The sequence below is a fragment of the Colius striatus genome, chromosome W, assembly GCF_028858725.1.
Source record: "Colius striatus isolate bColStr4 chromosome W, bColStr4.1.hap1, whole genome shotgun sequence".
NCBI classification, from domain to species: Eukaryota; Metazoa; Chordata; class Aves; order Coliiformes; family Coliidae; genus Colius; species Colius striatus.
The window spans coordinates 20461006-20530603 of record NC_084789.1 but is presented as its reverse complement, the minus strand read 5'-3'; the positions used below and the strand labels follow the sequence as shown (position 1 = coordinate 20530603).

Below are 69598 nucleotides of genomic sequence, written 5' to 3'. Positions count from 1 at the left end.
TTCCAGTTTCCCTTTCCAACTGCACAAACGCTTTTACTTTATGGGGCATCGAAATGCTTTATTAACTGCTGAGATTACAAACCTCATTTGTAATTGGGGGTTTTAGCTAGAATATACTTTTGATCCTTGGAAAATTGCCCACATGTGTCACTTGGTTTTGCTTCTCTTCAGACATGGAATTCCCCTCCCTCCTCACCACTTACTGAGAGCTAGCATAGGAAATGGCAAAGGTTGATGCTTCGGCTTTTAGCCTATAGAAATTTATTTCACTTTTAAAAAAAAGTTTTACTCTTCAGGAGGGATTTTTTTTTTTTTTTTTTTTTTGCTTTCGTGCTTTTGGAGGGGTCTGTGACTGAAGTTTCTTTCATAACCTCTTAGATCTGTCCAAATGTATAATTCATTAACTATGTTTGCTTTATGCTGAGATTTTGTTTCCTGACTCTCAAAAAATAAGAAAAAGGTTATTCGCTTGTTGTTGTTGTGGTTATCACTGCTACTGTTATTGTTAGCATAATTTCGGAATGTTTTCTATTGCTTAAAATAAACGCTCAGCTTTTATCCTGTCTTACCTTATGACTTCCAAACGTAAACCGAAGTAAATACGCCTCAATAACACAGGCACTTCCAGTCCCCCCTCCTTCTCCATATCGCTGATAAAGTGGTAAAATCATCTGGAAGAAGGTGCCAGGGCTAATAAATGATAACAACCATCTCTAAAATGTGGTTAAGCGTGTTGACAGTAAGAAATGGCTCATCCTTATATTTTTCTTTCTTATGCTAAAACTTATAAATCAGTAAAAGGTGACAATTGCACAGATTTAAAATCTGAACATTTTGAAAATACTTTATATTTACTTGTTTTCAGCTTAGAAATGTCAACCTAAAGAGTTGTTTCTAAGGATGGACTTTGGCAGTTGTGCATTTCAAAGCAGAATTTAGAACTTATTCCTCCTCTCCTCTAAACAATAATGATCATTTATAAACAGTGTCTGAGTTCGGAAGCCTCTGGCTTTCTATTGCAAGCTGACAATACTCCAAATTTTTCCTCACGGCTAAGTACACTTGGCGCTGGTTCTGAAAGCAGGAAAAAAGATTCCATCTAGCACTTAAAAAAAAAAAAACCCACAAAAACCAATTTCCAGTTCCTCTTCCCTTTACCAGTGCTCACAACAATCACATATCTAAACTTAATTCAGTTTGCAAACTGAGCAAAGATCGCACATCCTGCCTCCTCTCTCCCCAAGATTCATCCTTTCAGACTTTTAAACTCTGCTCCGAGGTCGCTTTCTCCTTAACTTTTCCTTCTTCAAGATTTTTTTTTTTTTTTTAACATAAGAGCTTTTCATGTAATTCCTGAAGGGTTCTATTTGGGACTGGAAAATATAAGCGCCTATATAGTGTTACCCGAAGCAGGCAGCACTGCACAATGCGATTTCTCTGGGCGGGCAGACCTGGGATGAAGCTGTAGTTTGCCTTAAGCCCCTCTCAGAAAAGGCTACAAAGATGAGCTATGGGGATATGTATAAAAAAAAATAAACTACCGAACAAATGGAAACTTCCAGAGAAGCAAAAGCAAATGGATTTTGCAGATCTTCTTGTGAGATTTCCATTCACTAGGGATCTGAAACTCCTTGGCTTCTGCCTCACAGCCACACTCCTAAGAGTCTTCTTGGTTTAAATTTATATACTACAGAAAATTATATACTCACATGCTGACATAGTTCATCATTATTTATAGGAGATGCACCAGGATTTTTTCCAAGAATATATTTATTACAGGTAAGACATGGCCAATCTATCTAGCAAACAGAGAACAGGTGTTTTGCTTCAATTAACGTTCAATAATTTCATCTATACTTATTCAACATCCTGCTACCAACACGACTGTTTATCCATCAGTTGTATAAACATATTTCCATGCGCCTAGCGAATTTAATCTCCACAACACACCTAAATCAATCCTTTCCTTTCCTGAGCTCTCATATTTACCGAGTACCTCCGAATTTCTTGTGAAATAGTCTGATTATTAAAATAATTTCTGAAAGACAATAAAGCTGGGAAATCTGACAATGTGACCAGCCAACTTGCATTTCATGCCTGATGACACAGGGTCTTTTCATTTTAAAACCTCCCTAAGTCTTAAGGAAGTTGGGGGGGAGTAGACAGAAATGTGAAAAGTTGGCAAAAGCAGGAATTTCCCTCCTCGCTTCACACAACCCTTGTTCGTGTGAGATGGACTGAGTAGAGCAGCGATCCTGCCCCACGCTGCTCATTGAGGTGATTTCTCTGCCTTTCACCGGTTTAAATGTAAAAAAAAAAGGGAAGTGGAGTTACTTTGGACTGACACCCATTCCCCCCCCCCCCCCCCCCATCCTCCCCATAAGGAGAGGAGAGGCTGTAGGTCAGTGAGGGGTACTTGGTAACAGTTCCTCGCGGCTGGCTTGGCAAGATATGGAGAGGGCTCCCCAGCCATTCCTCATACCTCACCTTGCCTGGAGCCTGCAGACTGATTCTGCTTTTCCAGCACAGGGAGGATTTTGAGCTGGTTGGGGGGGTCTTGAAAAAAATTACAAATAAATCTGACCTCAGACGTTAAGCTCCATCTCTCTTTGCCTATCACCCCGACCCTCTCGATTTTTTTTTTTTTTTTCCAATTAAAACGGGCTGAGTCTCATTTAGAGGAGCTCTACTCCTGGACTTGGGACAGCGTGTCCCTCCACCAGTCTGCAGGGCAGATTCTCATGGAAAAATGCTTATAGGAATACGGGAACACCGAAGGCTTTGAGGGTAGGCTTTTACGCACCAGTATCAGTTAAACACCTCCGATGGCAATTTCCCACATCCATTTTGTGTAGGCACAGACATATAAATGTACATGCATGCACTCTCTTCTACAGGCAGAGAGAAACGTCAAATATATGGTTTTCTTAATTTCAGGGGACTATTAGCACCTCTCAATGTTATTATTATTAGTCTGTTCATACACTTCAAGAAGGATTCGTGATGATGTATCATTTCTAGAAATCTCTTTGCCCTTCATTTTAAATATCCTTCAGTGTTGGGGTGAGAGGGAGAAGGGCGGAGGGTTAATAGAATAAAGGAGGTAAATTGATCCAGACTGTTACAGCTGAAGTCCAGAGAAACACTTTTGCCGTAATCATGCAGAGCACCTTTTCCTTAACCAACATTTACGACGACATCGGACCATCGTGCAATAAAGGGATTTATCATCATAACTTGGTAAAACTGACCCTGTTACCCCACATCATTCAGGCTGGGAGCCGCTCCGAGCCCTAATCCCGTGTCAACCTGTCGCTTCGGTGGAAGGAAAAAAAAATCCTAAACCGCCAGGTTTTCGAAAACACACGGAAAATGCAAGCAGGGGTGGTAGTGGGTATTGTTTGACACGCACACACATCGTGGGCACATACAGGTGAGGTGCAAGCGGGAGGGGGTTACTGCAAACGCGAAGGAAATCTTTTTTGCCCCCTTTCTTTTCCACAGGCTATAAAAATCAAAGAAAGCTAACGTAAGTGTTATTAAACTATTTAACCATCACAAGTTTAAGGCGTTCTGTAACAAAGCCGGATCAGTGGCGCACTGTATTTTACTACCCTTGTAAAGTTAAATGAAGGCTTCTAATTTCAGCAATGTGGGAAACTATTTTAGTCCAAGCAAAGCAGCCCTGACATTATGCCGCAAAATATGGGAACATATGTTCATGTATATGGACGTTTTTAAGGTGTTTATATAAATATATATAAAAGCAGATAATCGCAGGCAGGCTTTGGATGCATACAGGGATTGACACTCGACAGCTCACTGGTCAAAGTTGCAATGGCACTTCCTTGCCAGCGACATTTTAAATTGTGTATTTACCCACATTATTTTACCATGTTAATAATTCTTTTCTCCATCCCATCTGGTTAGTTATTTACACCAGTCTCCCCACTACTCTTGCTATCTAGATCCATCTCTTGCTTTACAAAAGCACAGATCTATGTTGAGTGTATGTCTATCTGCCTGTACCGCGAGCACAAATCTGTATGTGTATGAAATCACTGCGGGGGTGGGGGGATGTGAATTTTTTGTACTTATTCCCTGTATTTTAACTCTTGTACTCTGGAACCCGAGTGGCAAAGAATAGCTCTTTTATCTCTTCCCCCATGGTGGTTATTAAAGGCAGAGCGAGCACATCAGCATCTTAAAAAAAAAAACAAACATAAAATAAATCCACCCTCCAAACACCTCCGGACACGCCTCCCCCCCCCCCCCCCCCCCCCCAATATTTCGGGAGCAAACCTAGGAAGGGATATCAGCCCTAGCTTTGCCCGTTTGGTGGCTTTTCGAAACTCCTGACGTTTTGCAACATTGCATAAACATAAACCAATCCATCCTTGATATGGAATGCAAGGGCGGATGACAGCGCAGCGCAGCCCTCTCGGCTGCGATTGATTTATGCTGAGGCTGACGCTTTATCAGGCACATGAAAAAAGTTTGACCAATCATTTTGCTGGGAGCTCACAACACAGCAGCCCAACTGTACTTTGTTGACTGGGAAGTTGGAGAAGGGGGTAGAGTACAAATCTAATTCTGTCCTATATATTTTTTTTCCCTTCATTGAACCGTGCTTTGTATGATGTCTGAGAATGTCCATTTCTGGGACTCTTAGCAATTATTATGTCGACTCCATTATAAGTCATGAAAGTGAAGACTCGCCTTCAGCTAAATTTTCATCTGGGCAATATACAAGTTCCAGACAAGCTGGGCACAATGAGCATCTAGAATTCCCCTCCTGTAGTTTCCAGCCAAAACCTCCAGTTTTCAGCGCCTCCTGGACTCCTTTGAATCCACATTCTTCTGGTACCCTTCCTGCCGTCTACCATCCATACATTCAACATCAAAGCGTACCATCTGATAGCAGGTATCTACGGAGCTGGCTGGATCCAGTGCCCAGAGCAGAGAACCTCCCCGGGCAGGGATCTGTTAAGGCAGAACCGCTGCTGGGCCGTCCCGGGGATGTCCATAAACAGGGGACACAGGAGTACAATTTAGAAACTTCTGCTGCAAGGGAAGGGATCGTTTCCAATCAAAGGCCCAGCTTCGAGGACAATAAAGTTTGTGAAGGAAGCGAAGACAAAGACAGGACAGATCAAAGTAAGTTATAAAAGTGAGGAAGTAAACAGTATAAAAGCTGGAGGAAGTGCAATAAAAGGGGACAATGCTGTGTAAAGTTTAAAATCAGGGCTTAAAGAAAAGTCTCTGTTTGCTGATGCCAACCTAAGGGGAGAGATGGGGAGGGGTGGCATTATCTCTGCCGGTAAATAAAAATAAAAATTAGCTTAGTCTCTGAGCTTAAACAGTGTCCCGAGTGAACAAAAGCTGAAGTGAATCACACTCTTTCCTACAGAGAGCTGACTCCAGTAGCAGAGATCACTTTAGTAAGCGGGAGTAAATCTGCGCGGGTGCGGGCAATGGGGACGGGAAGAGACGGGAGGGGCCAGCGGCTGTCGGGGAGGAAGGCAGAGAAGGGGAGCGGAGGGCACCGGTCGGGGGAGAAGAAGAAGAAAGGGGGAAAGAGGAGAAATTGCAGAGGAAAAGTTCACGTAGGGGGAAGTCCACAGCACCAGGGGCTTCTCCGTGCCTGCCGCGACAGTGTTTCCCGGTGGACGAGGGACTGGGCTCTGTCCACTCCGCAGTCCGGCGCTGTCCGTGCTGGTGGTGACCTGCTTATATTCCTCTTGTTTCTTTCTGTATTTGGTGGAGTTTAAATTATTTATTAAATGTAACCGTTCGAGGTATGAATATTTCAAAGTCACGCTCGTTCCTAGTAAAAAAAAAAAAGGAGAGGGGAGTGTGCTTCCAACTTAATTAACTTTTATTTGTAATGTAGTCAGATTGAGGAAACAGTTAAACTTCAGCATGTGCTTTTTCGCGAGCTGACTTGTCTTTTTGTCTCCCTAAAATACAGAGAAAATCCCAAACACTAACCTCGAAAATATTTATGTTATTAATAATACAATTATTAATAATGTGAAGAATAATACTTAATAATAATTAATAATAGTAATAATAATAATGGCTTTTGAGTAACAAAGAATCCGTATCTTCACCTCTTACCGAGCTGATTGGTACCTGGTTTCCATCTGAAAGGTAAACCGGAACCCAAGCTAGAGCAAGAGGCAAAGAGAAAAACTTGACTTCACTCCCTTACGGTAAATATTTTGCAGTGAAATCCGTTTTGCGCATTGGTCTCCGCCGAGGATATAATTCCTCAGAGTCTGTGCAGAACGCAACGACACAATAATTCTTTTTTCCCGTTGAATTAACTTGTATTCCCTCCCAACTCCCCAATATGGAAGAGCAACAGAGATTGCCATTGCCTCTATACAGTGAAAAATACAGTATATTCTCTCCCCTCATGATTTCCTCCTCTCCTTGTGCAGGATGTTATGGTGACTTCCCCCCTCCTTTAGCTTGCAGACAGGCACAGGCACACACACACAGACAGACAGGCACACACATACTCACACACAAAAAGAAAGTCCCAGTCTATTGTACTGGGCAGATATCCAGAACAAACTGCAACTGTGAGGTGAATGATTTGAGAGAATTAAATATCCATGTTCTGTGCTCAATGTCCCTGAAACTGAATATATAAAAATCTTGTCCAAGAAAACGTTATTAAGTTATAAGTGCAGGGACTCGCTCTGTGTGGTTTCTATGGCATGGTACGACGCACATTTTGTTTTACGAAGCACATTTTGTTTTAAATAATAGCTTAATTTGGACTGATGTTGAGAGCCTGACAGGACTCTAAGACGGAGTTGTATTGCAGAAAGTACTCCGACCAATTTCCCTGACTCTTTCAATTTTTGAAACTATTTCTTAATAATGAACTTCTGTCCTGTGTATGGCACATGGATCTGTTAATTTATTCGCTTGATTTTAAAGAAAAGAGGTGCCAGAACTTCTTCCCATTCACTTCCCCGTTTAGGGATTTGTGTGTAGTGAATAGATAAAGCACGGTGGCGTTTAAAATGTTTTTTATTTTAATGATCCAAAATATGACCAAAAAATAACCCCAAACAGAATAGAAATCTGTTATGAAGCAGAGTCCTCCATTGCTATTAAAGAATGGGTAGCAGGATTAACAGTATCAATTATTAACAGCTTTCTTCCTCTTTAATATTTAATTCTGCATATTAGATCAAGTCAATTACATTAAGGAAATAGCCGTGCAAATTTGTAAGAGTCAGTACTTACAGAAGAAGATTAACCGGATTATTTTTTAAAAAATATTAAACACATTTCATTTTACGTAAAGAAAACATTCTGATGGCGCGAGCGTGTGTGTATGTATATATTGATAATGGTCCATTTAATTGGTGTAAAGGTTTATGGCTTCAGTCATAATTTCAGAGGAGGCAAAGGTAATAAAATAGAAATACATGGTCTGCCTATAACCCTTCATTTTGCTCTTTCCCGCCTCTCAGTTACCCAACGGTCAGGTAATATTTGCATGTGATTAGTAAATGCTCTAACATTTACTCGAAAACCACTTCACTTTCGGGTGAGACGTTCAGCACTGTTGTGTCTGTGGGGATGGTCTCTGCTCCCAAAATGTTATTTCCTCACCACCACCCCAATCCCCTAAGCTTGAGTAGACTAGTTCCTGAAATGTCTTTTACAAAAGGTTCCCACGTAACTTCTCCTACACACGAGGATGACGGGCAGCCCGTTATTTCTCTTTTTTTTTTTTTTTTTGGCAGCATTTGCAGTCCTGCAAATATCTGTGTCTCTGGGTAACACTGTCCAGATCGACACCAGAGTCCATCGCTGCCCTCAGAGGATGTTTATTGTATCGGGACTGTTTCTTGCCACACAGCAAAAAAATAGGCAGGATTTATGAAAGCTTTCGCCAGACCTCCTCTCTCTGCTCTTTTCCTGCCCCATGTGTCTATAGGAATAAATCTGTAGACACGTGGGAAAACATGTCTGAAAAAAAAATAGGTATAAATATCTTCTCTTTTTTTGCCTTGGTTTCTTTGTATATAGCGTGGACAGTGTGCAGATGGGTGTTATGCAAATCTCTAAGTGCCAGGTAAACATCCACATAGATTTCCATCTGGACCTGGGGAAGAGTGGGGGGATGGAACCCTGCCAGGAGCACGTGTGCACCCCAACATACATGTGCGCACAGAAACACACGTGTGCGCAGACACACATGTGTAGAAGCATGCGTGCGCGCAGATATGTGTGTGCACATAGCCACGAGTGTGCACAGACACAAGCCTGTGCGTGCAGACAACACAGACTCATGGGTCTGTGGGTCCCAGTCCCAACCCCACCCCCAACTTGGGAGGGACGCGGTGCATGTGTGGCGGCATTTGGGGACCGTCCCCCTCCTCATCTGCGCAGCCTGGCCTCTCCCTGACGATCCCGTAGGATTTTCCTGCGACACCCACTCCTCACTCCTATGGCAGGCGACGTTTTTAACCGGGCGTGCATAATATCAGAATTTGATGGCATGATTCAAACCTTCTGAAAAACACTCAAGTTGCACCGTATTGATCTTGCTGCTTTTCTTTCAGCCAATCCAGACGCCAGCTGGCTTCACGTCCATTCCTCCAGGAAAAAACGATGCCCTTACACCAAATACCAGACCCTGGAACTAGAGAAGGAGTTTTTATTCAATATGTACCTGACGAGGGACCGTAGACACGAAGTGGCCAGACTCCTCAACCTGAGTGAGAGACAAGTCAAAATCTGGTTTCAGAACCGAAGAATGAAAATGAAGAAAATGAACAAAGAACAGGGCAAAGAATGAAAAATAAGAAAAGTAGTATCCCCCTCCCCCGTCTTCGCTCCCAGCTCCCACCCTCCGCGTCACTGTGGCACTGCCAAATCTCCCAAACACAAGGGGAAAACCTCCACATTTACTGTTTCCACCTTTGCATGCGAGATGTTCCTTTTTTTTTTTTTTTTTTCCTTTCCCCCTTAGTATTGCCACACAAGGGGCAACTCAGTCAAAACTGCAGCTCCTTTTTGGGGGGTTTGGGGTTTTTGTTTGTTTCTTTTTCCTTTCTCTTGACTTCTTCCCACAATGTAACATGGAGACAGACTCCTGTCTGAGCAGCAGCTTTGCTTGCATTTTCTCCATGTAAAGCAAGACTGGCCACAAACAACCCTGGCCCAAGCCCCTACCAAACATCGCTGTCTTTCTTTATTCACATAAGGACAATGATTCTCTATAACATTCAACGACACCCCGGCAGACACACACACTCACACGTTGAGGTGGCTAAGGAACTAGACGATTTAATTAAACTACTGCAAGACAAACACATTCGTAAGACTTGCGTTTAATTGCACCCAACAAATAATTTTCAACTCGCACACTTTATACCGGGGTAGTCCGTTCATGACAGTCTAACTGCGCTGGGTTTCTTCCCTCCCTCCTCCCTCCCCCTCCTTTTTTTTTTTTTAGTTTGTTTAGTATGCAAGATTTTTCATTTAATCATGCCATGGCAGATATTTGACATTGACCTGAAAGTTTTGTAGGATCTTTACAGGCAAACGTCCTCATCTGATAGTTTTATACTGGGTCACTTGGAAGAGGAGAAAAGACGGGGAGGGAGGCGAGAGAGTGTGTGTGGGGCACTCTAAGAGCCGCATTGTAAATTATTTAGGAGAAAAGGGAGAGGAAGAACCCCTGCCAACTTATTCCTAACTTTTAGAGGAGAGGAAGAATGGGATTTTCTAGTTAAAAAACTACCTTAATAGAGCTATAAGGGAGGGGAAGGTTGTGTTCTTAGTGCTAGCATATTTATAATTTATTGTGAATTGACTTTTCCTAAAGCAGTCGGCTGTTGCAGAGATAAAGTGCTAATCCCAGCCTGGCTTTATTTCTTCCCCTCTTGTTTGCTGAGATGCTTTTAATACTTGAATGTCGATGAGATTTGATTGGAGTGGGGTTGTTTTCTGGGTTTTTTTTCGCCTGAAACGAACTCCCGGCATGTTTTCTCATTGCCACCCGCTTTCCTTCGGGGCCCGGTGCCAGGTTTCTCCAACGCGCCTGTGAGGGGCTGGTTTCCCTTTATCTCTGTAAGATTTAACTTTGTTGGGGAAGGGGGGGCGAGAGAGGAGACCGAGGGTGTTTACTAAACCAGTTGATTATGTAGTGAGTATTGTAAAATGTGTTTGTGGTTGTGTTCTATGACTATTGAAGATCGTTTTCTGTTTCTACTGTGGCTTTTTAAGTATGCGAAGAGTCCTGCAGTTGATAGTGAATTGAAAATATCCAAATAAATCTCTCTTTCTTCGTGTGCAAATTTGTGCATTTAGCTGCCAGGAGACTTTCTAGGAACAAGGCGAGTGTAAGATGGCTTGTTTTAATAAGGTGGGGAAAAAATAGAGAAAATTAATTTATTTCTGCTGTATGTCTGAAGGAACTATCACAAATCTGCTTTCAGAGACGACCAAATCTGCTTTCAAGAGGTTGCTCTGGGAAGGAGCAATAGGCAGATTGGCGGTTTTGGAAAGGGTTCTTTTTTTTTTTTTTCCTCTTCTTCCACCCTACCCCCTCCCCGCCGATGATCCCGAGATAAGCACCACGTACGCCTCGTGCACTGAAATTTCCACCACTTCAGTTCCCCTGGAAAGGGATAGAGCAAATCTTCCACTCGACAAGAAACCAGACCCTAAGTGTTTAAGATAATTCCTCAGAAAGTTGAGGGAGGGTTGTGGTTTTTGTTGTGTTCGGTTTTTTTTCGTGCCTAGACTTTCTCCTATAAAACTTTCCGTCATAAAGTAGCTCCTTGGGGGCTTCGAAATTTAACTGTTCTGTTGCTAAAGGGAGTAAAACGTAACTAAACTTCATCCAGTATTAAAGTCCCTCATATCTCCCTTCAAAACTTAATTTAAAAAAGCAGTTTCAGAGACATTTTGAGCTGGAGAAAAAAAACCAAAAAAGTTGATGGCAGCAGGATTTCTCTAAATTTGAATTTATTTAAAACAAACAAAAAATGTGTAGAAAAATATGATTTATAAGATTTAGCTGTGTTTGAGATGGGGAGTCAAATTTTTCATTTTTATTTGATTCTTCTCAAGGATTTGATTCTTTTCAATTTCAAATCTGTTTCATGATGAATCAGTATATTCCTCCTATCTCGAACCGAGTATGGACTTGCCTAAATCCTCATTACTCTATTTTTTCAGAAACGTCTCCGTGACTTAATTGATATTTGCAACCCATCTACACTAGGATTTAGAAACGTTTTTCACTTTTCTAAGAATTGTGGTAAAGAGCGGATATTTTTAAGATGACAATATAAGGTTCTTTTAAAATAGATTTAAAAATTTTAGTTCATTTTATTAGAAAATATACTTACTAAAAAACGTTGGGAAAAGTGTCTTCTGTAGCACCAGACTAGATGTATTTTCCAGAAATGTTTAATACTCCAGAATAAAAATCTATCTTAGAACAACAGCACCTATATGTCATTGTGTTATACTGCTTCATCTAAAACTTCAGAAATATTTTCATTGTGTTTTCCTGCGTTCTTTAGTGACTCGTTAAGTGTATTATAAGAATCCATTTTTGCTTAGGTTAAAAAAAAAGGAAAAAAAAAAACCCCAGAGATAAATGGAAAGAATTACTCGTCAGTGTAGTAAGTGCTTCTTTGGTCCCACGCAAACTTGTTGCGTTTCCAAATATTTTTAATTTTATTTCTTTTTTAAGAAATAATCTTTGATTACATTTCCCGGTGGTTACTTGTTTGTTTGTTTGTTTTCGATGGTTTAATCTCTGTATTCCCGCCTCAGCCTTAGGGGACCAGAAGTAAAGGTGGGGAGTGGACTGACTTCATTTTACTTTCTTTGGTTGATTCTCCTACGGCGCAAGGAAAAATATTATTAAAAAGAAATTAGAAACCCAAAACAAACAGGGGAACTCCCTCCTTCCTCTCCCTCCTCGGCATCACTTCGGATTTGACACACGCTTCCTCTTTCCTAGGGCTCAAGGAGAGGTTTTGATAGTCCCGTCTCTAAATTCGTTTGACATTTTATTGCTCTTGAAGAAATACAAGCCTTTAGAAAGTGTTTCTATCTCTATATTTAAAATCAAACAAACCCTAAAACCTGTTAAGCCCTGCAGGAAACAGGTACTGGGAAGTATAATCAAGAATCTTTTTCTAATAATTTTTAACACCCTAAAGGGCAATATTTCACTTCATTAAAAAATCCTTTCTTTGAAGCAGCTCTGAAAAGAAAACAAAAGATGAAGAATGATATTTGGAGCTTATGAGGGAAGAGAGAGAAAGGGAAGTAACTTGTCATTTAAAAAAAAAAGGAAAATTCAATGCAGTGTGCTGCAATAAAAGAATATGATCGCTATAAAATTTTATAGGGTATAAATTTCTGAAGGTTAAGGAAATAAACTACTGTAAAGCAAACATTTCAAGAAAACTTTCAGGAACTCCTAAATTACTACAACGAATTGGAAATGTGGGGAAACCCAATGTGTAAATGCTCTTATTTCCGCTTCAGTCACATACAAAGTTCTCCCCCCATTTTTTCTCTTTTTTTTCCAGAGCTCTTGGATGATTTTTTTTGTTCTTTCCTCCCCCCCCCCCCCTTTTTTTTTTTTTTTCTTTATCCTTTAAAGTAGTTTCAGTCTGCCAGAATAATGAGCCTTGCACACCACAACAACACACTCGAAGTTCTGGTGAGACGTCTGGGCTTGGGAAGCTCTTGATCGCTGGCCTTCCCCATCCAGAGCAGAATGACCAATTCTTTAGTCTCGTGAATTGAAACAATAGTGGTTTTCAAAAGCAAATCAATTTTGTCTCATTTATTGCCGAGTAGAGTGACTGGATGGTGGAGTTTTCAGCATGTAAAGCTGCAGCGCTCTGGGGCGAGAAGAAACAACACGGTATTACTTTTTTCCCTTTTTTTCTCTCTTGCTTTTGACTGTTTTTATTGCTCCAGATATAAGCAAAATCCCCCTTTTTTCTGCTCCTCCTTCTCCCCCGAAGTCTCTCGCCTCCACATCCCGCTCCCCGCACCCCACGGCGCAGACTGCAGCTGCACGCGGGGTCGCGAGGCGGCGCCCTTACTCCACGTTAGAGTGGAGCGTGGGCCGCGCTGGGTCCACGGGGCTAAGCGCAAACACTTTGATTTGATTAGCGGCAGCAACCGGGCTGTTTGCTGGCGAACATGAATAATCCTGAGGCATAAAATGTAGGGTTAATTATAACTATTTTACCGAATTTATAGGTTACTTTTTTTTTTTTCCCCCTGCGAGAGTAAATTATGTGAGGTAAAAAAAGAAGAGAGAGTTAATCTGCAGACCCTCTGCTGCGATGCGGTGAGAAGTGGGACACGCATCTCAAACATTCATTTAAAGGAGAGAAAAAAACATCGGGTTTTGTCTTCTGTTCATTCGGATGGAGATGGGAGGACAGCTTAATTATCTCCAAAGTGAATATTTACATTTGCAGAATGGGAAAAGAGAGGGGCTCCCAGGTTTCGGGAAGAAAGACAGAATCAGGACATTTTTTTCCACTGGCTTTCTTTTTTTTTTTTTTTTTTTTTTTTTGTTACCTTAACCATTAGGATGCTCCGTGCTTTCTTGCTGCTTTATTTTATATGTTTGAGGTTCTCAGCCATCACCAAAAACCACCCAGTATCTCCTTTTTTAGAAAATGAACCTGTCTTTTTTTTTTTTGGTATAGTTACTCCTTCGTTTGGTAAAGCAACTGCTTTTTGCCCAAGGTCTTCCTCTAATATATTTGGAAATATTTTTAAATGCCACAAAATAGTAAATTAAACCCAAACACTGTTAGCTTACCACGTTTTGCGAGACATATAAATACTCCACTAATGAAGTAACAAAAAAATTATAAAGTTTCAACTCTATTAGTTGACGCTTATTTTGGCCTTTATTTCCTCAAAATTGCAAGACAAAAATTATTCAGACGTCCCAGTCCTTCACTACATGTGGCAAACATTTCAATACAGGTTTTCTTTCTAATTGTTATAACCAGGAATTTTCTGAATATGTGTTTCTCCGAAGTTACTCCAGCAAATACACCCATTACCTCATGAGCAGCTTTCTGAGGAAGAATGTAAGAAATTAAACTGAAATGCAACAGAAGAGGATGCGATATGTTGTTTTAAAAGGCAGTTTCAGCAGCTCAAGTCTCTGTTCAGGCTATAAAATGAAATACAAATGTAAACAGAAATAGATGGAGGCAATAAAGAAAAATCCTGTCCTTGTGCATTCAGTAAAATGGGTTGGGAAAAGTTAAGGTTTACCTAGGAAAGAGGTTGAGGTTCTTTTTTTTTTTTTTTTTTTTAAAAAAAAAAAAAAAAAACACGTGAATTTCTAATAAATCTTTCCTCTGCTGGGTATTTATAAATTATCTTCTCTGTCTGAGAGACATACATCCCCGTTTGGTTTTTCTCATAATAGAAACATTTTCCTTTCATCAGGAATCTGAGTACACTAAAGGAATGATTTAATATCAGCCATTGATTCCTGGTGCATTGGTGAATTACCATCACATCGTGACCATAAAATCCTACTGCACTTGATAAAAATGTTAACTTCCAAGAACAACTTTGCTCCCGCCTTTTTTGGGTCCATGTATGAACGGGAATTCCTACTATTTTTTACTTTCCAAGCTTCAGTAGATGAGAGTGCATCTGTAAAGGCACAAAGAAGAAGAAAGCTTATTTTCTAAAAACACCTTAGTTGATTCCTTTTCTTTCTTTCTTTCTTGAAAACTCCTTACACCAGGCTGCAAAACTATTTACTTGTGTGCACCAATTCTGGGGTTTTATGTTCAAAGATAAAACCAAAATCTGATCATTCGACAATAAAAGTGTTGATAAAAATGGAATGTTAACTTGTCTTTAAGGGGGGAAAAGTCTTAATTATACCACTGCAAGTACTCCAACAACAATAATTACTTGAAAAGGCTCTTAGACTCGACTGAAATGATCCCCACACAAAATAAAGGAAACGTATTTACTTAAATTATTTCTCTAATGATGGATTTAAAGTTTTATTCTATTACTATCTTTGTTTTCTTTCCCTCTCTTTCTCTTTCTTTCTTAATTTCCTGTCTATTCCCACAATCAATTTTAATCCAAGTATTTTTCTTACCAAAGCCCTGGTTAAGCAGACTAACTGAAACATTTAAACTTTTCCCTCTCTTCCCTGTTTGTAGAGGTTGGTAAAGATGGTAAATCATCTTTAATTCACCTTTCTCATTTCTAACCCATCCAAAGGGATGCAATGAGAAGCAGCAGAAATCTACCCAGGACTAAAGGGGGAAAAGAACTGAAAATAGTTTTAAAGAGTGTCTTTAATTCCTATTGAAAGATTGAAAAATAGAGCTGGCATTATGAGGGACTTGGAGGGCTTCGTGGATGTTGGGCAGGCTGGGACAGTCTTTGGGCTGAAGAGTTTGGTGTTATTAGCTGAAATACACCTCGGTAATATTTGCTGACTATGACTGTTATCAAATGCCAATAAAATAGAAAGCTGCTCTCCTCTCTCCCTACTTCCCTTCTCCCCAGTTTTCATTTGAAGTCTCATGCAAAAAAAACCACAAAACAAAACAAAACAATAACAAAAAAAGGAAGTTATTGGAGAGGGGGTGAGGTAGGGAACAGTCATCAGTTACTGACCATGAGGGTTCTGTTATGGATGTGATAAGCGAGACAATACTTTGAGTTCACCATCATCCCCCAGCACATCTTGAACAAGTCCTCGGCGGGGGAGGAGGCAGGGAGGGGGCTGCGGGAGAGACACAAAAAGTCAATGTTATATATGAAAAACTATAATCATTTTAATTCAATACTGACACCTCAACATCTCCCTGTAATGTGGACGGGTCCAATCGAAACCTCTGGTTTATAGCAGTAGAGGAACGAACTCGTAAAATCCTAACGGCTTTTATGTAGTGCGGTATAAACAAAAACAGCATCACCGGCTTTATGGCATTTTATAGTTTGTTAAACAGTTTACAGCCTTTTTTGGGGCTGCAATTCCCTTCATGTGATACTTAAACCTTTATCAATAATAAGGAAATTGATCATTAAAATGTTAAATATGACTATCTCGTTTGTTTTAAAATATGCTTAGAGTAAGAAGCTGTATGATTTGATAACTTGTATTAAAATACCAATTACATTTATAGGACCTTTTAAAAACTGGTAGCAATTAAATCGTGTTCATTTACAGTTTTCTAAAGCGACCCTGACATTTAAAAAGGCTAAAACTGCCTCGTTAAAATTTTGAAATTAATGACTGCGAGCGCTCCTCTTTAATTTTCCAACACTTCCCAAAAATCAATCTTTTGGGTGGTCTAGGTATGTGATTTGTTGTGAGGCGAGCGGTATCTCATTAATGTAGGTAGTTAAACATATTTAATCCTTATATTCACCCCACCTCCTTCTCCCTTCCCCTCTCGCTCCCTCTCGCTTGCTCCCTCTCCCTCTCTCGCTCCCCCTCGCTTGCTTTCCCTTCTTTATTCTCTCACACTCTTCCTTTCACAATCATGCGGTGCAGAGTCCGTGTGGAGTAAGGAGAAGCCAATAGGATGAGGTTTTGTTAATAGATGCAAATGATCATGAAAAGACACTGCAAAATATGAAACAACTCATTTGCGCTGAAGTAAATCACTGAAAACTGTTTATGAACTGGCATCTCTTCTTGGAAATGTAAAGTGAGAACTCTTTAAGTGGCGATTTTTTTTTCGGGGTGGGGGGGAGGAAAGAAATCAGTATCATGCAGTCTTAGAGTTTTTATTATATCCTCCTTTTATATTCCTGGAAATCACAAACTGTCGTTGCTTAGCATCTTAGCACTTTCCTTTTTTGCTAATAGATTCCCGTGGTCTGCTTTGGTTGCCTTTTTTTTTTCCCTTAATTTTTTTTCAGTCTCCAAACAAATACTCTTATTTAAATTAAAATGAGCTCTTATTTTGTCAATTCACTCTTCTCCAAATACAAAACCGGAGACTCCTTGCGTCCCAATTACTATGACTGTGGGTTCGCTCAGGATCTTGGGGGCAGACCCACGGTGGTGTACGGACCTAGCACGGGGGGCACCTTCCAGCATCCGACTCAAATCCAGGAGTTCTACCACGGGGCATCTTCACTCTCCAGCTCCCCTTACCAACAGAATCCCTGCGCCGTGGCGTGCCATGGGGACCCCAGCAACTTCTATGGCTATGACCCCTTGCAAAGGCAGAGCCTCTTCAGCACCCAGGAGTCGGACTTGGTGCAGTACACGGACTGCAAGCTTGCTGCCAGCGGCCTTGGAGAAGAGGTGGAGAGCTCGGAGCAGAGTCCTTCTCCGACCCAGCTTTTTCCTTGGATGCGACCGCAAGGTGAGGCAAGATGGAAAGGACAGCCAGGAGACATTGCCTGAGCCCAGAAAGTAGCCCTCTCGCTTTCTTTCTGCCCTTCTTCCTTGCTTGCTTGCTTTCACTCCCCTTTTCTTCCTCAATGAATGTATTTTACTGCTTTATAGGGGTAAACTTTTGCACTTGTAAATTGCTTTATAGTTTAATTACCCTGAAGGGGATCTTTTCTTCTAGGGGCTGAGCGAGTCGTGCTTTCTGTGGAAGGAAGCGTCCTTAAAGTTTATGGCACTTTTATAGCCTTGAAAAGCCCCTTAATTTTTGTTTTGCGTTTGATTTGGGATTTCGGAGCTGCTGCTTGCTCTCTCCGGGCTGCATTTCTCTTTTTTTTTTTTTTTTTGGGGGGGGGGGGGGGAGGGGAAGATCACAAAGAACCGGACTCTGTTGTTGTTATTGCTGTGATTCGGGTAATAATAAGTGTACAAGAGCAGGCTTTAGCTGGGCTTCTCTGAGTGGGCTGGTGGGTGACTCCCCTCCCCTGCCACCATCACCCTTTTCCTTTATAACCATCTTCCCTTGTAAAATATTGTCCCGGAGCCTTTCCCTCTTCCTGCTTTTACTCCTGCGAGTCCTTTCTTTCCCCTCTCCCGTGCTTGTGTGTGTGAGTATGTGTGAGCGGGTGTGAGCCTGTGTCTGCCTACTCCCAAGTCTGGTTTATGTATCCTTCAACCTCCTTTTCTTCTTCCCCTTCTTCCTCTCAACCTTTGCAATTCCCCAGCAGCCGCTGGACGGAGGAGGGGGAGGCAAACCTACAGCCGCTACCAGACGCTGGAACTGGAGAAGGAATTTCTATTTAATCCCTACCTGACCCGCAAACGGAGGATCGAGGTCTCTCATGCCCTGGGATTGACAGAAAGGCAGGTCAAAATCTGGTTCCAGAACAGGAGGATGAAATGGAAAAAGGAAAACAACAAAGACAAATTTCCCAGCAGCAAATGTGAGCAGGAAGAACTGGAAAAACAGAAAATGGAAAGAGCCCAGGAGGTGGACGAGGAAGGGGAAGTACAGAAGGCGGATAAGAAATAAAAGCATTTTTAAAGACTGAAAGGCAAGTGCTGCTGGAGTAGAAGAGTTCCTGAGCCCCACGTTAATGGCAGTTAATGTAAGGGAGGGGTGGGGAAAAAAACAACAATGCATAGAAAAGATAAAAGAAAAACCCTTTTATTGCTGTAAAACAATATAACTGTAAGCACCACTTTCCTGATTATCCTTTGATACAATGAACAGTATGCAAGTGATCGGGAGATCTCTTCTGCCTTTTGCCAGTTATTAACTAGTGGTAGTGTAACGCAATAGCTAATGTAAAACATGACTGTGAAATTCTCTCTCTGTCGTTCTCTCTCTTCTTTCCAGGGGAGTGGGTGGGTTGGTTAACATAGCTTTCAACACTATAGGAGTTACGTGAAATCACATTTGTGCACTTTTCTTTTGTTTTGTTATTTTCCACCTTTTTTGTTGTGGTTTATCTATATGTACTGGAGGTAGCTATTGAAACGAGCATCCCAACAACATGAAACTGCCTATTTATGCTATAGTTCTCTCTCTCTTTCTCTCTTTACTTTCCTGACTTCTGTTCCTTTTCTTTGGTTCGGGATTTTATTTTTTCTCTTTTTTGGTGTGGTTTTTTTTTTTTTTTACAATTTTTAATGTCTCTTACAAAAAAGGGTAAAAAAAGAAAAATAAAGACAAAAAAGCCCGTTATTTTCTCTCCCTTAGTTAGCATGCGCACAGTGAAGCAAGTTGTAAAGTGATCTTTAGGTTAACTGTGGAAAAGAATGTATACTGTATACGTGAATTACTTTATTGGGGGAACTAATAATATATTTTGTTGTTCTTTCATCACTTTGTTCTATTGTCTAAACCTGGAAGCGGCGGAAGAAAGTTACAATAAAGTTTACAAGCGAGTATTCCGTGACATCATTCTTTCACCCTGCTCCATTTCCTCCAGGACCACTTTGATAGAAAGGAAATTAAAGTCAATTGTGTGGGAGCTGCAGAGCTGGCCATCAAAGCCTTCTCTGCCTGGAGAGATGCTGGCAGGCTGGCTGGCTACTGGGACGGGTGGAGGCAGGAGCTGGGGACGGGGAACTGCTTCCTGGGAGCCGTGGGGAAGGGGAGGGGGACGGGGGCAACTGCCATGACTTCTGCTCTTGTTGTTTCTAGCAGTTCCTGGGTGGTGACAGGTTGGGAGGCTGTATGGAAATCATTCTTGAAGGTAATATCTCTTGTTTCGTGGGTTTGTTGGTTTGTTTTTGTTTTTTTTCCTTTTCTCTTTCCTCCTTTCTCCTTTCCTCGCTCACCCCACTGTCGCAGCAAGATGAAGCCCAGCTCTGGGTCCCTCTTCCTTTCTTCCCACTCATATCGCTAAATAAACAAACAAATAAATACGTGTTGTCATTCGAGCAGCTGATCTCCTTTCTGCTCCTTTGCCTACCGATCTGCCCTACCATGGTAATGGATGAGTACGGGGACGCACACTCATCGCCTTGCAACATAACCTTGGGAAAGGAGAAACCCTAGATGCACATCCACCATTATCTGAGCTACTTTTCCTGCCTGTGAGACTTTCTGTCTTTCTAACTCATCTTTCTTTTTTCTACCCTCTCTTCTTTCTTTCTTTCTACTTCCCCTCTCCCCCTCAAAAAAAAACCCCCAAAAAACAACAACCCCCCCCCCCCCCCAGCAAATCAGCCAGCTGTTAAGGTTTTGCTTCTAACTGTAATTGAGTTCTGCAGAACCGCTGACACTCTAAACAAGGGATCTGTAGGCTCTTTATTTTTCACAAGAAAAGCAAATGCCAGCTCAATACGAAGCTCAAAGCCTCTGGCACTAGAATAAATTAGATATAGAGCTGAATCGCATTTGAGGGGAAAAAAAAAAAAAGAATCCTGAAAGTATTAGCTGTCAATGAGACATTTGTCTTTTTTTTGGAGAGGGGGCTCGGGGAGGGTCAAGAGGGGACAGTCTTGTGAAAAAATACCTCGGAGATGGGGAAATGGTGCGAAAGAGGGGATTTTAGAAAAATCAATAAAGGGATAAATAGAGCTCCCTTCCTTTTCCTCCAGCAGACAGAGACCGAGAGGGAGACGCTGGTTTATCAGCAATGTGCTTTTACCACACCATCCCCTCCGCCTCCTTTTCTCTTTCTCCCTCGGTCTGAGCTGAAAACTGATTACAGGTTGCTTATCGACTCCAGCACAATTTCACCCCTTCCAACATAGATCGCGGAAGGTTTTATATCGCATCAATTATTTATCATATTTTATAAATCCAGCAGCACCACAATTTTTTGCCCCCGAGGAGGGAGCGAGCTGCGATTGGCGCCGCCGGAGCCACGTGCCCGCGCGTCACATGGGCCGGGAGGAAAAAGGGCTCCTTTTTGGTGTAAATCTGGGCTCTAATTCCGTAATATATCACGGTACCTCGTAAAACCGACACTAAAACGTCCCGATCTACAAATCACACGACCAAATTATGAGTTCATTGTATTATGCGAATGCTTTATTTTCTAAATATCAAGTCGCAAGTTCGGTTTTCCCATCCGGAGTCTTTCCCGAGCAAACTTGCGCTTTTGCCTCCAACGCCCAGCGAGCGGGATATGGGGCCGGATCCACGACTCCCTTCGCCGCCTCCATGCCCGGGCTCTACTCCAGTGGCAGCGCCGTGCACCCCCAGCCCCCTAGCATGTATTCCTCCAGTTATGGCCTGGAGCCTGTCTCCTTCAACATGCACTGTTCCACTTTTGAGCAAAACCTCTCCATGATATGCCCGGGAGATGCCTCCAAGCAGAATTGCAGCAAAACGGACCAGAGGGACTCAGATTCACAAAGCGACAGTAACTTCCGTATCTACCCTTGGATGAGGAGCACAGGTAAGCTCCAGTCTTCCTAAAGAAAAAAGCCCGGGATGAGAGTTGGCCGGGGGAGTAGGGGGGAGTGTAAATTATTTGATGGCGTGAGAGGGGGATGGCAGAGGGGGAAGGGAATTGTCCCCAACTCCTCTCATGACGTTTCACTGAAAATGCATCTTCAAAAGAGAGAGGGAGAGCACGAAATCCACCCCTCGTTCCGCCATAAAGCCATCCTTTTCGCTTTAAATATTTATTGGTGTTGCTGGGGCCATGCAAAAGGCAGTTTATCTTAGAGGGGACAGACAGAGCTGCAGAAGTAATGGCCAGCCCCTTCTTCTCCTATATTTATAGGATGGAGATTGTGCTAACACCATATGGATGCAGATATAGATTATAAAATAAACTATTTATGGGGAGTGTTTGCAAGTTTAGATTTTTTCTGTTAGAGTGCAAAGCCTTCATCTACCAGTCCCTCACCACAATGTTCCAGACACTGCAATTAAGCATAGCGTGTTGCCATCAGAGGCAGCAACACATAATTCCCGGTGCAATTAAAAACCCCGCGCTTAAAACGGTGACACTTCGTCCGGAATTCGGCACGATGGATGGATGGTGCGAGAGGGGCACGTTTATCTGTGTTCCCTCCCTCTGAGGGATGCGGTGTGCTCTGCAAGTTGGGGAAAGTTCTATGAGGTGCTCAGTGTGATTCTGTTGAGGGACTGGGACGATACCGCGACGCAGGGAAGCGCAGCTCTTCGGAAAGCTGCGCGGGGCTCCTCGAGAGCGGAGCAGGGCGGAGAACGCCTTAAGCCAGGATAGACTGTCCCTGCACACGTGTGTCTCCAACCCGAACTGGGCGGTCACATTGCCTTCAGTCACCAACGCGCTCCGCCTCAAGGCAATATCAATTAACATTTAATAAATACCCGTTCCCCCCACGCATGAGTAGTCCCGGAGAGTTCCGACTCCCGCTGGGCCGCGCTGCCTGGAGTGCACCGGGGCCGAGCTGGGCGCTCCCGGGACAGACTCCCCTTTCTCGCAGCAGCCCTGCCAGTGTCCGTGAGCACGCGTGGTGATGTTTACATTCGTGTAGTCCTGAAAAGGGGGAAGAAAAGAACTGCTGTCCTGGATGGGAGCGGAGGGGAAGGCGTGAGCTCAATTTTCAGCCTTTGCCTCTGTCGTGTCAGACTGCAACTTGAGAGCATCCGTGCCAGGGAACCGCCCTCTGCCCCTAAACATTCGGAAATGAGTTTGTTAGTAAACCTGGGGTGCGGGCCAAGCTCCCTGCGAGGCAGAGGAAAAAGAAAACAGAGAGGCAGCCAATGTTTAGCGGCTTATAAACGCAGGAGTTTATACACTTATGTGGTGGTCAGTTCTTTCCATTACCTGCTCCATAATTCATTCACTTTTACAATAGGTTTATCAAAGACCAGATATTTCTGGTCGTAAACATTTCACCTCTGCTTTTATCTGGCTTTAGGTTTAAGATCCCCCCCCCTCCCCCTCCCCCCTTTAGCCTGTGGCGCTGCTAGGATCAACATTATAGTCGGTTTGGAAACAGGGCCTTGTGTTCAAACCCTGGATACTGTGGTGTCTACTGAACCTGAAACTCGACCTCGGTCTTAAAAGTAGGGTCCCTCCCTCGCGCCTTCCTTCCCCCCCCCCCCCCCCCTCCTCGTGCCTCATGCCCACTGTGCGATCGCGCTTGTGGAATTTCATCAGCGAGCAGCGATAGAGTTGTCATCCCTATTCAGCAAAAGTTTACGGCTCTTCCCTCAGCGGATTTTACAATCCACATTCCACGACCTGTACATTTTTACTTTACAGCTAGCTTGGCTACTTTTCTTTTCTTTTCTTTTCTTTTCTTTTCTTTTCTTTTCTTTTCTTTTCTTTTCTTTTCTTTTCTTTTCTTTTCTTTTCTTTTCTTTTCCTTTCCTTTCCTTTCTTTTCCTTTCCTTTCTTTTCCTTTCTTTTCTTTTCCTTTCTTTTCTTTTCCTTTCCTTTCTTTTCCTTTCTTTTCTTTTCTTTTCTTTTCTTTTCTTTTCTTTTCTTTTCTTTTCTTTTCTTTTCTTTTCTTTTCTTTTCTTTTCTTTTCTTTTCTTTTCTTTTCTTTTCTTTTCCTTTCTTTTTCTTTCTTTTATTTTCTTTTTTCCTTTTAATGACTGGATCCTTTCTTCTTTTTTAAAAAGAGGGATAGAAAAAAAAAATCTGGTGGAATGTGTGGAGGAGAGGTCGAGGGCTGCTGTTCACCATCCTCAATGCCCTGGGAAAGGACACATTATGCTACAGAAGTATATAGCATTTACATAGAAAACAGGATCACAAATACCATATTGTAGAATTATTTCTAATCAGACTCCAGGAAATGTTGTGTGGAAGGGAAAATGAGGATCTAGGTCCTTTCCAAATCCCACTCTCATGCAATTGGGGCGAGTGGGGGGAGATGAGGGTAAGTGTTGAGGTGTTTCTCATCCTTGCACACCCCCGAAGGAGAAGCCTGGGGGTAGCACCCCACCCCCCCCAGCCCCAGAAGTCATTTCCCCTGAAATAATTAAGACCATCATACACCTTCCAAGTAGGCACCCTAATGACAGCTTTAAAAGAGGACAAATAGTTGGATTTGTGTAGGTAGCAGATCCCTCTCTCGCTGTCTCTACCATATTTCCATATTTATTCCCCCAAACCATCCGAAATTTTTCTTGTCTAACTAAAGCAGGAGTCTGAGCGGTGCTGCGAGGGCAGGAAATTTTCTCAAGTTTGTTCACTCGGAGACATGCACAGGCACACACACACACACACACACACAAACACACACCCAAACACTACACGTTTTTCCTAGATGAAGGAGCTTGGGTGGTTTGGGGGCTAAGGACAGCGAGGATGATGTGGGGAAAGCCTCGAGCAGAAGGAGCTGAAAAAAAAAAACCCCATCTGTCTCAGACTGTACAGATACTTCGAGGATTTTGTTCCTCCGTGTGACTGCATTGGATGTATGTTTGCTAGGCCGCACCCAAAGACAAAAGCAAGAGACCAACCAAAACCAGCAGACCCCACAAGACCTTCTCCAACTTCGCAGTTGACCTAAACCTGCATTTATTTCCCAGGCACCGACAGAAAACGCGGCCGCCAGACCTACACCAGGTACCAGACCCTGGAGCTGGAGAAGGAGTTCCACTACAACCGCTACCTGACGAGGAGGAGACGCATCGAGATCGCCCACGCCCTGTGTCTCACGGAGAGACAGATCAAAATCTGGTTCCAGAACAGGCGCATGAAGTGGAAAAAAGAAAATAAAACTGCCTGTTCCGGCTCCAATAGCCAGGAGAAACCAGACGAAGAGGACGACGAAGAGGAATGAAAAGGGATGAGAAGAGGATGCAGGAAGCATGCAAACCCACGCGAGAAGAAACGGAAAAAGACGATGTATTAAAATAGAGAAACGATAAGCGCATACATAACTAAAAACTGTAAGAATGATACATTGTGTTTCTTGACACTGAAAAAAATACTACCTATGTCAAAGTCTTATTTTTTCTTCTTCTTTTTTACCAATAGAATGACTATCTACCTATTAAATGTGGCTTTAGAGTCCGAATAGACACATTTTTCTATGTGAGTCTTCCTATAGTACAAGTAATTTGTAAATCTCCGTTTGTACTTCGCTGTGTACTTTTGGGTATGAATTAACGTGGTCGTGTTTCGCACCTTTAATTTAGAAAAAGTGACTTGAAAGTCTGAACGCAAATGATATTTGGCGTATATAGTCCTGTACATAAGATGTATTATTATTGCACCTTCTCTCCCTAATCTCCATGTTTTTTTCTGCCTGCTATGCTCTTTTTATCTCTGTATATTTTTACCTGGATTTCTTCCTTGTTCAAGTCTCTATGGAAAAAAAGAAGAATTAATATTGTGCTACGATGCTGTATATCAAAGTAGCAAATTATTTAATGGCGATGTGTTGCTTTTAATTTTTTTTCTATTGTCTGTGATTATTATTCTCCAAAATAAAATAGAAATCTCCAATACTCTACTATCGTGTTGAATTCCTTCCCCTTTTCTTATTAAAAATAACACTCGGGCTGTAGGAGTTGGTTTTTTCTCATGTAAAAATAAATATATTAAACGATTCTTTTAGATGAATATATGCCCCGACCTATCATTCTGAACTTCTCTCCTTTTTTAGGACAGTCACTCCTTTCAAAATTTTAGCACCTTTTCCATAGATTTGCTGAATATACTGAGATGTAATTGATATTCTGGGCTCCGGAAATGCAGGCTGGTCTTCTTCCTCTCTCCCTCTGTGATTGTGTAGGGATTGTAACTGAAGAAGGTAAGAGCATCAAGGAGGAATGCAAAAAAAAAAATCAGAAACAGCCCAAATAATCTTTGCGTTGCTCATTTTAATTCTCTTCTTCTTGTAACTAATTTGCAGAAAAACAATCTATTTTGCTGTGCTTTTAACATATGTATTTTATTTTAGATTCTGTCTCCATCCTTCAGTTACTTTACTGCGAACTGCAATTGTTTCATTAGCACCAAATAATGTTTAGTATCAAAGCATGCATAAAATAAATTGAAGCAATTAAATGCAGGGGAAAATCAACAATGCAAAACAAAAGACGACTAAATTTAAGCACTTTCGTGGGAGAACATCTTCCGCCGCTCTCTCCTCCTCCCGCCCCTGCCTCTTTATTTACATTACCAGGCAGTAAGGACGTGGAATCCTCCCGCGGAGGCTCCACGTAATTTAATCCACAAATGCCTTGCCCAGGATGCACAGGGATTTAAAAAAAAAAAAAAAAAAAGCAGGCAGCTTTGGAATGTGGCGATGGCAACTTTCCCCCTTCTCCCCTTCCTTCCCTCTCTACCACCCACCACCGCCGATGGATGCATGCCCTGAGCTAAGACGCGCGGGGCATCCTTTAGCAGGTTTTAGCGAAAATAAGATGTCATGTCAAGCATTTGTGCGCACACGCCTGTACCGCAGATTATGGGAACCGCATTATTAAAGGCAGCTGCTACGATGGCTTTGGCACACCGACATTCCCGCTCGAAGGGAAGGAAAAAGGGCGGGAATTCTTCCTTTTTTTTTGGTGACTCCCCTTGGTGCAATCTCTTTGCAAGAGCGCTCTGTGCAGGGGGGGGGGGGGGGAAGGGGCAGCGTTTCCAGAAATTTCCTTCCCCAACCTCCGGATCGCAGTGGCCAGACTGGTTGTCCCCCTCGCAGGGATCTCTGCGGTCGGGGGTAAGCAGGGATTGAGGAGAATTGCGCGATAAAAAAAAGGCAAAACATGTCACATCGACGCTTTAATATGCTGAAGCCAGGAGCAGTGGTTTACCGGCGGGGTGACCCACCTTGCAGGAGCATCCCAATCCCTCCCCCACCCCGCGCTATAGCGCTATACCCGAACTGGGTATGGGGCGGCTCCTTGGGGGTGTTTAGCCATAAGGATCCTCGCAAGCAGGAATCCCTGCAGTTCGGCTCTGCCCAGGGTATGGACATCCCGGCCACGCTTTTATTGCCTTTACTTGCCTCTTTTGTTCTTCCCTTCCCCCCTGCCCCAATTTGCTAATTGCCCGTTTCATCAGAAAGGATCCCAATTGAGTAAAAAAAGACATTAAAAATGCCATCGCATCCCACTGTTTTACCATGCTTTTCCCAATTTAAAAGCCAAGTCCAAGCTCTTTATTCCGGGGGGGCTGTTCATAGTCTAACGTGTGAGGCATTATTCGATTATTTCTCTCAAACACCCCTCCACATGCAACCAAGGAGGAGGAGGGAGGAAAAATATCCCCAAACCCTCTTTCATATTCTTTTATTTTTGTTTAAAGAAAAAAAGATGGCGACTAAGAAAAAGACTGCTGTTAAATCGGTCAGGAAGAAATGCAATAAATTCCTTGTTGTTTTATGAAAATTTACAACTTTGTGATAGAACTTTATGAGTGGCTGGGTTCTGGGATTGGCCAGAGCCGGTCATGTGGACTGCTAACCGTGAACATGAACTTTTTATTATTTCCCATGTGATTATATTGCACCATTCTTCTGTCCGCTGCACCTTGGGTCGGATCAGTGTCCTCTATAGGGCTCTCGCCTCTTTACATTTTTTTACTTTTGTGTATAAGCTCGATAGGATTAAAGCAGAGGAGAGAGGAGGGGGGACGCCCATACACACATCCACACGTACCCACATAGCAAAAGAGTTACATGAGGTTTTTTGGGTTTGATTTTTTTTTCGTAATTCTTCTGTTAATTTGCTCGCTGATTTGGAATCTCAGTAGTAATGAAGTGGCAGAGGAGATTCTGGACGGAGTGGAGGCTATCATTTTTCAAAGAGGGAAGTTACTCCATTTTCTATGCAAATGATAGAAATGCAAGAAGCTCTCGCAAGTCAGAGAGGCAACCGACGGCTATCAGATTGGGAGAATATTTGTCAGCTAACAGATAAGCAAACGCTGTCTCTCTCTCCCTATATATTTTACTTATCCCATAGAAATGGACTTCAAAAGGTAAGGGAATAATATGTTTATATCTTTTTTTTTTCTTTGAGAAAATGCATTTGTCAAGCTGCCTTTTCTATTCTGTTCCCCATCTCCCTCTTCCTTCTATCCGAGGGGAGGAAATATAAAGAAAAGGGTGGGATGACAGTAGATCTACTGGAGACAGTAGATTTGGAATGAAGGATTTTGCAGTAGCTCGATGATGGAGGCTTTTAGATACTGCTTTATTTTCCCCCACCCCGCAGGATCTTTTGCCAGTTTCCCTGTCTAAAGGTGATCCCAGTAATTTGGTGAAGTTTGTGTGGAAGCCAGTTGGGTTTTGCGTTGCTCTCCAAGGTCATTATTATGTGGGTAGTGTATTTGGAGGGGGCACTTCGCGGCAGTCCTCGGAAAGGTTCTGGAAATCAGTTTAAAAAAAAAAGGGAGGGGAGAAACAAGGATAAAAGGATAATAAGAATGAAGTCAACCCAGAGTGCAGCGCACTCGTTTTTTTTTTTCCTCCCTCCTGAAACTCTCAAATGAAGCTGACGTTGCGATGCAACAAACCTCTGTATATTTAATCGCGTTCTGCGGTGTTAACGGGGCTTTACGGCTTTCCCGACCGGGATACCTGCTTGACTCCCAGCCCCACGGGGTGCCGATGCTTGTCGGCACCAGGTTATGTGCAAATCTCCCTTTTCTCTCCCTCTTTGCTACCTAACACTTGTCTTCGTCTTTAGGATAATATTTATCCGGAGATGCTCGTAATTTTAAATGGGGGATGTGTGTGTGTGTTAAGATTTCAAATAAGTGATGTGTTGAAATATAGTACTAGTTGCTACTGTTACGAGGTGATTTTTAAATAAGATGATGTAAGAGCCTGTGTATGTGAAGCGAGATTGAGCAAAAAGAGATTGAGCAAAAAGAGATTCATTACTTAAGCATAAACCATTTTATGACGTGACGATTTATCTCACCGAAACTGAATGTGCCTGAATATTGTGCGGACAAGAGTAAATGATCGCAAGCCGTGAAAGTAATAAACAGAAAGTAATTTTAAAAAAACCTATTTCTTCTAGAACCTGTTACATTTTTCGTAAATTACGAGGTAAAAAAAATAACGCCGGTGCAAATGCCTGCTCTGCGTTTTCCCTCAGTCTGTTCGCGTCGGTTTGGGGTTTTTTGCTCTTCATAAAAAAAAAAAAAAAAAAGAAATCTTGCTCCAAAACACTTTTATGCTGGTTCTTCCATATCCTAAGTGTGCAACCACTTATGGAAACCACACACCTCGGTGCGAACAGGTCTTTTTAACCATTTCAGTCCGATTCGACGTGGTTCGCCAAGAAACCTCCATGCAGACCCTCTGTGTGAGTGTTTATCTGTGAAGCGGCGGAAGGGAGGGGGGATGTCCGCGCTGCTCCTGGTTGAATTCCCCTCTTGGCACCCTCCCTTGCTTGATTATTTAGTAAAATCAAACGAAAAGGGATGGAGCCGGCGCAAGGCTCGCCCATTCCCCGCTGTCTGCTGCCATCTACTGTTGTCGTCGGTGGCCGACGGCTCCCGGGGGGTTCCCGCAGCCGGTGCCCTGGTGGGGGAAGCCGGCGGAAGGACCCCGTCCCGGTTGCCTTTCCCTCTCCCCGACCCGGAGTCAGTACAAGGGATGACAGAGCCCGTGCATTCTGCGATGTGCTTCATCCTGGAGGCCCGATGCTACTGCAGCGGTAGCTGCGCTTTCAGCTGTACGTACACAGCCCTAAAGTGCCTGGGAGGATGTATTTGGGACGGACTCGCACATATATGGGCACTCATATGTGAGCTATGGACATCCCCTCCCCGCGTGTTGATGTCGAGGGACTAAGAAAGAAAGAAAGGAGTAGGAAAAAAAAGTTCTCTTTGACTAGCCACAGCCATGATTAACCTGCTCCATGCTGTAATTCCCAACACCTCCCAGCATTCTTTCCCCGCATTACACGATCCCGCTCGCCTTTTTCTCTCCTTTTCCTGCTTTCCCAATATTATGTAACCAGCAGGGTTTCTCTCCCAGGGTCCATCTCCCCTTCCCAGGGTTTACTTTCCCGGAAATACTTCGGTCTGCATGCATTTTGACTCCTGCAACGCCCCTCTTCCCCTCTCTGTCCTCCCCTTTCCCTCCCTCCTCCCTCCCCCCCCTTTTTTTTTTTTGTTAATAATTAGCTGCACTCTTCTTTTCAAAGATCCCATTAACAATTATGTACCACACAGGAAGTCAAGTAAATGAAACTTAAATTGCTGGAAATTAAGTTTCAGGCGATTCCGCACGAGAAGAGTGAATATTTCTTTTTACACCTTCAGGGCTCATTGTTTTAAATACTCCAATCCTGGAGCTCTACACGACTCTGTCAGGATTTTTTTTCCGATGTGATTTTTGGATGGTGCAGGAGCATTACAGTGGAGGCTTCTCTGCTGCTCTCGAGGAGAGAGAATGTCTGACTCCAGAAACAAGGGGTTATTTCGAGTGTTTTCGTGGTGTTGACTCGACTTTATGGCTGCAATAAGTCCCTCGGTAGGGAAATCCCTCCTGTGTTCTCACTTCAGAGGGATCGGGAATTCCAGCTCCACATGAAAAAAAAGAGTTTGATTTTTTATTGGAACCAACCGCACTGAACTTTCTACCGAGTTCTGAACGATTTTAGCTTTCACACAAGCAACACTCTGTTCCGTTTGCATTTCAAATATTTATTTGAGTGTTGTTTTAATCCCCTCATCTATCTGTCTAGTTCTGCTTAGTGGAGTTGCCGTTTGCTGGCCAGAAAAACAAAGCGAAAAAAAAGGGATTCTGGGATTGTACATGTTGTAAATACTTGTCTTTATCTGTATTTATGCCCTGTCAGTTGAGTGATATGTGTCAGGAGAGGAAAGTCGCCTTCCCAACGCACTGAAACATTCAATGTTACTTTCTGGTGCCTCTTGCTACTTCCTAGCTTTATTACCTCCTTCTTAGCAAACCCTACGCCTGTTTTTGTGTTCGGTGGTTTGTTTAGGTTTTTTTGAGGAGATGAGGCCAAAGAATAAATAAAGATGTGCCCATCAGTGCCCTGAAAGACGTGTCTAACTTCACGGCTACTATATAATCTCACTTCTGCAACTATTCTTGCTCCCTGCCTGTCTGTCTCCCAGCCGGGCTGGCGCTAGAGGCGTCCAAAGAAAATATATTCACAAATTCAGTCTCGGATTTATCTTTTACTTTAGCGGGGAAGACAGGAGAGCGTTTATTCAACAGCTACACTAACCACCAAACAGTTGTGATTTTTTTAAAAAAAGTATTTCTTAAAGCTACCGAACTGGGGTCAATGCTAAATACTCAGTTCTCTGAGTGTTAGTGCAGTTTCAGACCATCTGCTCACATTTACATGTGTTATAGGTGGCAAATCAGTTAGACCGCGGGCCTGACTCCAGAAGATGAAAACTATGACAGGCATTGGTGTTTGTTTTGTTGGGTTTTTTTTCACGTTGGGAACCAGGTTTTCTTCTTTTCTTTTTCTCCCCCATATAACCATCTAAAGGTTCATCCTTCTTATAAGAGGCAAGACGTATTAATTTTTATCTATGGCACGTCTGTTAGCAATAAGCAATTAACAAGTGGCCACGTTCAGTCATTGTATTACAATTTTCTTTTAAAATGACAGCTTTCAAACTACATAAAAAGGCTGGTTTAGCCACAAAGGTACTAGGATGAGTAGTATTTTGCTATAGTAAAACTTAGAGGAAGGAATTTTTTTCTCTCCAACTATTTCGAGGGATTTATTTGCAGAGCAATCACAAGAAGTAAACATTTTCAACAGATGATTTTCAGCTCATGCATTGAATTATCAGGAGATCTCATTTCTTCGCTAAAAATTTTCATGTAGAGCTGATCGCTCGTTTTGCAGAGCTACAAATATTGCATAACTCATGAAATGTGTGAGCTCTTCAGCTCCTGCAAAGCAGTTAACTTCAGGCTCTCTTCTTCTCTAATCATCCTTCCCTTTCAATCTCACTTGTTTTGAGGTTGGTTTTTTTTTTTTTTTTGCATACCAATAAAGCAAGTCTTAGTAAGTTTGAGTCCATTGCATATACAAAGGGAAACTATGCAATAACAAATATGAGATATCAGTCAGAGAGAAGGCAGAGGATTAAAACTACTTCCTTTACATGTTATTTCCTTGAATTAAAAGGATTACGTTTCAGTCGAAATGTTCATTGCAACCGTGGCATGAAACAATCATGGCTTTACTGCTGTAAACACGATGTTTAAAATAAATTAGCTCGTAATAAGATACCGGTTTCGTAGATACTTAAAGCTCCGTCAGAGTGCCGCATTGACAGCTCTACAAGCATCATGCAATACATGTAGTTCTAGATTTGTAGCACAGACATTCACAGATTCAAGTAGAAGGGAGTGGATATTGTAAGGCGTGTCATTTAATTGCATATAAGACCCGACAGACGGATGGCTACAAATTCGGACAGGAAACAAATCCTCGAGAAAACGCGAATGATCGGGTGACAGTCCTGGGTTTAATTTAGGGTCGACTTTGGTTTGTGTGTTGGGGTTTTTTTTTAACCTTATATCTCCGACTTTCCCATTTGAAAAGAGAGCAGGCGGCTGTTAGAGATCCATCTCTTACCTTGAGCAAACAGTGATCTGTGAGGGGAAAGAATGCACCAAGTAGAACAGAGCACAATTCGGGCAAACCTCAAAGTGCAGCTTTTGGGGATGATCGGGAATTGCTTGAGACTTTCAGGATGATTCTTTCTAGTCTTTTTACTTTGTAAAAAAAAAAAAAAAAAAAGATATTTAGCAAACCTAAGTTAATCGACCCGACAGGATCTCCTCCTTACAAAGTTCACACACAAAAAGACCCCTTTTTCTTTTTTTTTTTTTCCCCCCCTTTTTTTTCTTTAACTATCGCAAAGTACCCAGACATTTCAGGATGATTTGCAAGCAGTAGGGGTTAAAGTTTTCCGAACGTGAATAAATAACTTTCCCCCCCACTTACAGCGGCTATCAGAATACGTTATATATGTGTAAATATATATAGGTTCACACACTATACAGATGGGCTCTGGCACACCCCTGTGCTGAGCTCCGGGGGATCGGGGGAGAGGGGGGCAGGACATGTTTATTTATGAAGCTCCGAGCTCGCCGGGAATGTTTCTTTCGGCAGATATTATATATTTGGTTAAGGGAGTGCATTTCTGTTGTTTAAAAGGGAGGGAAAACGGGGTGGATGGTTTGTTCTTGGGGTCCCTGGTGCAATCTCAGCTCCTCATGGGTGCTATTTTGCAACCTCAGACGCCTGCTATTGGTCAGTCCATGATCAGATGGTTGTATTTCCTTGTGTCCCTCGCTGGCACCACGCCATCTCCCTTCAGCTAAAACCCAATCTCCGATATACTACTAATAGCTAAACCACTTGGACTATAAAACACAACAAATCATAAAGCCGGGGAAGGACGGCAAGGCTCCTTCCAATGAGTTCTTATTTTGTCAACTCGACCTTCCCGGTGAGTCTGGCGGTGGGGCAGGAGCCTTTCCTGGGACAGATCCAGCTGTATCCCTCGGACTATGCGGATCCGTTGAGGCACTACCCCACCACCTATGGAGCCACGGGCGTCCAGAAGGGCTACACCTCCTCTCCCTACTACCAGCAAAGCAATGGAGCCTACAGCCGCAGCTCTGCCTGTAACTATGGGGCCGACGGGTTTTTCAGGGAGAAAGACCCTGCTTGCGGCCCTCCCAACCTGGACGAGGTGCCCTTCGCCCCCGAGCCGCTCAAGTCGGACTGCGCACAGAGCAAAATGGGGTTCGGAGAGAGCGAGGAGCAAAAGTGTTCCGCCCCGGTTTATCCCTGGATGCAGCGGATGAACTCTTGCAATAGTGAGTTTACTCTTTTACAGAAATAAATACATAAATCTCCTCCTCCCTTCCTTATTTGTTATCGCCAGAGAGAGAGAGAGAGAGAGCGAGCGAGCGAGGGAAGAAGGAATAAGGTTCACTCTAGAGCCCAAATTTCCAGTGGGGAAGTTAGGCGACACAAGAGGCTCCAACTTGCTCCTGATACGCATCAAAACGTCAAGTAGCAGTATTTTTCTCCTAGCACCCCCTAGCTAAAAAGTTTGCCCCGTATTTAAACCCCGATACGGTATTTCTCCATCCCCAGTCCCCCCTCCCTTCCCCCCCCCCCCACTTTCCAGTTTGCATGTGACTCAGCGATTTTTCTCTGTCCTTCCCTCACACGCATGGGGAGATATCTTTGCTAAATCAGATCTGAATGACTTTATACACGCACGGACCCACACCTCCACGTAGCTCCCTGTCTCGCTGACTATCCGAACTGGAGTTAAATAATATAAAAGTGTTTAAATATTTGAAAGGAGAGGACTATATTTTTAATGAAATTCACACATAATGAAAAGACTGCCTAGGGAGAATTTTTTTCCCCCTTGTGATATATGACTTCTTTAAGTGCCATTTCCTCAGGAAAAGAAAAAAAAGAAAAGAGAAGAAAAAAGAGAAGAAAAAAGAGAAGAAAAGAAAAGAAAAGAAGAGAAGAGAAGAGAAGAGAAGAGAAGAGAAGAGAAGAGAAGAGAAGAGAAGAGAAGAGAAGGGAAGGGAAGAGAAGAGAAGAGAAGAGAAGAAAAGAAAAGAAAAGAAAAGAAAAGAAAAGAAAAGAAAAGAAAAGAAAAGAAAAGTGATTGAGGCACAGTACCCTCCTTCCCACGTTTAGATGCATTTGTTGCCTTTTAAGTTCGAAATTGAAGTCCATTAGTGCAGGGACATAAAGTGTTGTGTCCTCTTTAATGTAGAGTTTGGGCAGGTCGATTCACTTCATTATTGCTTAAATGCTCAGATCTATTAGTTGCCAGTAGGCTGGAAAACAGAGAGGGCGGGTGCCGGGGGAGGGGGGGCGAAAGAACACCTTGCGATTTTTCATCCCGGAATAAGATAGATCTTGCCCTGTTTCCCCAGCCCTACCTGCAGTCTGGCAAGTTCCGCATTAACCCTGCCTGCAGTGCGGTCGCGGATCATCCGCAGATGCGGCCCGGCCAGAGAGACTCCCTGCGCTCGCCGAGAGGCTCACGGCCAGGGAGGTTATTTTGGGGTTGACCGAAGTCTTTGGAGAGCAGGGGATCAGACTCACACCCCTCTGCACACAGCCACGATGCGGGGCATAGCATCCCCACTATTTATCCGGCACCTCCGCGGCTCCATTAAACTTCGGGGCTTTCCCCTCTTCTTTTTTTTTCCCCCTATTTTTTCCTCTCCCGCCCCTTTCTCCTTCCTTTTTTTTTTTTTTTTTTTTTTCCTATTTGTTTCCTATTTTTCTTTCTGGGTGTCACAGGTTCTTCCTTTGGGCCCAGTGGCCGCCGAGGCCGCCAGACCTACACCCGCTACCAGACGCTGGAGCTGGAGAAGGAATTTCATTTCAACCGCTACCTAACCCGGGGCCGGCGGATCGAGATCGCCCATTCCCTCTGCCTGACGGAGCGGCAGATCAAAATTTGGTTCCAGAACCGCAGGATGAAGTGGAAAAAAGAGAATAAATTGCTCAACTCCTCGCAACTGAGCGCGGAGGAGGAGAAAACAGCTGAGTGAAAGTAATATTTAAAACATACACACACACACACAAAAAAAAAAAAAAAGAGTGAGTGAATGTGTGTGTGTGAGAGCTGAGAGAATGAGGGAGATGTGAGCCGGTTGCGGGTACATGGAAAACCTGAACATTGGTGGGACAAGCCCTCCGCAGCAGCAGCAACAGCTAAAAAGTTTGGGCCACCGATATCATGGACTCGTGTTCCCAGTGATCTGTCGTGTCCGGGGGAAAAAAAAAAAAATCAGACTTCTAGTTGCGTTTATAGTTTTTTCCCCCTTCCTAGACCTCCATCTCCTCCCACTCCACCCCCGAGGTAAAATAATAATAATAAACAAGTGAAGAGATAGAGAGAGAAGGGGAGGGGGGAAAGAAAGGGGGACCCCTCCCCCCCCCCACCCAACAAAAAAGGACTCCTACCAGTGTTTCTACCCTTGGTGTCACTGTTAGTGCTAACTCTTGTATTTAATGGAAGTGCTGCAATATATGTAATTTGTGATGTTTATTGTCTTAATTTTGTAAAAATGTTTCATGCACGGTTGACATAGGGTTGTTTATTTAAAAAAAAAAAAAATCATCGTGTTTTTTTTCTCCTTTGGTAAATTAATCAAGCCCTGGGGTCTTTGTAATTAGTTTTGTGGGTTTCTTTTCCCTTTTTTAAAAAAGGAAAGTCTACTGAAAGAACGAGTACTACCTAAAAGGATGCAAAAGCAACAACAAAAAGTTATATTTTATTAATTTTTGTACGTGTTGTGTTTGAAGTTTCTCTTAGGTATGAACATAGAATTCTCTAATAAAAACAAAGTCTTCGATCTCCTGCACATCCCCCTGTCATTATTATTATTATTAACGTTCCCTTTTCCATGGGAATTTGCCATTCTTAAGGAGCAGAGGGTTGCGAAGAAAGCTTTGCTCCTCTCTGTTTAATAATGTCTCCTAATCTGCGAGGACACAGGCATACGGAAGTTACAGTGGAGAGACAAATCTGGTTTTCCCCTCTTTTTTTCTAATCTTAAATGGAAGACCTTTCGCCAAGAGTATTTCCTTGCTGACATTCTGGTTTAGTATCACTCTTTTTTATTGTTACAGTACAAAGAGTTATGATGAAACTCTCCGTATATATAATAAATCAAGAAAACGGGCAAAAAAAAGCTCTCATTTATCTACCAAAGATATCTAACATTTGCCTAACATATTTCAAACATCTGGCCCCTTACTTCATATCCTTAAATCAAAGTGAAGTGTATTGCAAAAATTTCAAGGGAATTCGCTTTGCGAAACGAGTAGCTCCTCAACTCCAGGAATACAGATTCTATTTTAAGGGAGCAAAAAATAGGTTAAAAAAAAAAGAAAGAAAGAAAGTTAAACTAAATCTAACGAGTTCTTTGAATATAATAGATTTTTATTTTCGCTTGACAGCGTTTTCCATGTCTTCTTCAGAGATACTGGCTGTGCTTGGGACGGGATGGGGGACGTTGGTGCTCCATAGCAAAGAGGAATCTCGTGCATGCAAATAGCAAACTTTTGCTGGATTTTGGGAATGAAATGAAAAGAAGCACTTTTTCTGCTAGGGATTTAGGACTGGAAGCAAGCGATCAACCCAGTCTGTCTTGGATATCGTTTGCTGCAGCTTCACGGGGAGGAAAAGACGATGAAGCAATGTCTCCTGCCTCCCACCTCTTTTCGCCACTACCCATAAGAAATACCTATGTATGAAAGCATTCCCCCATGTCACGAGCTGATTTAATGTCAGTCACTTTTAAAATCAATTAATGCAGAAGCTTCCCAGCTGTAGGACATTTACTATTATTGCCACGCTTTTCATTGCCCGCAATTATTATAATTATATGTCACTTTCAATATGGCGCATAATTTCCAATGAGTTGCAGACAAGCATATGAAATTCCTAAACTGCCTTGGAAAAAAACAGAAAAGAGAGAGAAAAAGAAGAAGACGAAGAAGAAACAGTCATGCTTAACAAAGTACAGCTCTTCCTAAACGTTTTAACCAATTTCAGAGTGCTTTTGCTCCCCAGTATTCCTTGCAGGTTAGCAAATGGAAAGGAAAACCCACGTAGCACAACGCTGTGTTCAAAGAGGACGTGAAACGTTCAGAAACAAGAATATCCTCAAAGCAACGTTGTCAACCAGTTCTTTCCCTCCTTTCCCTTTATTCCTCTCCCTCGTTCCCCCCCGTCCCCCAGAATTAAGGTGTGGCCGCATCGCTGGCTCCACGTTCAGCGTGCAAGAAACTTCGACTTTTCTGGCAATAACAATGCAAAATAAACCAAAGCAGCCACGCTCCCCTCCACTCGTAGAAGCTTTGCATTGTGTCTCTCCCTCCTCACAATTTAGATACTGAGAAGAGTGCCTGGCCTCACAGGGACCCGACAACTCATCCCTCGCTGCGTCTCAAACTTCCCCGACGGTGTCACAAAGGAAGAAATTAAGAGTTTAATCAAGAAAAAGAACTGGGTGAGAAGACCCACGCGAGGAGCAGGATCCCTCCTTCGTTCACCTCTGCGTTGATTTTTAGGAAGGAAAATGAAAATAAAAGCGAGAGGGTGTGATGCTGAGCAGAGGCCGGAGGGTTAGACTTTGGGAGTATGCTTCTCTCCCCCCACTCCCCATCCCCCTTGTCCCGGGCGTGGTGCGTCTTCCCCGTTTGGCCGGCAGGTGGCGCGCTCCGCCAAGGTGGGGGGCGAGCACGGCGCCGGCGCACGCGGGGATTTGGGGCGCCGCGGACAGACTTAGGCCTAAATGGCTCCGCGATCTTCATTATTTGTAACCATAAAGCATGAATTACCTCTTGAGGTCATCAGTGAGAATTTACGACTGGTCAACAAAAGCACGTGATTCCCAAACGCACCCCCACCTTCCCCCCATATTTGGCCGCATACATAGAAAAAACGAAGTACAGTGCATTGCTATAATTCATTAATACATCATAAATCGTCAAGCACAGGGTTATAACGACCACGAGCCACAAATCAAGCCCTCCAAAATAACCCAAATGAGCTCTTACTTTGTAAACTCGTTCTCAGGGCGCTACCTAAATGGCCCCGACTATCAGTTACTAAATTATGGGACCAGCAGTTCCATGAACGGTTCTTACAGAGATTCAAGCACCATGCATTCCAGCTCTTATGGCTACAACTACAATGGGATGGACCTTAGCATCAACCACTCAGCCTCCTCTAGTCACTTTGGGGCTGTGGGGGAAAGCTCCCGCGGTTTCCCTTCTCCAGCTCAGGAGAGCAGGTTTAGACAGGCGTCTAGCTGCTCCTTATCTTCTCCCGACTCCCTTCCTTGCTCCAACAGCGAGAGTCATGGACGCAAACCCGCCCCGTCCCCCTCCAACCAAGCTACTTCTGCCAGCACCACCAACACAAATTTCACAGAACCAAACGAGACCAGCGCGTCCTCGGGAGCCGACGAGGGCACTCCAATAAGCAGCAGCATCCCCCGAGTGCAGGCAGAGCCCATCGCAACCTCCACCTCGGCACCAGAAGGGAAAGCACCTCAGATATTCCCTTGGATGAGGAAACTTCACATTAGCCATGGTACTACTTCTTTTTCCGTCGTTGTCCTTGTTTGTTTTCGCACACCCCTCTCTTTTTCTCTCGTGTTGTTATTTTTCTCCCCCCTTTCCCTCCCCAACCCCCGCCCCACTCCCTTATTTCCTCTCCTTCCTTTTATTCGGTGGAGGCGCTTTGATCAGAAACGCAACTATTTATTGCTTTTGTATTTCTTGATCTGCTCGCTGCTTTAAAGCTGCCTCTGGCGCCTGGAGGCTGGAGGGAGGGGGAGGTGATTTTATTTCACTATTCTTGCCGCGAAATGTGCGTTTATTTCAAGTTCGTCTCTGTATGTGGATGATGGGGAAGGTAATTTAAAAATTGAGGGAAAGGGGTGTTCCGTGGAGGGGGAGAAAGGAAAGAATTTACCATTAAAATGACATTATATACACAGATGGGTCTCTCAGTCTTTTCCTACCCTTAATTTGCTGGGTATATTCTTGACAATCTCCTCTTGACCAAATCGAATTGCGGAGAGATACAAGGGGAATAGGTAGTGCACACACATCCCCGTCCTGGTTTTCTCCTAGAGAAAAGAAAGTAGCGTTAAACCTGATGCCTCTGCAAATAGACTCAGAAACATCCAGGCAGAGGTGAAAAAAGATAAATTTGAAGCTCTCGATTCTCAAATTATGAATATTGAGTTGCGAATGTGGGTTCTGGAGGGGACAAGGGTGGGGGGTTTTACACGTGTCTGAGGGTGTGCGAGAAAGAACGGGGCGGTAATGTGGGGTGCTGTTATTTGGGGAATAAGCAGCTTTCATAACTGCCCAAAGAAGGTGAACCTTCTTTGAAAATTAGCTTTATGGATAAGAGATAACGCGAGCAAAAAGCACAAATCCAAACCCCTCTGTTGTCCGTGTTATCCAGACATGACTGGACCAGACGGGAAGAGGGCGAGGACAGCGTACACTCGCTACCAGACCCTGGAGCTGGAAAAGGAATTCCACTTCAATAGATATCTCACCCGCAGGAGGAGGATAGAGATCGCTCATGCTCTCTGCCTCTCTGAGCGCCAGATCAAGATCTGGTTCCAGAACAGGAGGATGAAATGGAAGAAGGATAATAAACTGAAAAGCATGAGCTTAGCCTCGGCGGGAAGCGCCTTTCAGCCATAAATTCTAGAGGAGAAATAGCGGGGATAGAAGAGGAAGAGAGAAAGAAACACGCAAATAATCATGTGTCGCAGATCTGAGTTTCGAAGTACTGTACAGTGAGGCACCTTCTTTTCGGCATGTTGTTGATATTCTAAAATAATGCTTATGGTACCGTTATCCTAAGACTGAGTCCATGTCGTGTTCTGTTTGGGGGTTTAAAACCAATTTTTTAAAAAATAAATTTTATTTCCAGATGCTCCTCATGCTCTTGTTGTTCTTATAAATGTATATGTCCGTGCTCTCTTGATGCTTTCTGGAAACCTAGCTTGTTTTATGTGAGCTCTTTAAATGTTCTAACTTATTTATAAATTGAGAACAGATACGACTGTTTGTTTTGTTTATTTATTGGGATTTTTTTTCCCTTTCCTGATTTTACTGCTTTTGTGTGAGTTCTTCTCTGCCTAAGCTAAAATCGGGGGTTCCTGCACTGCAGCCACGAGGGGGGGAGAAATCTGAAAAACCAAACAAAAATGTAAAAAAAAAAAAAAAACCACAGAAAAGAAGAAAAGTCTTGTATCTTTCTGTCTTAAGATTGTCCTGTCTGTGTTTTAGTTCAAATTTCAAGTCAGGATGTCTAGTCCCAGCCTAATTCCAAGATATACTCTTAGACGTGAGGAAACTTCACTAATAATATTTTTTTTAACTGTATAAAATCGGATCGGCAATCAAGTGCTCTAATGTTTGTAAATACTAGAAATATTTCTGATGTGACTAATAGATGGTTTGTAGTGGGCAGAGTGAATGCAATGTTCTGTGTAAAAATGGCATCTGTCATGTCTAGCTGCCTGATAGTACTTTGACAATACGCTTTTTGTATTTGTTTGTAGCTTTACTTGAAGTCAAATAAACGTTTCTCCTACTCACAAAGGCTCCTCTCGCACTTTATCCTCAACCTCTGGGACTCGTAGCCCACGCTGCACCCGAGTGGTGCCTGGCGAGGAGCTGAGTCTGTGCTGGGAGCGCTCAGCAGAGTTCCCTGGGAGCTCAGAAATACCAAATATTCACACCAAAACCCTTCTGGCACCGCACGGGAGTCAACCGCAACCCTCCACATCGTCCCAAAAGTCATCTCCCCCAAAACAGCAATCCCCCCAGCCCACCGTCTCAAACAAACTGTTTTCAAGTACTGCAAGTTGCAATAACACGATATAAACGCTTCCCCGGCAGATTTACGCGCATTTCGGGAATTGTCAAACATAAATATACACAGGCACATTTTAAAAGCGAGAGACATTTATATCTATATATATGTCCACGCAAAACTATTCTCTATAGAGTTACAGAGTCGTGTGTTTGTATAGAGATATTTATTATGTATATAGATATAAAAAGTATGTTTATATCTCTCACATTTCCGTGCTAAGCTGTACTTTCATCATCTCTTGTCTTCGGTTTATTGTGCTTAACTGCTTTTACCTCCTCGTCCCTGGCTCAACATGTAAATAACAGCTTACAGCTCTCCAACTATTGATGCTACATCATCAAAGATGGCAAATGTTGCCATTTCGATACCCAGGAAATCCAACAAGGCGCGAGATACTCCAGTTTAAAGTCGCTCGGTTTGGCAAAATGCCACTGACATCTCTGCAACACAGTTTAGACTTTTTGTCCATAGCAAGTAAAGTTGGAGCTTAAAACTTACCAAACTTAATCTCCCACTGTTTAGGTACTTCTTAAGTGATTTTGAGAGGGATGTGAACTGTCAGATCCCAAACTGTTTGACTGTCCTTCTTTTGATATATTTTCTTTCTTTTTTCTTTTTTTCTTTCTTTCTTCCCCCCCCCCCAATAGTAAACTATACCAAAAGTGAGTATGACATTTAGCTGTCAAATGGATAGGGTTTTATCTAGAAGTTAGATCGTAAAAATCGCCCAGTCCTCAGACAGATACCCCTCACTGGCTCTCAAAAGTCACGTGAGGTCCATAAAGTTAGTTTTATGGTTTTGGGGAGTTGACAATGTACAATATATTTCACATTCTCTAGAATGTTAAGTGACACTTTAACTGCTTGGTTTGGCTTGTAAGGGGCAGCAATGGGTGAACACTTTTCCAGATGAGATAAACGTTTCAACTGCAGGGAACATGTTTTGCGGGTCCAATTTTCAGCCCAGAGAGCCAATAGACTGGAGTCCTGAAAGTAAGTTCTTCTGAAATATTATCTACTTAAACTATTTTAAGGGGTTGATATAGCTGAAGGCTGAGCGGGGAGGAAAGGGGATCTGTCTCTCAGAGCTTTATTTCTCACTTTTAGAAGGTCCTACTTCTTATCCTCCCGAGAGTTGGAATTGCATTACACTTCCATCACAGTTTCGAGGCCCGTGAGTAAACTTTGTGGAAGCGGGAGAAATAGAAAAATCTGTAAAGATTAATTACAATTAATTACAAGGCAAACTCCATCCTGTCTTTGCCGGGGGCACGCTTCAAGTAAAGTTTGCATTTGTCCTTCACCATGGAAAAAGGCTCTTGCTCGTTTTCTGGAGGTGATTCAGGGTAATTTCTGCCTCTTGCAAATAGCCACGAATCCAGCCCATGCCTTTAATACATTTGATTTGAATTATTTTCACCTGCTTGGCAAATAAATGTGTGCATTTATATTTTTTCCGAACTTTTTTTTGTTTGGTTTTGGGTTTTTTTTGGTCCCAGGGCTTTTTTTTTTTTTTTTTTTTTCCCTTCTTGTGTTTGGATTAGGCTTTTTATTTGGTTTGGGCCTTTTTTTTTTTTTTTTTTTACAATACGAATATGGAAACACTCAATGACCACTGTTGTGTCTCCAGTCTGTCTTGAAGCGATACAGAAAAATAACCAGAGAGGGACTCTCTAAACCTTACTGAACCTATATCGATATCTCTCAGATTTCCTTCTCCCTCTCTCAGGGTGACATCGTTCTGGAAAAAGGCAGGAAGCAACCTTTTTTCTTTGGGAAGATAAACAAGTTAGCCAGCAAGGGCAGGGGAGCAGAGCCGGCCAGGGCTCAGGGCTGTGCGGGGACTGAAGCTCCTGCTCCAGGCTGGGGCGGGCAGGTGGCCCCGGCCGAAGACTCTGGTTCCTTGACTGCGCAGAGAGAGAAAACCAGAGCAAAATAGGAAAGATATAGCAAAAAAGAGGGGAGAAACCAACCATACCCCAAACAACTAAAACCCAAATCCTCCACCTCTGGAGACGCTGATGTTTTTGAAAGTCAAGTCGCTACATCTACAGCAGAGGTTGGGGAACACTTTGTCAACACCTGAATCAACTTGCAGCTATTCCTCCCCTCCTCCTCGCTCCTTAAAAAACTTAAAATATAGTTCAATATGGTTATGTACGGTAAGAACATTTCATGGACACGTGTCCGTCTCTTTTACACAAAGCAGAATGTCCCCCTTTAGGACACTTTGGAGATTGCTTGGACTGTTTTTCCTGTCCTGCTCCATGTGTCTCCTAATACCTTCGCTATCATCATTTGAACTTCTGGCTTCTCCCTGATCAGTCAGAGGGCAGCCAAGGAAATCCTGAAAAGCCTCTGTTCTGAAAACCTGTAAACACAAAGCAAAAGCTAGAAATTCAAGGAAGGGAAGCCGGGTGCAGGGAGTCTTTCCTCTTCAGTAGATTGGTTTCATACTGAACAGCCTCTCCCTAATCTCTGTGAAAAGTGGACGTCTGTTTTTCAGTTGATAATAAAGATATTTTTACGGGATGATGAAGGGCATCAATGGCATAGTCTTTCAAGGGAAACTGAGCCCACAAACATGACAGACTGCAGATGGTTTGTCTACCCGGGGTTAGAAATGCTTGGAGGAGAGAGGCTATGGGGAGAGGTGTATGATGATGTTGGGATTAGACCAAGTGATGGCCTGCTAGTTCCTTACCTTTCTGGTCTGTGCTGGTGATTAGAAATTATTTATCCTGATTCAAATGATAATGAGTGATTTAGGCCAGAAAAGTGATACCCCTCCTCCTTCATGTATGTACTCATACATTTGATGCATGCATCTACACACAAACACCTTATTTTGAAGATATTTTCATCCATCCATGTATCCATAGATCTATCCATCCATCCACCTCTTCTTTATCCATCATCTGCATCACTGCCCAATACCCACTCAAAGGTATTATTTTTTTATACAACCCCAGGCAAACTTTCTCTCCAAATCCACTCCAATTACAGGAGGCACAAGGGTGTGGGGGTTTTTTTCTTAAGTACAACCATTTCTAATGCTTGATGTACAAAACATGTTATTTTAAGGGGAAAAAAGGCCGAGTGAGAGAGTCAGAGCAAGTGGAATGCAGGTCATCGCAGCAAGGAGGAGACGCTTGTGTGGGTCACAACAGGTAACAACCCTGTGCTGACTCCTTGGTATAAGCATCCTTGGCACAGGGATGGCACCAGGCCTGTGACACAGCAAAAGAACAGGAACTGTTTTTTATCATTGGCATAATATTACCCTTCTCTTTCTATTGCTCATAATAAACCCTGTCCACCAGATCTGCCTTCTACCTGCAGTGTATAACAGGATTTTTAAATTTCTTTTTATATCTTTTCCAAACTGAGTTTTGAGGTTTGAGGATTTGTGGGGTTTGTTTGATTGGATGGTTTTGTTTTGGTTTGATTTTGTTTTTCTCTGTGTGTGTTGGTTTTGATTTTTTTTTTTTTTTGTTATGTTGTGTTTGGTTTTGTGGGTTTGAGTTGTTTGTTTGGTTTTTTGTGGTTTTTCCTACATGATGTTAACCTCTAGTTTCCTGTAAGGCACAAGGAGGTATATTTAGGTACAGTTTTAGAGACTGGATGAGTTCATAAGCTTAGCACAGGCTTCCCCCTACTCCTTATCTTTTAGAGAAAAAAAAAAAAATCTCCCTATTGCTGATACAAAGGAAGTATAAGGAGAATAAACAGGAAAATGGGTCTCTGACCGTGCAGGTAAGTGGGGATTTTCCTTTGCATTTTTCATCATTCCTCTCATTTTTGTGACATATATCAGGCTTGGGACAATTAGTTCTTCTGTAAGTGTAGAAGACAGAATAAATAAGAAATGCTTTAATAGTGGGTGTAAGAATATGGAGAATCTCTAGGACATGATTACTGCTTGGGAAGGAAAATCTCGATTTTTAAACTTGTAGTTGTGCAGACCTTTATGCATAGGTTTGGGTACAGATAGATTCTGGGTACAGAGGAAGAAAACTTCTGGTTTAAGGACTCTCCGAAAGGTAGTCCGATGGTGACTGGAGTCAATGGGGGCTGTTTGCTCTAAATGTACGAAGTCTATGAGAGTCCAGATGAGCCTCCCCGTGAGCTCACCTGGCTCATAGCATCTCTCGCTTACTAAATATGGTTGCAACCGTAAACACTTTTACTTCTGGTTTTTTTTTTTTTTGGTCCCCTGCCTTGTCTCTTCATCATCTCACCCCTGAAGATTTCCTATTTCGTTTAGTAAATACTATATAAATCTCAATGGTACTCTGGAGTAAGAAAAAACCCAAACCCAAGAGCGGTCATTTCTCACCCAGGAGCCAGCCCATAGACTGGAAGAGTCGAGCTGAACATCTGTATTCATTACATCCCCCCTTCAAGTTGCCCTTTGGAGTGTCTCCCCCGGGTCCTGGGACAGGACGGGCACAACTCCTCATGCCCAGGCTGCTACTGAAGGGTGAAAAAGTTGAAGTTTGACCCTCAAAAGACTGCTAAAAACTTCTTTTTAACATTTTTTTTTTTTAAAGTCCCTGTGTCTTTTAGATACTTTTCACTCACTGGGTACAGTGTAAAGCAAAATTAAATTTCTGTCCATTCAAGTTTTAAAAACTCAACCATGAAAGCAAGCAGACGAAACTAAAACCAAAACGAAACCAAAGAACTCCCTCCAAAAGCAAACTTCACCAAGGTAACTTAGTTACAGATTTGTATGATGTCTTATTTTATTCAACAACAACAACAAAAAATCTTAAGGGATTTAATTAAGAGAATTAAATGAAAAGGAAGGAGTTGGGAGAAAAAGCTCGAAGCTATTCAAACAATTAAATTGCCATTTAAACAGCGTTTGCATACTGAAAAGAGAAATCAGAGCTCATATCTCATAAATAATTCATAGGTAAGAAAGATCATTCCGAGGTCAGCAGACTTGTGCAGCCCCGGCTCCTGTCTCGGAGGAGCGGGTGAGCATCGTATCGCAACACGACACGGAGCCCACTGGTTGCCGAGTCACCTCTTCAAGGAAAACATCATCTCTAGGGTGTTTCTTTTCTTTTCTTTTCTTTTCTTTTCTTTTCTTTTCTTTTCTTTTCTTTTCTTTTCTTTTCTTTTCTTTTCTTTTCTTTTCTTTTCTTTTCTTTTCTTTTCTTTTCTTTTCTTTCCTTTTCTTTCCTTTTCTTTCCTTTTCTTTCCTTTTCTTTCCTTTTCTTTCCTTTTCTTTCCTTTTCTTTCCTTTTCTTTCCTTTTCTTTCCTTTTCTTTCCTTTTCTTTCCTTTTCTTTTCTTTTCTTTTCTTTTCTTTTCTTTTCTTTTCTTTTCTTTTCCCAAATCCCACTGCCGGGAGTGTTGGTGACTGGCAGTAAGAGAGGGGGAGGGCTAGAGAAGGACTGGATGTAGCTCGTATTGCTTCAGCAGACACACACCAACAATGTGGTAATTGTGCTTTTGAGCAGTCAAAAGGATGTTCTTTTTTTTTTTTTTTCCCCTTTATCTGACCATAAAACTGAAGTTTGAGAGGCTATGGGTCTTGGTGAGGCTGGGCTGGTCGCGGGGACTGGAAATTGCACTACTCGGGCTGAAATTTTTGTGTTTCGTTCTATTTGGAGCAAGACTCTGATTATTCACCTATTTATTTGCAGTAGTCCTCTAAATTACTCCAGTCTACACTCCCCCGCCTCGTGACCTCCCCAAGAAAGGAAAGCTTTCGAAGGAAATAAACTGCTCTTCTCAAGCCCCTGTCCCTCCCCCACAGCTGAATTTCAGACTGAGAAATGGCTGGCTCATTCCCCCAGCCCAAACTGCTTCCTTTTTTTTTTTGGTTTGTTTTGTTTTAATTACATGTCCAACCTGAAGGGAATGAGCTGACGGAATTATTTAAAATCCTCTTTCTAAAGGTCTCTCCTCAATTAGGGAACCCGAAAAGGTCTTTCATGGGGTTTGCTCCTTCTCTGGGGATCTCTTTGCAGTCCTAAAAAGGACTGAAGAATGACACTTTCTTTCAGAGCAAGACTATTTCGGTGTCTGAATGGATTTTCCCCATTCTTTCGTCTCCTAATGTTAAACAAATTATATTTGGAGGGAGGTTGATAACTCGAGAGATGTCCACTTGACATAGTTTTTCCATGTTCTGTTACCCTAAATAGCTTTAAACAAGAAACTATTTTGACAGTGAGCGTTGAAAGAATAAGACTAGTACGAGGGGTTCCCTCCCCCTTTGATTTATCTCTTTTTAACATGTGACTGTATGTGTATGTGTATACACACACATATATATATCCTTTAAGTCAAAACAAATGACAGCCCTGGGATTTGGCGTAAAAGACGTTTGTTTGGTGGAGAGAGACTTTGTAAAACCAGGGCAGGAGAAATTCGGGACGGAGCGGGAAGAGGAGGAGGGGCATTTGGAAGAGGCGACTCTGGGCAGGGACTGCTGTGCAGTAGGCGAAGCTGTAACGCCCTCGAGCAGCCAGCAGAGCTCGCTTCAGACCAAGTTCACTGCCGGCAGTCGGACCGGGCTGGAGCGGCACCAAGCCGCCGCATCCGCTGGGCATCCCCGCGCCCGCTGGGCCCCGCACCCCTAAGAGTCCTGCAGCCCCCGGGCGGCCGCTGCGCCGTTGGGCTACTAGCTCCGATACTCCAAAAGAGCAAAAATCTAGGAACATCACCCTCCTCATCCCCCCAAAAAGGAGGTGAAAAAAAACCCCAATCAGAGCAGGCAACCAACAACTCATCCAGGTGAAATCCCAAATAAAGAAGAAATCGCGCAACGCAACCGCGATTTAAGTTCTTTATTTGGTTTGGGTTTTTGTGGATTTTTGTTTGTTTTTCTCCTTTTCTTCGAAATATAAAAGTGGAGGGGCTGCAAGAAGGGAAAAAAAAATCATCCGTCTAAGGCATCAATGAGTGAGCTGGAGATAAACATGTAGTATTTGCAAAGTTCTGATTCTTTTTTTGTTGTTTCTCATCTGGAGAAAAAAATCACTAAGAAATGTCTTTTTTCTTTTTTTTTTAAAGTAATATAAATAAATTAGGGAAATCGGTGCCGCATTAGTTTCTAGAGAGATCTTGGGGTGTCTGTTAGTACAGCATTATAGCTAGAGGGGTCAAAAACTGTAGGGTCAAAAGTTTACGCTGTGAGTGACTGAGTCTAGTGTCTAGACTGAAGTCAGTGCGAGGGAAAAAATAGGAGAAAGAAAGCAGGGAGGGAGACGAGGTGGGAATCTGCTGATGGACAGAGAGGGGAGAAGATGATGGCGAGGTGGGAATGATCTTCAGCGACGAGCCGGGGCATGGCGGGGTTGAGGGGGAACTGCAGGATTTGGAATGGGAAGTCGGTAGAAAAGAAGGTGAATTGATTTGGGTTTCCCGTGAGGAAACACCGAGTGACTTCTTAGTATTTTTCCAAGATAACCCTTGAAACGCAGAATATAGGGGAAATGCATTTATTAAATCCAATTACGTGGAGGTCCCTCCAGGATAATAGCGCGAGTAGTTAAAAAAATAATTTTTATTCCAGTGTCAATTTTGTTTGGATAGGATATAAATTATATCGAAAGAACAACAACAACAGACACCGTTGGTAAAAATGTCTCCTAAGATCTTCCCTTGGAAACCCTCTCAACTCCTCATGGCGCCGGAGTCCCATCCCCATACAGTGATACGTGCTCAGTGTGAGAGTAAACTCTCATCCAAAAAACCCCAAGAATTACACGAAATAAAGTCCGTGATTTACTGTTTGCCTTTTTAATGGTGGGAAATCTAGAATAATTACACAGGTAAAATCAATGGATTGACTGCTTTAAAAAATGCAGTGGATGTATTTGAAGAAGTTTTAAGCGTCCCTTTCGTCTCTCGGGCAACGTTAAAGAAGCTAATTTGATTTTGCAGCCCACTTTCCGTCTCAAATTAAATGTTTTCTATTTCTTGCTTGAAATGTGACTCCACTCTGGTCACTGCAACAGTTTAATGAACTGATATAATAAATATTTCCCTTGGCATTTCAAAGTTATTTCCTACACTGCTGGCCTTGAACGCTCTAAACTCTAAATATTATTTGCACTGGGACCGGGAAAGATCTTTTCAATACCTTCTTCAGTAAACAGTCGGAGCAAGACAAACTCTTGAGGGAGTAGGGGGAAGCCTTACAAATTTACCTTTTGTTTTATGTCTCGAGTTTTAAATATTTTCAGTGACTAAATGCTTACAAGGATCATTTTTTCTTGGAAGAGAAAGAGAGAATATTAGAACTCTGGGAAAGGCATTCTGGAAAATCCATCTGCTTTCCCGGTGCGGATATATTCATGGAGCAGGTGAAATACAAGAGAATGACAAGCGTTTTGTTTCGCGTGATAAGGCTCGGGTTTAATTAATTGCCGTGAATTTGCTTGGTATTTATAAAATATCTCTATATAAGGGCTACCGTTTAATTTTAACTCGGATGATCCATCTCTTCACCCTAGTAATTACTACACTTATCTCTCCAGAACAGTCATTTCTTCTCCTGGTTTACAGAACAGGTAATGGATAATAAAGGCCATTTGTTTTCGGGGTATTAAAACAAGCAGGTATAATTTCACTGCAATAAAAAGAAAAAAAACCCAAACAATACCTTCCAACTTTCCTTATGATACTCACTCCTACATCATAACGTTTAACTTTCAATTTAGGGACGTGAGGCCGCGTGTTCATTTGAAGTGGATTCATTAGGAGAGATGTAACGAGGGAGGGAGGAAATTAAAGGTGTCATTTTCAAGGATATTTCTAATTTATCTCCCTTGCTGAGGACGGACTTGGCCTGGCCTGAGCAAGGTGAGAGCGTCTGAGCACCGGCCAGGCGCTGCAAATACAACTCAAGGTGGGATTTCGTTTTTTGTTTTCTTTTCCTTCTCCCTAACGGACAATCAACTGAATGACTTTTTTTTATCCTGATTTTCTCTCCAAATGACTTCTTTATCGCGAGGAGAAACGCGGGGCTGGAGTTGGTGGTGTAACCCGGGGATGAGTGGTGACTCCCCGCAGCCCATGGCAGACATGCTCCACTCTCCGTCCCTGCCAGTGCGCTGCCTCGCGGGTTTTAGGTGAAAATATGGGGAGGGTTGTTCATTTGATACGAAAAGGACGCACAAGGCTGTCTGGGAAAACACGAAGAGGCTTAAATCTTCCTTTCCCTATTGCAAAGCAGGTGTGGGCCGATCTCCACCCAATCCTGCAGCCACAGCAATACAGATCAAATGCATTCGAAGAGCCGGTCGCTCCTCATTCAAAGTTCTGCCCTAAAGAAATACCATTTGCTTAGGGGGAGGGAGATGCGGGCGGGGGGGAATATCCCAGCTTAATACACAAACACGAGAGGTTTCCGCTTCCGAAAGGGAAAATTAAAAATCCCAACAGTTTAATTTTTAAAAATCCCCATCCTCATTCCTGTCTGACTCGAGAGCGAGATCTCCGGGGGAGGAGAGGAAGGAAAAAAATACCCAGGGGCGAGGGGGAACCCAAACCTAAAAATGTCAGCGTGGAGCGGCGCGGAGGGAGCGCGGCGTATGGTGAAGCGCGGATCAGTGCGGCCCTCGGCTACGGACATGCCTCACTGTTTAACAAAGACTGACAAACTATGAGACTAATACCAAAACTTGCGGCTTTCCTACCTCAAAATGCTCAGAGGGCCTCCCGGCGCTGCCAGGAGAAGTTCCGCTCGCCTTTAAGGACAATAGTGGGTTATAGTGGGGGAGTGGAGGAGCACCGACAAACCCCATTAAAAAAAAAAAAAAAAAAAAGGAGAGAGGAAGAAATTAGTGTTCTTACCGAGAAATAACCTCATTGGAAAAGCAACACGGGAGACCGAGAGGAGAATATGGACTGGGGAGTGGGGTGGGGGGTGCTGTGGATTTTGGGGAGTTTCTATAGAATTCCACCGGCAAAATCTTCCCAAGTTTTGAGGGAGCGTTCTGACCCCCTCCGAGCAAGGGACCCGCGTTTTGCCAAGGTAGGTACTGCTGTCGGCATTACACCGATGCGGCCGGGCTCGGGGAGGAGCATCCCTCGTTTAGTGACCCTTCTTTTGGGGCCACCAAAGAGATGGTCAGCAGCAGGAGCAGTTTAATATCCGCCCCCGCTCCCCGTCCACTCTGGCAGGTGCCTTTGGGAGGCTTTTGGGGAAGCTTGGGTGCTCCCTCTTAGGTGATGAACAGGCTAGGGGGGAGGGGAACACTCCCTCATCCCCTCGTCTGAGGGTGTTTTGAAATGGTAAAGAATTCTGGTGGAATTTACTATGAAAAACTTGCGCGACGTGGGGCTGTTTCCCAGCAAAAGGGATAAAGATGTGCAGAGTGGGGGATGAGGGGCTTTAATTTGGGATCAGAGGGGGATTTCTTGGAGATGTAGCGGGGGAAGATTTCTGCTAGACCCTAGGGGTGCCGGTTTGCTGGCACCAGTCCCTCGGATCATGGGGAAGGAAAATTAAACCCGATTTAAAAAAAAAAAAAAAAAGGATGTAGGAGTGGGATAAAAATCCAGAATAGGTCTAGTTCAGGCTCCTCGGTTAGGAGATCGCCACGATATCGGCTGCGAGGAAATACAATAAAATAAATCAGAGAAAGGATTGGAAAGGAAAAATAAAATTTAAGAGAGAAGGGGGGAAAACGAACTCCAAATGAATTGATTCTGTCGAATTATTTTATAGGATCCATCTACACGTTGTACAAACAGATTTGATTTGACTTCTTACTTTTATGGCAGGTTTTAGAAGGGAAGGTAAATTCTAGAGTTGCTATCTTCTGCTCCCCAGCAAAATGTAGGGCTGTTTTGGGGAGGTGGGAAACTGTGCTCGCTGCGTTTACTGGAAACTCGGGCTTGGTTTAGGCGTCTGAAATGTTTCGAGTGTTATCCTAGGTGCATTTGGACTTATTTCTTAAAATATATTTTCCTTTTTCTGGTAATCTGGGAATCATACGTTTTATCAGGAAAATCGAAAAACCGACTATTGACCTGAAAAATCTCGGGGCATCATATGTCCGGGAAAACTTCGGGAGATTCCTTCTTGGCCATAACTTTTTTTGTTTGTTTGTTTTTGTTAGGAAAAATGCACGAGCTTCTGAAATATATTTAAGGGTGGGGTTTTTTTAGGAATTTTAATGTGGGGCAAAACACTGTTTTTCTCCGAGAGCCTCTTTGCTATGACATTTAAATGCAATTAATGCCGGAGATACTTGACCAAAATGTTCTACCTTTTGAAATACAGAAGGACAGAAAAAGAAGGGGAAGCTATACTTTTAATCTCTTGAGCATCTGTGATTTTAAACGAAATCTCGACATGATGCTACCCTCATTAGTTCCGAATGAAGGTTCATTACCTAGACAGGATGAATATTTTATTGCTTTATATCCCCTTTTCGGAAATGAAACACTTTTGATCTTTTTCTTGGGTTGTAAAAAGAATTGCCTGTCATTAAAAAAAAAAAAAAATCTGTCATCCCATCTGCCTTTGCATTCTGTATTTCTTTTCAGATGGGTTTTTTCTCTGTCTCTTTTTTTTTTTTTTAACGTATCATTTCTCCACATACGCAAGTATAAACCCAAATCTTGATTGACCTCCAAGAACGAAAAATGGGTGAAATCTTGGCGCAGCGGATGCGGGAATGATCCAGAGGGTTTCGGGAAGGAGGCAGACGGAGCTAGGACATTTTGCTTTTAGATGTCGAATATTTGGATTCGGATCTCGTTGTGCGTCTATAGGGATATATTCAGGCCAGGTGATGCTTAATTTTTTACCACAGCAGTAAACTAATGTATGTGGTGGTGTGGGGAAGACAGAAAAGTTCTGGTTTCTATCAGCTCTTCGGATACTGAGCTGGTGCTTTAATTAATCGCCTTCCCTCTGGAGAGCGAATCTTTTAACTACCCTTAGTTATAGATCAATTCTTGATCTCTCGAGTCACAAAACTTTACCCCCCATACCCCAGAAGATAATTATGGCGGTAGGCGAAGATCTCTTACCAAGGAGGATGCATCTGTCTTCTATATGTACCCTGTAGATCCGAATTTGTGTAAAGGAAGTTGGGTCACAAATTCGTATCTAGGGGAATATGTAGTTGACACAAACACTACAGGTCACAATCCCAGAAGGCATTTAAACCAAAAAACTTCCCCTCCCAGAAAAAAAAAATAACCGAAACCACACACCCTCCTAGAACCCTAAATAAAAGGGTGAAAACAAGGTCTTAACCAGAAAAACGCATTATAGCTGAAAAGAAATGCTTTGGATTTGACCTTAGCTCAACTCCAGCGCTCCTGCGATAAACTTTATCATCACTTCGAGATAAAATTTGACCTGCAAAGGCGGAATGGGGGTGGGGAGATCAGGGGTGTTATAGTCGGGATTTAAGAGCCACGATCCTGCTATTGCTTTGGTTTGTAATCTCAGCACTGACACCGACACAAAATATTACTGTTTCCTTTCCTGCCGCTTGCGAGGATCTTAGTGCGAGTTACAGGTTTAAACATGGATTTGATGAATTAAGGGGGGGGAGTGACAAGCTACTACTTTGCTCTGGCTTTCAAAGCGTCTTTATTACATGAAGGGCGAGGCGAAGATACATTAATACTTGGACTAATTCGCTCATCAAGTCCTTGATTTCTTGCTTGTGGGCTCCTTTTTTTTCCACATCGGTGCATGGGAAACGAGTCAATCGCAGCGCGCAGCCGAATGAGATTTAGGAGTCCTGGTACCCCGAATTAGCTGTAAATTCCTTATCGATCCCAACCCAGCCCTATTCATCTCTGCCAGGCTCGGGGCGCAATGTCCCTTTTCGTATCGCCTTAGCAGGGAATTAGATGCAAGCGCCACGCGGAGGGATCACCATGGATCATGTGCTGGGGCAGCGGCTGGTTGCCTCGACTCTCCTGAAAAAGCATTTTTATCCTTTTTTTTTTTTTTTTTTTTGAGCGTGAGGAATTTTATTTTTACCATCCCCCTTTCCCTCGGTGTCCCCCAGTCCCGAGCCAGGACACATCTCAGAGGGGTGTGAGTCGGGGGGGCGGGGGGGACTGCTTCTCGCCCTCGGGGCGCTACGGAGCTCGCGGACAGAGGTTTCAGGAGGCAACGGAGCCGAGGGGGAGCAGGAGCCCCCGATCGTCTCCCCGGGGATGCTGGGGGCCCCGAGAGAGCCCGGGCTGGGCAGATTTCCTGATCCGGGGATCGCGGGACCCCTTGCCATTGGCCCGCGCTGTCACATGGACTCAACTTTGTTCACTTGACAGTAAATAGGAGGGTTTCACAAAACAGGAAAACGAGTAAAGGGGGGGACAGGAATAAATTTTAGTAGATACTTTTTTTTGTGCGCGTGTGTGTGTAATTATAAGAAATTAATGGCCATGAGCTCGTTTTTTATCAACTCCAACTATGTGGACCCCAAGTTCCCACCCTGTGAAGAGTATTCCCACAGCAATTACCTTCCCAAACACTCGCCGGAATATTACAGCAGTCAGAGGCGAGAGAGCATTTTCCACCATGAAGCGATGTACCAGCAGCGGTCAGCCTGCAAGGAGCAGCTCTCCTGTCAGAGCTCCGGCCATCAAGCAGCGGTGTTATCACCCCGGGGTCATGTCCATCCTCCGGCCGGGCTGCAGAGCCGCCTCTCTGAGCCAAGCCAGCCCTGTGAGCCGCTCACCCCCAACCCACCACCCTCCTGCAGCCAAAGCTCTCTCAACCAAAGCCCTTCCGATTCCTCGGGCAAAGAGCCGGTAGTTTACCCCTGGATGAAAAAAGTCCATGTAAGCACGGGTAAGTGAACTAAAGTGTCTTTGCTTTATACTAAGTGGCACCTCAAAGTCTTGTAGAAATCTTATTGCACTAGTTGTAAAATAACTATTCGTGAAGATTTACGATCGCCTGTTTGCAGAGCGGTATAATTACATCCTCCATAAATTTTTATTGCTCTGCTTGGCCATGTGCCTTTGAAGTCTCTGTTACCATTCTCCTCCAGTTTTTTGCAGGCTACTTTTTTTAATGGCTGTTGAATCTTCATAAGTTAAGTTTTATGTTTTCGTAATTTGTATTTAAGTGGCGGGTTGAGTAAACTTTTACTGTGTCCTCCCCCTCTTTTTTTAAAAGTCTGATATATTTAAGAAAAAGGAGTGTCTGTGATTGCCTGTTTGCATGTGCGTAGGGGGGAATTTATAGATTGGGGGATAATAGAGTGATGCTCAAGTAGAGGCGTGTATGTATACGTGTGTATACACGCGTGGAGCGCATAGAAAATATGTCTGGGGGACTTTATAAAAATAACTCTGCAAGAATACAAGTCAGACAGGGAAGATAGAGGTGGAGATTTGAAATTAGGTTCTGGATATCTTTTTAGAAGGTTCACGGAGTATTTTTCTAGTATATTCCCCCACCAAAAGAATGTGTGATGCTTTTTGGGGGTGTGGGGAAGGATTCATTAAAGGAACAGCTCAGTAATTCTACTTCTGCTCCTTTTTTTTTCTCCTTACTTTTTTTTTTTTTCCCCTTTTTTCCTTCTCCTCCTTTGTGTTTGTTCAGTAAACCCCAATTACTCAGGAGGGGAACCGAAACGCTCCCGCACAGCGTACACCAGGCAGCAAGTCCTGGAGCTGGAGAAGGAATTTCACTATAATCGCTATCTCACCCGGAGGCGCAGGGTCGAGATTGCCCACTCCCTCTGCCTCTCCGAGCGTCAGATCAAAATTTGGTTCCAGAACAGGAGGATGAAATGGAAAAAAGATCACAAGTTACCAAATACCAAGATCAGGTCTAATTCTGCCAGCTCCTCTGCCAGTCTACAGATCCCACAGGGAGGATCTCAAACCCGAGTGCATAGACCAGCCAGCAGCCTATAACTGTCCTTCGGATGGATGGATGGATGGATGGATGGATGGAGTGTGCATGTTTGTGAGTGTAGGTTTGTGTGTGGGTAGGACACACTTTTTTTTTTTTTTTTAATGCTCCAAGAAGAGAGGGAAAGAGGGCAGCTCTTTATTTATAAAGGGAACAGAGGGAGACTCAGCTGCAACAAAGCAGAGCTGTGCTGTTGTGCTTCTCTTCCATTAAAAGAAGACTGCAGATAGTAGTTTTCAGATTTGGCTAAGATGGATCCTTGTTTCATCTTTAATCACGCCAAGCTCTGCCCCATTTGTCATGTTTACTCTCCCGTACAAAGGATGGACCTTATGTCTGCTATTACCTCGACAACCAGCACTCACTTTAATAAACGAGGCTCAGTTTCTTCAAAACGAAATGATTTTTCTCCCCCCACCCCCTCCCGCCGTTTTTTTTCCTCTTTTTCTTTTCTCACCTACCAGCCACAAACGGAAAGTTATGTCCCACCAGCCGAAAGACGCGACGATTCTAGTACAGCCCCGCGAGGGATGATAATACCATCAGATACAACCAAAAACCTCGCCGAGGGGAGCGGGGCTGTCGTGCGTGGGAGTGTGTGTGGGAGTGGACATCCGTAAAAAAAAATAAGGAAAATTTGGTGAAGTGGGTGATGGAGAAAGAAAGCGAGAAGATGGAGAGGGATGTAGGACGAGGGATGTAGGACGCCCCCTGCCTTTTTCCCTTTTTTTTTTTTTTTTTAGGCCAGCAGGTTAATTGTGAATCTGGGAAAGGGAGGGGGTTTGGGAGGGGAGAGTGAGGAGAGTTAGAAACTGTGTGGTAAACAGAGGCATCTAGCTTCATTCCCCCCAGTCTGGGGTGGAGAGGGGGCTCCACTTTCCCACTGTCCAGCCCAGTTTTCTACTGAAAATGTGAATTGCGCCCGGCAGCGTGACCGGGGGATATGGGGATATGGGGGCAGGGGCTTGGCGAGACTTCCCCCGGCACCTCGCCCACCTCCCTCCCCTCCCTTTGTTCTTCCCGTTACCTGTAAATAGCAGAGAAAAGGAACAACTACCAAAAAAAAAAAAAGGGTAATTGGAAATAAAGTTTCTCATTGTGAATCTGACCCTGTGTGGTTATTTTTCGTTTGGGGGATGTTGTCTGTTCTGGTGAGGAAAAAAAAAAAAGGTTTTTTTCCCCTCAGGGATTTCTATTGTCAATGGCGCAGCCTCAACTCCCTAATGAAAAAAAAATGTTTGAGTAGGGTCTATCAGTCTTAAGTACTGCTAACCCTTACATGTGATGATTTATTTATTCTAAGTATGTATTAATATGCTCTTCTCAAACTGGTCTCAAACAAAACAGAGGTAGTCATTAGCACTTTACTGTAAGAAATGGAAGTGGTCTTTTATTTCTTTCGAGAGTTTTGGATTTAAATAAATAAATAAATGTCCTTCTCCAAAGTAGTTAATACATTAATGAGTCTAATTTTTGCACAGATGCTTCTCTGTGTTTGCAGATTTTCTGTGTATTTTTACATTATAAAGGATCTGGCTCCTGCATAGCCTGACAAGCAAATGGATAATCAAGAAGACAAATGGCTTCTTTTGTGAGTCACAGCACTTGTATTAATTTTCATTTTCTTTCTCATAGAAAGTATCAAAAAGACTGTTCAGGACGAAATAATATTCCAGTTACAAGTATTAAAAAAAAGACTCTTGTGTGCAGGGGGGCAGGAAACCAGCTGAAGAAAATAGTAATTTTCAGACACTTGCCTCTAAAAAAAAAAAAGGCTTTTGCTTATTTGTTCAGTGTCCATATAATTCTCCGAGATCTCCTCCAGCAGGGTCGAAATATTCCCACCCATGATTCAGAAAAAAAGACGGAGCTTGAAACATCTCAAGCCGAGTGTATTTCTGTGTTGTTCCTTGGGTTGTGGTGAAGCACCACGCTGGCACCTTGCAAGGAGTGTCCCCCAAAACCCCATGCCCCGCTCAGACAAAAGGACCTCAGAACTTTCTTTCTTTTACACGCTCTGATGTAGAAGAAATAGAATTATGGGTGCATTTTTTTTAGAAGTAGTAACTTTTTTGTTGAGTTTTGGTTTTTGTTGATTTTATTGGATTTTTTGTTTGTATGTTTTACGTACACAAGGGCTGCATTTTATTGTAAAGGCTGAGGTTGGGGTGGTTTGTTATTGTTGTTGCATTTTATTTTACTGTTTCTCTCTTTGATCTGTTGAGGTTCTAAAGAGGGTGATATTTTCAAGATAGTGCTTCTAAGAATAGCAAAAAAAAAGGTTCTTTTTTTTTTTTTTTTTAAAGCATATGTTTCCGGGAATGCGGGGTCTATAGAAGCAAATCAAAGCTGGAAAGTATGAATAGGATAGAAGGGGGAGAAAAGAAGATTTCTATAGGACCTAAAAGTTCACAGCCATTATAAGCAGACAGAAGCCAAGAAAAATGTGAGAATTATACAGAAAATCATTAATCACTTCTTTTCTTTAAATACTTATCCTTTTTCTATTGTTATTCAACAGTAAATCTCTGCAGACCGTCTGTTGGGAAAAAAGCATCCGGAGTCCTAAAAGAATCCTCAGGGGAAATAATAATAATATTATTAATAAAATTTGGATCTAAAGGTGAAAGCTTTATTTTTGGGGGAGAAAACCAGAAGCCCCCCAAGTTGTCCCCTCCTCCAGACCTCTCACTGTGGAAGAAACCACCCAAACCATGAGGGTCGTCTCTGGGGCATTGGAAAGAGGATGTGGGAGCAAAGCAGGTAACAGAACTGCTCACTTGGCATGCATTTCTGATCGATTTGTTGTCTCCTTTCACCAAAAAGCTGGGGAAAGCAAAAGAAAAAAGAAGCTTAAAAAAAAAGATAAATAAAAGCAACAACACACTAATTCTTGTGCGGGGTTTGCAGGTGAGTGGCTTGTGGCGAGAGAATTTTTTTCCCCTCGATTTGGAGTTGTGTGTGTTTGGGACTCGGCCCCGCGGAGCTTTGCTGCGGGACCCCGGATACAGCTGTGGGGCAGCAGCGGGGACCCTCGAGTGGGGATTACGGGGTTACTCCGCTCGGTTTCTTTTTGTAAAAATCCTCTTTTCTTCTTTTTTCTTTTTTTGTGTGTGGATTTTTTTCCTTGCTAGATCTCCCTGCCCGGGTCACAGGGGGAAGGGTTTTTCAGAATGTCCCAAAGCAGACAGGATGCCGGGGGTGCAAGTGTCCCGATTATCTGTGTCCTGGCCGCGCTGGTGCTCCCGGGGAGTGGTGCGGGAATACCGTGCCGAAGGAAAAGGATGAAAACTAGGCAGACAAAATCCAGCTTTGGCAAGCCGCGATCGGGGGATAGAGTTCACGCAGAGGACACGTTTTCTAGGCGATTATCTGGATATTGCAGCCGGGGACTGACCTCGCAAACCCCTTGACCCCGCCTCGGCTGGACATTGAGCTGGGCAGCAGCTCAGCCCAGAGCTCTGCAAAACTTTGCGTGTGCGGGTCTCGTCGGCCCCGGCCCTCGCCGCGGTCTTGAGTGGTGGAAGTGGGGAACCAGCTGCGAGAGGAAAAGGTGGGGGGAGAAAGGAGTCAAGAAGGGACTCAGGGGTGGGTTTATTTCTATTTTATCACTGTTTAATCGTTCTGTTTCCGAGTCCGAGCCCGGAAGGCCCTTCTGATTTCACTCGCAAAGCCCTCTGCATTTGCTTGATTGTTTGCTTCTTTGTAAGAAAGAAAGAGAGGAGAGAAGCGCGAATAGGTATGTTTATATGTGTGTGTGTCTGCAGGGGTTTGCCTCGGCAGAGAAGGCTGTGTGTTGTTTGCTTTACACAAATAATATGATGGGGAAGCAACCATAAGCCCTATCCGAAGGGCCAAAGCCCCCGATCCGCCGCCGCATCCCTCGGCCTGCGTCTCATCTCGCCTTTTATTCTCGGAAATTCCATTGTTTCCGAGAGTCTCTCTTCATCCCCCCCTCCCCCCGCACCTCCTCCCATTTCGCCGCTTCCCACGTCGCGCTCAAAAGCCTCTCTGTGCCCAGCTGCTTGCTGCCGGAATGGAACTGCGCGGAGGGGCACGGAGGGGCGTGTGGGATCCCAACGAGTCGAGGGACGCTCGGGTGGCCTCTCTCCGGGACCCCTTATCCGAGATCCCCATCCTAGGCCCCCCAAGCAGCCAACAGCTGAATCTCTTTGTTTCCTTTTGGTCCCCAAATTGGACAAAAAAAGGGTTCTTGTGTGAGATAAATCACATAATCCAGCCCCACTCAGATGTAGTTACTGGAAAGAAGGGGTATAGAGGAAGGGAAAATAAATATATGTGTGTATATCTATCTATATATGCAAGGATTGGTGGTGGGGGATGTGCAGTCCTGCCCGGTATAAGGGACTGGGGTGGTTGCTGCCCCAGTATAGTGCTGGATTGCTTTAAAGGCGGCTGTGCTGGGGGACAGGGTCGGGGGTTTCTCAGCCCCGGTGACAGATTTATGATCTGCAATAAGAACGGCTTGTTTAAATCTGAAAATCAGTCTCGCTTTCTCACTATATAAACTTTTATTTTGTCTTTAGAAAGAAAACAGCTTTGATCACGGCACCTCGGAGGCGAAGTCGACGTTTATGGCCCCGTTTCCCACCCTTTGAACTGGGGTCTTAAAAAAAACCCCCACAAAGTAAAACCACAGCAAATCGAAATAGGTGTTTCTTTTGCATGAAACAAACTCCAAAATGTCAGCGGAGGTTCAGAGGGGCGGTATCTGTCCCGTTTGCTGCCTGGGATGGCTCTGCTGCTTCCTTCCCTCCCCCATTTTTATTTATTTCCCCGGCCCCATTTAAAGGGATACTTCGTTTTGTGGCTAAGGTGAAAAAAAACCCAACAACAACAACAAAAAAAGAAGTGATTGTGTGAAGTGAAACTTGTGGCTTCTGAATTGACCTGAAGTTCCCATAAAAGTCCCCTCCAGTGAAGTTTCCTCCCTCGTGGGACACTGCTCCCCAAGCCACGGGAGCCCCTTTAAATCGAATTTTTTTCCCCCACTTCTTTCCACACCTTGACCAAACGTGTCTCTACCGACAACCGCTTTCACTCGATAAAATCGATTCAGAAATAATTGAGGGCTTTTGAAAACGAAGTGCTTCCCTGCTCGCTCCTTCCTGGCCAGGGGGAGCCCGGACTGCCCTCCCAGCCCCTTTGCCTCAGCTTAAAGCCGGGAGGGGAGGCAGAACTGCTTTTAGGCTCTTAAAATTAATTTTTCCGTTTAGAACGAGCTCCCTCCAGACTTTATCCGCGGGGGGGTGGTGATGCATTTCAGTTCCCGGTGTATCCACCCCGGTGGGGAGTGTAGGGATGCTGAAATGATTGTGGTCGTGGGGAGAGGGACTCCACTCTGGGGTCCCCCCTGGCTCTGGGAGACTCGAGACGCGGTCCTGGGGCTTTCATACTCTCCTCGCTGGCTTTCCCTGGGTTTTTCCCCCCTGGACGGTAGTGGCTCAGCGGCCTTTCCTAGCGACTTCCTTTAATTTTTTTTTCTTTCCTTTTTCTTTTTTTTTTTTTCCCCAGGATCCTTGTACTTGGCAGCTCTCTTCAGAGTTAACATTTAATTATATATTTTTAAAATCTAGTAAAGACTGACCAATCAATAATAGCAGCCAGGAGAAAAGGCCTGGAAGTGAGGTGAAGGCAGGGCTGAGCTGTTGAAAATCGGGAGTATAAATATTCTCAGCTGTTTTAGGTTCTACAACAGTTGTGCTATTCACTATAAGACTGTAATAAAAATCTCGGTGTGGAGAGAAAGAGAGAGGGGGAAAAAGAAAAGGGAAGAAAAAAAGCACGAATCAAGATCTACCTAAGCCAATCTACAGGAGGTGTAGAGAGAGGAGTTTAAATGCTCTCAGTGCCAGGCAGGATAGAGACTGGGGAAATAAAGCCAAAATCGTGCCCTTTGATAGAGAAACGGATCAGAAGTGGCCCTATCACATCTCATTCCAGGCCACGTCAGGCAGCCCCGGGGTGGAGGGTGTCTCTGTCCACCTAGAAAAGCTTCATGCAGTTGGAAACTTCTTTAAAAAAACACTGTTCTGGTGGAAGGTGACAGTGGTCCTTTGAGTATGAAGCGGCGAGACCCCCTTCCCCCTTCCTCATCACGTGATTCATTAAATATTTAATGCAGAGGTTGCAGAATAGATATGTATTCGTCAGGAAAATCGCAGACATGGTCTCCTTGTGTCTGACGTGAAATTCAACTGTCCTTTAAAAAACAAGTCTATAGCTGAGGGGGGGGGGGGAAGAGAGAAAGAGCGAGAGGGAGAGTAAGAAAGAGGGGGAGAGGAGGAGAGGGGAGAGGGAGAGCAGGCTGCAATAAAACAATTCTCAGGAACTACGAAGCCACGTCGAGGGCTGCATTATTGTAAGTAGCAGGGGTTTCCCAATTCCTAGCGTGTCTATGTGTCCATGTAAATTTATTGTTTGTTATTAATGTTATTGTCGTAAAATGTGACAAATAGCCGTCTTCGTTTCCTCCCATTTCTCTTCACAGGATGGTATGTGTGTTTATACCCATCGAGGCATTTCATTGATATTTTTAGGAATATTCCTCCCTCTCCCTCTCCCTCTCCCTCTCCCTCTCCCTCTCCCTCTTCCTCTCCCTCTTTCTCCTCGAATTTTTTTTTTCCTTCTTCCCCCTTTCTTGATTTATTACAATAAACATGTTAGTAGCAGTGCGGCTGCCATTGTGTGTGTGTTTGTGAGAGAGTTGTGTTGTTTATAGTGGTGTCCAAGATAAATAATTTCTGGAGTGAAAATTATGTGCAAGCGATGATATTTTAGAGCGAGGATCTCTCTCTACCCCACTCCCTGGAGTTGATTATTTCAGACGATTTACAGTAATAGATCAGCAGCTAATATGAAAGCTCTGTAGCTGGGGGTCTTAAATTACAGCACCTGTGATTACCAATTAAGGGGAGATTTGTATAAATTTGGTAAACCAGGAACGCCTCATTGGCCTATAAACCTAGTAAAAGAGCATGACCTTAAATCGAAATTACAGCTCCGAGTCCTGCGCTGCAGCATCTCTTTATCAACGATAACTCATTTTCTCCCTGTCCCTGGCAGGACTTCTCACTGGAGAACAGGCACAGGTTGCTTTAGCCAAGCAAGGCAATTTCTGGAGATGCCCCCATTTAAACCAGAGACTGAAATCCGACTTAAAATGCAGCAAAATAAAATAAAGCAGTGGTTGCAACGGGAGGGCTGCAAGGTAGCTGCCTCCGAGAGAGGGATGGCTCTGGTTCCAGGCAGCAAGGGGATCTGCCAGTCAAACCCAGAACAATGGGGGTCTACGGGAACTGGGGCTCTGCCGAGAGACCCCAGCTGCGACGAGTTGTCCTGATCGCCATCGACAGCAGCAGAAAGGGGAAGAAACTCCTTGCGGATAATTCCTGGTGCTTTTCTAGCAAGGGAAGAACTTTGTGTGGGTTTCCAGCTCACGGATCCCGCTAAGGCTTTGGTGGCGGTGGATGGAGAGAGAGAGGGTAATGTTGTCTTGATGGAAGTCGAAGAAGGGGATCGAAGGAATGTCCTTATTTTTGGGGCCTGTTATGAATCTCAGGAAAAGCATAGCCCTAAGGAGAAATAGCACTGGAAACAGGCTGAAATATCAGCAGAACCTGACCGGCAGTTGTTAGTCTTTATAGCGATTCCTATGTAAAATACAATCGAGCTGTAACAGGGAAATATCTTTGAAGCCACTGAGATGGGGTAGCGAAGCTGAAGCTTTGGGGACGAGATGTGTGACCCAAACGAGGGGCACCGCTACCTGCCTCGCCATCAACGTGGGGAGCGCATCCTCCGCGGAAAATGGGAGGTCAGGACTCAGACACTGCCCTCCCCTCCCATCCTCAAACTGGACCAAATTGGTCCTAACTGGGAGTGTTGAAAGCGAAAGGGGAAGGGGGAGATCGCGTTTTTAAAATATTTTACAAGCTTCAACATGGGAGAAGTCAATAAAACTGACAACAGTAGTAAAGATTAAATGTTCGCACCGGATTCATCGCTTTTCCCCCTTCCCTCCCCTCCGTTCACCAGCCAAGTACCACACCGCCCGAGCAGAGATATTTAACTCTGTCTGCTACTGTAAATCTTTATGTAGCAAGATTAGAGCAACTCATCGACTTTCATTAAATATTAAGGGAGATCCAGGGACGGTGACTGAGCCAGAAATACAGCATCATTCTCTGTCAACCCCCGTATTAAGTTGTCACCTTCAAACGGTTGCAGACCCTTTTCCTTCTACGGCCCCCCCCCCCCCAAATTTTATTCGGTGGTATTTTGTTTTATTTTGTTGCGTTTTTTCTGTCAGCTTGAGATGTTGAGCGTGAGAATTTGGCCCTTGGCGGGGGACTACAGGTTCAGTGCGGGGGAGACACCCCGCAGCCTCCGCCCTGGGCGGATTTATCCCCCATCCAGACACCTTTGTGCGAATGTCGCCCCTTAATAATCAGATGTCAGGAGGAGATGGAGTGGCCGAGGACTGCCGAGTCGCTCTGGCCGAGCCTTCGTGCTGGGGACATTGCCCCGACCCCGGGAGCAGAGCCCAACCCCCAAATACGACTGTGGATAAGAGCCTCAGACCCCGGTTAAGAGACTTAGAGAGGAGATAGGATCTCAGATCCTGGACAAGATTCCCACACACTCATTAGTAGACCCAGACCACAATTAGGTTACCCAGAACCAGGAGGGCACCCCATAACAGTGACTGGATTCCAAAATTTGGGAGAAGAGCCTCCAACCTTGCAGGGGACCCTAGACCCAGTCTGGGAGGGGACCGGGACAAGGGCTTGGTTTCGGCCAGAGCTGGGAAAGGGAATCCAGAACCCCTGCCCCATGCAGTCCCCACGCATCCTCCACACATCCTGAGAGCAGCCCCGTCGCCGCTGCTCACCACTGCCCAACAGTTTCGCTCCTCTCCCAGACTGGCTAAAAGTAACGAGCAAATCGTTCCTTACCACATTTAAGCTGTATTTTTTTTATTAACTCGTGGAAAAATGAGAGTTAAAACTTATATTCAAGAAGCAGGGGGGGATAACGAGTTATTTCAAGTAGTTCCAGCAAGTGCTATATCAATATTTTCTGTGCAATAGGTCTTTTTCTTTCCCTCTCAGCCCGTCAGAAGTTCCTCGTCTATCAGCGCTGTGAATCTGTGTTTATTACATCGCATCCCCAAAGAATCCTCCCTCCCTTCCCCTCTCGACTAGACCTACCCTCTCTTTTCCCAAAGAGGAAGCTATTAACGCTGTAAATATGAGTCAACAGTACCTTCATTCATAATTTATTGCAGGCGGTAGGGGAGAGTTATTTAAGACCAAAGTATCGTGGAAGACGAGAGCTGCAAGGTGTGGAGTCCAGGGAGAGGAACAGAGCGGGATAATGTGGAAACCTGTAGTTTAAGCGCAGAGGCGCGGAAAGGCGGGGAGCCCAGGCGGCTATAGGGTGGGCAGCCTTTTTTTTCCCCTGCAAGGGGAGATAAGGCAGTATTTGACCTGTCTGACTCCCAGCATCACTCCTGGGCAGCGAAGGGGCTCAGTCCAGGGGAAAACCAGCATCACCTCTAAATCCACCTCGCTGCAGGAGCCGCACGGGGGGCCCAGAGCTGGTGTCGATTATGTCTTTTCGTTTTCATATTTAATAAGGGAGGCAATCAAGAGCCGCAGGCAGGGACAAAAGGGAAGAGTCACAGTGTCAACAGTGACAGTTTTAAGTATTTTTTGGTAGGGAGGAGAGGAGAGGAGAGGAGAGGAGAGGAGAGGAGAGGAGAGGAGAGGAGAGGAGAGGGAGATGAAAGAACTGAAAGGCAACAACTTCATTTCAACATTTCCTCGCACCTAACCATCCCAGCTGAAAAGGAAGGCTATAAATCAGAGGCAGTGGAGGAGATTTGACTCTACTGTTTTGTTTTTAGCATGGCTATGAGGGGACGAGTTGAGGAGAAATCTCCACTTATTGCAATTTCATCTACTTTTGATGTCTGATTCATGTCAAGAGCATGATGGGATAACCCTTTATTTCTGTAGTGTCCAGTGACAGGACAAGAGACAATGGACAAAAGCTGGAGGACAAAAAGTTACACTTAAGGAAAAACTATTTCACTGTTCAGGTGAGGGAATCCTGGCACAGGCTGCCCAGGGAGAGTGTGGAGGCTCCTTCTCTGGAGGTTTTCAAAACCTGCCTGGACATGTTCCTGTGTGACCTGATCTAGGTGGACCTGCTTTGGCAGGGATTGGACTGGATGGTCTGTAAAGGTCTCTTCTAATCTCTACCATTCTGTGATTCTGTGACTCATTGCAAAATATATCAGTGCTTTATTGGCAGTGGTACCCAGAGGTCAGGAGAGAAGCCTGAAAAACTTTGAGTCAAATTATCTTTGAGCATGTCCCAGTTAAATCAATATCTAATGACAGCTTGCAGCCTCTGGGCCTATGGGCCTCTGGACTGGGGGAGGTGGACACAGGGACAGAGACTGACCCCCACTGACCCAGGGACACCTCTGTGTCCTGGAGGCTGCGCACCCATCCCCTGTCCAGCTGCCCGCCTGTGTCCAGCTAGTGTGTGTATGTGGGAATGTCTGGAGGGTTCCCCCTCCCATTTCTCTCTGTTTTGGGGAGTCATCATGGCACACTTTGCCCTTCCACAGGCACCCAACCACACCTTTCCTGTCCCCGTGCTGCAAAGCTCAGTCCAAAAATAATCTCTGAGATCTGGTTTGTTGCCACCAGTACCTCCAGTACCTCTCCTTCTCTGTGCTGCAAACATAGAGTCCAAAACATTCCCTGAAAATTTAATGACGGAGTATTGACCCAGGAAGGGCGAGGGTGAAAGAAAGAAGGAAATCCAGTGGATTTTGCATAACTTTACACCCCCCTCCCCTTCCTTTCTCCTTCTTTCTTCCTTTCCTTCGTTTTTTCCCCTTTCCCCGGATCAGACATATGGAATCAATTCTGAATCCCGACATTGAAGGCTGGCCAATTCCTACTGACTCTGAAAACCAGAATCCTTTTGGTTCCCTTCTCTCCGGCACCCCTTGCCACTCAGTATTATAACCATCTTGCAACATTTTAAGACTTTATAAAGAGAAACAGCTTTCCAGATAGATACCAAGAATTCAGGAGTGGGGGAGGTTTTAGAAGGGTTGTTTTGTGGTTTTTTTTTTTTTTTTTAAGGGAACACAACTCCCCCCCCCTCCTGACAGCCCCATCTCATTCCCCTCCACTCGATATCTTTCTGCAAAGGTAGACGCGTTCTTGCAGTACTTTAAGCTGGTTTGAAAGAGTTTCTATTTTTCTCCACGTCAAGTCAGTTCCGTTAAATCGAGCGAGTGTGTGTGTCCCCTCCCCCTCCTCTCCCCCCAAAAATTCAAAGTCTCTTTGGGGAAAAAAAAAAATTCCAAACTGTCCGAGAGTGCTGTCAGCAAGATCCGCTGGGGTGCAATAAAGTATCTTCTCCTTAATTTGCCTACTCCAGTTATGAACTCGCACCGCCCCTTCTTCTTGAAGTCCTGGGTCGGACAGTATCACAGGTAAGAAGTTAAAAAAATAAAGGACGATGCATCTCTGCCTTTCCTTTCTTCTCAGCTCCGATACTGAGGTAGAATTAATTGCTCCGAAAGCTTTGGCAGGCTTTTCCGCCGCTCCCTGTCAGCTCTAGTTGACTTTCCCCTGGTAAAAACTTCGGACCGATGCCTCGGGAGCAGGACGGGGAAGGCTGAACATGAGCAAAAATGACCTGGCAGAGTCCATACCCTAGACTGGCTGTGAATCGCTACTGTCCAAGGGTGTGTTTCCCGCGGAACTGATCTAGGACACATTTGTTTAGCACCTCTCTCTTGTTTGAAAAAGAAACTACAAAAGCCCATTGGAAAAGCGGGATGTTAAACGAGAGAATGTATGTGATAGTGATTTATGGCCCTACAAAGTTTTTTGTTTACTTGAAGCAGATCCTAATTACAAGGGCTTCAAGAAAAGAAAAGAAAAGAAAAGAAAAGAAAAGAAAAGAAAAGAAAAGAAAAGAAAAGAAAAGAAAAGAAAAGAAAAGAAAAGAAAAGAAAAGGAGAAAGATTCCCCAAGCTCTGTGTAAAGTCCATAGTGGATTTTCCCTCCCCAGCCAGATGTGACTAACAAACATCTAGTTAACTGAGCTGCTTTGCCTTCAACTGGCCAGTGTATTTCATCGAAATAGGTAAGAGTGGGACGCAAACATTTGGCATAAAAGGTAGCTGTTAGTGAAGTCCGAGCTGAAAATATCAGGTTTTTTTGAAGGCTCAAGATTTGTTTGGGTTATGGAGGGGGGATGTCCTCGAAAATGGGTCATTTCGCTCAGAGTCAGTTTCTGGGGTTGAAAGGGAAATTGCTAGGACGGCGAGATTTCGTGTGGGAATATAGGGTGCGTTATTTTCTATGGATTTATGCAATTCAATTCTGGCTCAAGAAAAAAATTCCTCTCCCCATCCTTCTCCTCCGTGAACGCCCTATGTATGTTTTAAGAGCGAGACAGGAAAATCGATTGTATGGAGGAATAAAAAAACAAACAAACAAAGAAACAAACAAAATAAACAAGAAAAAACCTTCGAGAAATCGAATTAAATCTGGAAAATTATTCTAAAAATAAATATAGTTGTGCTCTCTGATCGTCTTTAGCCCACTTCCCTTTCGTGAAACTGGAAAAGTTTTGACTCGGTGTCTAATATTTCCCGAGGTGAGGTAGTATATTGACAGAGAGCAAGAATTCAGATACTCAAGCGTCTGAGTTATTGGTTGGGTTGTTTTGGTTTTGGTTTTTTTGTTTTTTTTTTTTTTAATTGCGTTGCATAAAATTTCCTCAGTTACAGAATTTTCTTTACTCGCCTCTAGCTAAAGTTGATTTTTTTTTTACCAAGTGCTTGGTCTGTTGGCGAGTGAAATCTGAGAAGAAACCGCAGGCCCTTAGTGGCTGTAATTTAATTGATTTTATCATAAATCATCAACTTCATGAAGAACCAAAGTTTTCATTGAAGTAAATTGATATTAATGGACATTTTCTGAAATGTAACTGTATAGATCTATATCGTGCTGATGCTCCTGCTACTGCTGTTTTGGGCCAGGAGGTTTTAGGGGGAGAAATATTTTTTTAATTTTCTAGCTTTCCTTTCTTCTATTCTCCCTAAAAAAACAACTTTTTCATCGTGGGGAGTCTGAACCCGGGTATGGAGGGGGATCTGAGAGCTCAGCTCTCTTTGTGGCACGGTAGTGGTGAGTAAATCCAGGAGCACGAGGATGAGGCTTTTGGGGATGTTGAGCACTAAACAGTTTGTTTTCTTCGCGTTATTCTCCTAGGCAGATTATCCCTTCTGGCCAGAGTTTGGTGGGCACAGGGATGAGATATTTCTGTCAGAAACACGCGTGTTGCAGCAAGGTGCGTCCTGGCCAGAGTCAGGGCCGCCCTGCTCTTATCCGCGTGAAAAATG

General features: G+C 43.6%; 6 protein-coding genes across 7 annotated transcripts; all 6 read left to right on the top strand.

The window, feature by feature from the left end:
* Positions 1-4649: 4649 nt before the first annotated feature.
* LOC104560989 (homeobox protein Hox-B9) lies at positions 4650-8830 on the top strand. The gene is made up of 2 exons (XM_010206516.2): positions 4650-5157; positions 8595-8830. Exons 1-2 carry the CDS (start codon positions 4650-4652, stop codon positions 8828-8830), a joined length of 744 nt encoding a protein of 247 aa, XP_010204818.2.
* An 8154-nt stretch (positions 8831-16984) lies between these two features.
* LOC133628673 (homeobox protein Hox-B8-like) lies at positions 16985-18826 on the top strand. 2 transcript variants are annotated; one of them, XM_062017107.1, is made up of 2 exons: positions 16985-17405; positions 18160-18826. In XM_062017107.1, exons 1-2 carry the CDS (start codon positions 16985-16987, stop codon positions 18462-18464), a joined length of 726 nt encoding a protein of 241 aa, XP_061873091.1. In that variant the 3' UTR covers positions 18465-18826. The 2 variants fall into 2 exon arrangements, with proteins under 2 accessions (XP_061873091.1, XP_061873090.1); XM_062017106.1 differs by having other exon boundaries at positions 18157-18826.
* Positions 18827-20795: 1969 nt separating this feature from the next.
* Positions 20796-25109, top strand: LOC133628466 (homeobox protein Hox-B7-A-like). The gene is made up of 2 exons (XM_062016638.1): positions 20796-21309; positions 24393-25109. The coding sequence occupies exons 1-2, from the start codon at positions 20913-20915 to the stop codon at positions 24644-24646; spliced, it is 651 nt and encodes a 216-aa protein (XP_061872622.1). The 5' UTR covers positions 20796-20912; the 3' UTR covers positions 24647-25109.
* An 8090-nt stretch (positions 25110-33199) lies between these two features.
* LOC133628674 (homeobox protein Hox-B6-like) lies at positions 33200-36090 on the top strand. The gene is made up of 2 exons (XM_062017108.1): positions 33200-33667; positions 35133-36090. Exons 1-2 carry the CDS (start codon positions 33262-33264, stop codon positions 35384-35386), a joined length of 660 nt encoding a protein of 219 aa, XP_061873092.1. The 5' UTR covers positions 33200-33261; the 3' UTR covers positions 35387-36090.
* Positions 36091-38308: 2218 nt separating this feature from the next.
* Positions 38309-40964, top strand: LOC133628465 (homeobox protein Hox-B5-like). The gene is made up of 2 exons (XM_062016637.1): positions 38309-38943; positions 39829-40964. Exons 1-2 carry the CDS (start codon positions 38394-38396, stop codon positions 40074-40076), a joined length of 798 nt encoding a protein of 265 aa, XP_061872621.1. The 5' UTR covers positions 38309-38393; the 3' UTR covers positions 40077-40964.
* Positions 40965-54419: 13455 nt separating this feature from the next.
* On the top strand, positions 54420-56824 carry LOC133628675 (homeobox protein Hox-B4-like). Its single transcript, XM_062017109.1, is given in 4 exon segments — positions 54420-54510; positions 54513-54532; positions 54636-55056; positions 55816-56824. Coding segments are annotated over 4 exon segments (849 nt in total). The 3' UTR covers positions 56133-56824.
* Positions 56825-69598: the final 12774 nt, after the last annotated feature.

Bases quoted from the DNA above. Each gene is read 5' to 3' on its own strand.
- LOC104560989 (XM_010206516.2), top strand. From the start codon at position 4,650: ATGTCCATTTCTGGGACTCTTAGCAATTATTATGTCGACTCCATTATA. The intron at 5,158-8,594 runs GTAAGTTATAAA...CTTTTCTTTCAG, and splicing joins CAAAGACAGGACAGATCAAA to CCAATCCAGACGCCAGCTGG.
- LOC133628673 (XM_062017106.1), top strand. From the start codon at position 16,985: ATGAGCTCTTATTTTGTCAATTCACTCTTCTCCAAATACAAAACCGGA. The intron at 17,406-18,156 runs GTGAGGCAAGAT...GCAATTCCCCAG, and splicing joins TCCTTGGATGCGACCGCAAG to CAGCCGCTGGACGGAGGAGG.
- LOC133628466 (XM_062016638.1), top strand. From the start codon at position 20,913: ATGAGTTCATTGTATTATGCGAATGCTTTATTTTCTAAATATCAAGTC. The intron at 21,310-24,392 runs GTAAGCTCCAGT...TTTATTTCCCAG, and splicing joins CCCTTGGATGAGGAGCACAG to GCACCGACAGAAAACGCGGC.
- LOC133628674 (XM_062017108.1), top strand. From the start codon at position 33,262: ATGAGTTCTTATTTTGTCAACTCGACCTTCCCGGTGAGTCTGGCGGTG. The intron at 33,668-35,132 runs GTGAGTTTACTC...TGGGTGTCACAG, and splicing joins GCGGATGAACTCTTGCAATA to GTTCTTCCTTTGGGCCCAGT.
- LOC133628465 (XM_062016637.1), top strand. From the start codon at position 38,394: ATGAGCTCTTACTTTGTAAACTCGTTCTCAGGGCGCTACCTAAATGGC. The intron at 38,944-39,828 runs GTACTACTTCTT...CGTGTTATCCAG, and splicing joins GAAACTTCACATTAGCCATG to ACATGACTGGACCAGACGGG.